A 72,089-nucleotide genomic window follows, 5' to 3' on the forward strand; every position below is an offset into this window, starting at 1 on the left:
CTGGCAATGAAGCCAACTGTCAATCACTCAAGTGTGGATTCCCCTAACTGGCAAAGGATGTTTAAGATGAAGTCAACAATGTAACTGAATACATTATTTAATAATGCTGTTTGTTAAATAATTATAATGAGTGTCAAAATGAAAATACAGCTTTTTACATTTGTTTAATGTCAATTAATTTTTTAAAAGCTTTTTTATTCTTTTCCAACCCCATCAGAAGAAGGAAACGTCTCTATGTTGATCTATCTTGATTTAGTTGAAGGCGCCATCATACGTCTGATGCAGAGCTCCATGTTTATTTTACTTTGGTTTTCACTTTCTACACAAGCAGAATTGGTGCATAGTAACTACCTTATAATAAACATTTACGTCTAAAAAAGTACTTTTGACAGATCATAAGGTTTTGTCAGTTTTAGGGTTCTATACACAGGTGTAGAAATATTATCTGAAATGTGTAAAATTAGGTTTTAAATCAACATGTGTCAGCCCAAAGAATTAATATGTTGTACCAACTTACAAATCTGGAGAGACATTCCAGGTCAGCTCCTGGTAAGTGGCTATTTTTGCTACTTTTGGATGGTGGGTACCAGAACAAAAACTATAAAAAACAATTGACAGCTTCCCTTTACTATTTCCACAGATGTTAAACATCACCTACTATAAGTTCACAAGCAATTCAGTCCCAAGTGTAACCTCATTTTCATCTGTATAAGCATTTTTTGTATTTATCTACGTGAAAATAGATGTGTAACTTTTGCCTTGAGTGGGGGAGTGGTCTGTGTGATTTCTATTAGCACCCGTTTACCACCTGGAACACCCTGCAGCTGTGGCACTCTCCAACCAATAATAGCAAAGGCGTTTGTGCTGAAGCAGACTGAGCCGAAACACATGTGGCCATAGCAGCCACAGCCTAGTTATACTGGGCACGTCTGACAGGCCTGCCTCGCTCTCCCTCTCATATTGAACTTTAATTGCACCCAGGCTGTCCAGTAGCTGATGGAGAGGGGTTTCCTCAGGCACGTCCTGACAGTCGGACTAGCCTCAGAAGTTGCATTTAACTTGAAATTAATGTGAATGGCAAAGGAGAAAACACAGATGTTGTTCTGTACACACAAGCTGAGCCTCGAACACGCACAGACACGTACACCCTTACACATTGATGCACTGTCACCTGTACATAATTTATGGCGTACAGCAAAAAGTAAATAGTGCTCTGCATGTGTTCAAGATGAAGCAGAAGAAGAGATCTTTGGGGAAAATTTCTCTTTTACAGCTGTCAACTCAGATCTTATTTTTCATTTAAAATATGGCACTATGTAGGGAAACTGTTGAACTCATCATCTTGTTTCCAAAGGTTTGGAGTTATATATACTGTACTTACTATATATATGTAACAGGGTCAGTAGTGCAGCAGTGGTTGCTTGGGGGTCCCTGTACCCCTACATTTTTAGCCACCCCACACCTTCCTATACATGAGTTTTTCCCACTTTACCTCTCCCCTTTTATATGTTCTGAGAGAGAGGTAAGCGAGATTGTGCAGTTGTGGTTTGTGTATCTTAATGTAATATAATTCTACTTAGAAGTTTACTTTCCCATTCTAATATGGTAATGCAATGCTTAGTTTCTGTAGGAGTACAAGTCTTGTGTCAAGGGAGATTCTGTGTCTTTTTTTCATCGACTGTAAAGGTATGTGTTCCTTCTTGTACTATATATCTACTGTACATGCACTGAGTGTTTCCCACCTTGAGTGGCACCCTTTTGTTTATGTGTTCTGAGAGAGACAAGTCTTGTGTACGGGGAGATTTTGTGTGTTTTTTTATCGACTGTAAAGGGCTGTAATAAACGGAGATCGCCTCCAAAAAAAGATCTACGTATTAGCTGGATCAACAAAATGCAAAGAAGAGAAGCCACCGGTTACATATATATGATCTTTGGTTCGGTATATCTTGCTGGAATTATTGCTGTGACGTTTTTATTCCTTCTTTATTTCCTTCCCTCCTTCCTTCTTTCTGAATAGCTACTTCCTCATTTCCCCTCTGAATTTTTTCCTTATTGCTTTTCGTGCTTTTCTGCATCTGTCTCCTATGTGTCTGTTTCAACTTTAATTCCTTTATCATTCATTCTCCCACTCTTCCAACTGCATAGCATGCTATTGTCTGTCTATCGATTCTCCACTTTTTTAAGCTACTTTTTCTTCAGACCTTTTGTTTGAATACTCAAATCTAACACTAATTCACATATTATGTTACAATAAAAATCATGCCAATTAATGGCAGTCCTGGCATCTGATGAATTCCCATTTGTGTTAAGATAAGAGAAACAAACTGGAGTCAGGACCATTGTTACTGCCCAGTGAAGCACATAGACAGATGACCACAGAGCATGTCAGTGGACATGGCGATAAGTTGAAGCTGATGTAGCGTGGTGACCCTGGTCAAGGGGCAGCGTTGACTGACACACAGTGGTGTCGTGTGCAGAAAGAAGCATGTCAAACATGACAATATCTCTTTAACCAGGGTCTAAGATTTAGCAGGTTTATTGTCTTTTAATCAAAACACAATAAACCCACTGAATCTTAGATTTTGGCTCTCACAGTGTAATACAAAAATTCCTAACTCTAATTTATAACTTCTTCAAAGGGACCATGACTATGACTTGATTCTTTGCTAAGGACACCATTACTCCACTGTATCTTTATATAGCAGATGGATGTTTGCTGCTATTGGTGTTTATGTTTAAAATGTCCTATATTGCATAAAACAGTTTAAGACTTCTACTACACCTTGTAAACCAATGTTTGTTTGTTTGTTTTTTAAAGACAAAGACAACCAGTGTTCCACGTTTGTCTTAATTTGAGATGTGATTGTATTGGTGGCTGTTAACCTTTTAGTGACAGCATACACTGTAAGAACATGCAGTTAAAGCTTGTAAAAAAAAAAAAAAAAAACAACAAATCCACCTCTATTTTTTGAGTTGCTGTTTACTTTTCAGTAAACAGTACTCAGCCATTTTAATTATTTTGTCATTATACTCAAATTATTTGACAAAAATCGTTCTTCAGTCTGCATGACATCAGGGTCACATACAAACGAGCTCCGACAGTCAATTTGATATTTTGACATGCTGTTTATACTGAGGCAAATACTTTCAGATTTACATAAGTTATTCATTATTTTAATGTGCTGTATAAATAAAGTTGAATTGAGTCGACTTGACTGTCAGAGGTTGTGCTTGAAATAATTCCCAGGCCAAATGCCCAATTGCCAAAGTCCTTTGACTGTTCAGTTTTCCAAACAGTTTTTCCAAGGTAATGCTGGTTAATGTTTCACTTATTTATTAATGACTTGCATTTAAGTTTTCTGTGCTAACATAATTTAATGTTCACTCAAAATGTGTGTATCTGGGGTGTATTTGGGGTTAAAGCAACTTAAAAAAAAAGTTTCATAAATTAGCATTTTGAAAGTACTTCAAAATGCTGCTCTGAGTTAGAATTATGGATATTTTTTATTGTAGGGAAGTTGGCACAGCTTAGTAAAACTAAGAAAAGTTAAGTTAACATTATGTAACTAAGTACTTAAATAAAGTTACTCAATAACAAATGTTACCTTTACTTGTAAAACTGAGTTGGGATCAATTACAATTTATTATTAATTGTTAATCAGTTTAAACTATTTATTTGGGTTCAATTAACTTATCAGGTTTTACAGTGTAGTAAGAATAACTACTAAATAATTTGTTGTAGTATTCTGATGAAGACCTTAGAAGTGGGGAGTTTAGCAAAAGCTTCACATAAATATGTTTCCAGTTTCCCTCCTTCATTATCACAGTTTTGTATTTTATATTTGATGCCTATTCTGGGATCAGTTTTAATATTATTATTTTCTAAGTTATTTTTTTCACAGTTTTGAGAACAATTTGACAAATAGTATTCTGATTTTTAATTTTTCTGGTTAAATAATTGTGGTAAAGAAGTATGTGTTAACAAGAAGTTAAAAATAGATTAGGAGGTAGCAGTTAGTTAGTTTACTAACCAACTGTCTGCTGTTTGTCCTTATTGCATGGACCACACACCTCTTTATTTTACCCACAGTTGTTTTGTGTTTAGCTCACAGAAACCCTATCAAGCTCATTTGTGGTTCACTGAAACCCCACTCCCCTCAAAATGAGTCACTCAGCCCTGGACAAACCCTTACCTCACAGAAACAATCTAGCTACAGGTTTAAATGGACCATTTCCACTTTGATAATCACAAACTAAGATTGCTCTGGTAGATTGCATCTAATTCCTGCCTCAATAAGACTGAAGACATATTTGAGTCTAATTTATTTGGACACACTTTCAGACATGATGGTTACACCAGGCTTAATCCCCATTGGCAGTGCGCTCTAAATGGTTTCAGTTGATGGGATGCTGACTATCCACCACATCTAAGCCCACCATGTACTCTCTGGTCACTCTCTTAAAGCAAAGCAGCATGCGTGCTTTTTAGGGGGATGGAAAAATGAGAGCGATTTTGCCTTTTAGTGGTTGGCGTCCTAAAACTCTTTAATTCCTAAATTGCCAAGATAACACCATAAATACATGGCTGGTAAGTGAGCAGAATGCTTTAAACGTTAAATGATGTAATTAGAGGAGCTTTAGGGATAAAAATAGCAAAAATAATGTCTCAGTACATTCATTGTAGGGAAGACAGAAATATGCAAATAACTGAAAACACAAATGGTTTGAGATATTTTTATTCCTATTACCTTCTTATTCTTTTTAAATGACTGTGCAATTGCATTTAACTTTAACCCTCTATTATGGCTACAGATATATTCTTATTCGCCTGCATTTGAACACTAAGCAAATGTGTTGCCTGTACCAATCATTCAGCTTTAATTTTACCATCCCCTTCTGATTCCACAACAGACTTACCTTGCTTTGCTCACATGGCCATAAACACTCAGCACCTCCATGTAATTATGAGGGATGTCCCACTCCAGCAGATGACAGCTGCAACAGTTTAGTGTCTCTTTAAAATCCAGGTCAGAGTCGGTCCTTTTTTTTTTGTTTTTTGCTTCTGAACTGTTTGATGATACCAACCAAAGTGTACAGTAGATGAAAGCCGTCAAACATGATTGTACCATTACATCCCTGCTTGTAGTGATGCTACCCTGTCATTTCAGAGTCTGCCAAGCTGGCGCTCAAGAATTAGGTCACAGTGTCAGTCGCCTGAGTTGGAAGCAGCAGCCAATGTTTGGGATTGTGCTGTACTGAAGTCAGTGCAAAGGTTTTTACCACAAACTCAGATCATGCAATGAAAACACTGAAAGACTGACAAATTGGAAATGTAACAGTTCTACATTCAGATTTGATGAAGCGGATTGGGTAATGTTTTCTTTTACAGTGGTGGTGTTTTTCTGCCATAGTCATTTATATTTTCCAACCCCTTAGCTGGATGATTACATTTTGCATAGTCAACAATGGTGTGCCTTTTCTAAGAAAGCAGTGATGGCTGAAGTCAACCAAAGGACAGAAAGCCCACAAGTTTATTGGCCACAGTAAAGTTACTGTGTGTGTTTAAGAGAATCTTTTCATCTTGGATATTATTGGTTAGAAATCTAATTCCAGTGTAAAAAAAAGGGGGGGATCTCCTTGCAAGATGGTGACATAAATCTGTTTGGTGGTTATGAATGCTGATTGTAGAACAGTGTGTCCCTCTAAAATTTTTTATTTCTCTAAACTAATGGCTGCAATCAGTAAGGCTTAAACAAAAACCTACCATGTGTTTTTTTTTTTTTTTTTTTGTCAAAAATAGGTGTATCCAATGAGTTGGACACAGTTAACAAAAGGATCCTTGCTGTCAGTCTGCCACAGTGACCAACCACATAACACAACACAAAAAGTCCTCAGTATTTTACCCCACTGACACCCATCATAAAAGAGAAGGCTGTAAGAGCTATTTTTTATGTGCCTGATGTCATTAAGTTGTGATTGGATTTGATTTATTTTTCTTTAGCTCTTAATGAAGGCATAAAAGCTTTGTGTGACTATTATACCGTTCAAAAGTTTGGAATCACTTAGAAATGTGCTTATTTTTGAAAGAAAATCTTTTTTTTTCAATGAAGATGACATTAAATTAATCAGAAATACAGTGTAGACATTGTTAATGTGGTAAATGACTATTCTAGCTGGAAACAGCAGATTTTTCTATCTACTTAGGGATACAGAGGCCCAATTTCAGCTCCTGTGTTCTAATGCTACATTGTGTTAGCTAATCGTGTTGAAATTGATGATTAGAAAACCCTTGTGCAATTATGCTAGGACATGAATAAAAGGGTGAGTTTTCATGGAAAACATGAAATTCTCTGGGTGACTCCAAACTTTTGAATGGTAGTGTACATATAAAAAACAACAAATACTGCCTTTGCTTCTCATGTTTAAAGATGAGGTTTTAACAGCTGTTTTTTTTGCTTAGTTTTAAGAATTTTACTCACGTTGTTATTGGGCTCTGTGGTTGTGTGTTGATGTAGACACACATATATATGATTTGTTTGTGTTTTCTACCAAGTGCTGTATCTTTGTGCATCTTTACACCTCAAACCAAAAGAAAACCAATTGCACAAGGGCAAAAGGACGATTTATGCATGATTTAAGCTAAGGCAGGTGTATTCCTAGACACAATTCTCACTTTATGTGGCTTTAAGAGTGTACCTCTGAAATAAGTTTCTGTATGCTACATTCTTTCTTTTATGAACCATACATGGTTCAGTCACCTCTTATAAGACAGAACAGCATATTGTCTGTGTGCCTATGTCTGCTACAGTACTGTATAAGGAACCCACTGTTCTCATAAGCTGCCACGTTCTGAGCAGTAGTCTGTAAGTTCTCAGAGGAATGTCAGTAATTAGCTCAGTAATCACAAGCTTTAGGAAATCTGCAGGAAAACAGACTTTATCGCTGTGTGAAAGTCTTCTGTCTGCATTGCTTTGGCTTTCTAAAAGGCTGTTTTTATTGTGAAGTGAAAGCTCACAACACATCAGCAGGTTACAGTATGTAGGGTAGCAGAAGCATGGTCAGAGAAGATGCTTAGGAGAAAACCTGAATTTAACAGTAAAGGCTCGACGTAACGTTTTTTGATATAATACAGTCAGAGTCTGTGGTAACATAAAATGATTATTGAGGCTACACACCCCTTTAAATGTTCTTTTTTTTTTAACTAAGTTGAGGCCTGTGAACGACATTACATTATACTTGTACAGTTTAATGTGGGTTTCCTTAAATCAAAGTTGAAACCAAAGACTCATATTTTTCCTGTATTACAAATGGAAATATACATTTAGATACTTTTTGTACTAATGTACTAATTGTAGCCAGTTGACTTGGTCTGGAGCATTTGGAATATAAAGCACTATTACCTACCATGTAATATAAATTAAACTTTGTGTATGAGACAAATTAGGGAATTGACTTCAATAAGCTTAATTGGGTTTTATGATGAACTCCAAAAACACATTTTGATGTGTCATTTTTAAATCGGTCCCAAAGAAAACTGGCAGCTAAAATTTCTCATCATTCACTAAAATAGATTAATCTCATTAATTCAACATACATGTTAAAAATTCACCACCAGACATTATATATCAACAATTATTTTCCATAATCAGTAAATCCGTCCATAGTTTTCTCAGTTAATAGACTAGTTGTTTGGTCCACAGTGTCTCCAAAAGTCCAAGATCACAAATATCTTGTTTTGTCCACAACCCAAACATATTCAGTTTACTGTCATGCAAGAGGAAAAAAAAAGCTGAAAATATTCACATTTAAGAAGCTGGAGCCACAGAGTTTAGACTTTTTTTCCTTAAAAAAGACTCAGTCTTTGACTGATTATCAAAATAGTTGCCATTTAAATTAGAAGGTAACAACTAGTTGACTAATCATTGCAGCCCTAAAGGTAAGTGAGCTAAAAGGGATTTGATTGAGATTCCATTGTCTTTAACTTGAAAGGTAAACCTGAATCTAGCTGGATATTTGAGCATTGCTAACATTCCTAATCATGTCAGCAGTTCAGCCATGTCATCATGTATGGAAGCAGTCCTACAAACCCCATCTCTTTTAGGTGGAGCTAGACAAAGACGGGCTCATGAACAGGTGGCTTTGTGAGAAACATAAGAGCTTACGAGGCTTTGGTAGACGTAGGACCCTTTGGGCGCCTCCTGACCACAGTCTGCCTCCTCCAATGCAACTCCTTAACAGAATTCTGGTTTTCCTTTTGATGGGGCACTTGGCTTTCACCCACCTTGTCAAGCAGTCACAATGCAATTTCTCAATTTATTTACACTGATTTGTAGTACAAACTTTTTGATGTAAGCATCAGATGATGCAGTTCTCATGGGATCATCACGATGTTCTGCAGAACCGTCTTCTGGGTTTTGAGTACAATACATGTGCTAGTTTCTCTCTCAAAGCATGTCTGCGCTTTTATTGTTTGTGTGAGTGAAAAGAGAGGAGAGAAACGAGGCAGCTCTCAATAGCTACATGAACTCAGAGTGCTGCATTTGTGCCAGGACTCCCACTCCTACTCAAAAATGACAAAAAGCAGCGATGAGCAGTTTTTCCACAAAAAGCTGCGGTGTCAGATGAGATGAGGACCGTGCTTTCTCACTCACATTTTGAACGATAGCCAGATAAATGGGATTGTAGTGATTCAGCGAGCGGATGAATTCACACCAACACAAAATACCTCAAACCCTCCCTTGACTCGCTCTCTCAGGCTCTAGCAAGCAGAGGGGATCCTGAAGAAGAGGCCTGTGTGTTTGTGTGTGTCCATTATCAAGGCAACCCATCTCCCCTCCGTGCTGAGTGCTTCTCCGAGGTGTACAGTACAGCTAGCCAGGTCCAGCAGAGAAAGGGCTCCATTCTTCTACCCCTCCTGACTCACGGCGAAAGTGCAGCTCTACCTCGAGCTCTGGTTTCTGTGGTCCTTTTGTCTCGCGCCACCGTTTGAGGACACAAAATGGGTCTGGAGGGAACCCAACACCGTGCCCTCACGTTTCTCATCGCACCCTTTCAAAGCTACAATCACAGGAATGAAAAAAGGGGAACTGTTTCTATGAAGACAGGTAAAATCCGAAAGTGATTTTGCAGTTTTTAACTTTTCCTTACTATGCATACTTCAACTTCTGTATTCCTCACCATTAACTTGATATCAGATACAGCACTACCATCTCCTTGTAACCTTTAAATAGGTATTTCCTGCTTACAATTGAAACTGTCCCAGGTGGGCGGCTCAGTAAAGCAATGCCACTGACCCAGTAATGTAATGCCTTCCTCTGAGTAGCTCTATTCTACAGGCATTGGACCAGAATATTACAGGCCAACTGGAGCTTTTTGGTGAAGGAATGTTGCTGGTAAACACAAGTTTGCTATTAGATATGTGTGGTACCAAATCTGACCTTCACTATCAAAGGGATACAGTACCTGTGCGAGGTCACATGCCAGCAACTGAAAAGATCAGTGTTTGTATGTATCTGGATATTAATGGCAAGCCACTTTAACATTTAACAGCTGAGTTTGACTCTCCAGAAAAAAAAAATACAGATATCAACAACATCCTTTAGACTAGTCAGAATGAAACTGAGACTAGTCACATTTTTTATTCCAGATATCTATTACATCATTCTGACAAGTCAAAAATAATATTTGCAGATATCTCAAATGTCATTATGACTAGTATGAAGGTGAGGCTTCCCATTGCATTGTGGTCCAGCAAAACATTTGAACATGTTAGCAATGGTGGCTGCTGTGGATACAATTGTTACAAAATGCACATAAACGCCAAACACCAATCTCAGTTCTGGAGTAATGTTGTCTGAAAATGTAGGCACCTCCATTTCCCACTTGCTGTAGCTTCTGACATGATTGGAAATACATTACCATTCAAAAGTTTGGGGTCACCCAGGCAATTTCATGTTTTCCAAGAAAATTCACACTTTTATTCATGTGCTAACATAATAACACAAGGGTTTTCTAATCATCAATAAGCCTTTCAACACCATTAGCTAACACAATGTAGCATTAGAACACAGGAGTGATGGTTGCTGGAAATGTTCCTCTGTACCCCTATGTAGATATTCCATTAAAAATCAGCTGTTTCCAGCTAGAATAGTCATTTACATTAACAATGTCTACAATATACTTCTGCTTACTTTAATGTTATCTTCAGTGAAAAAAATGCTTTTCTTTCAAAAATAAGGACATTTCTAAGTGACCCCAAACTTTTGAACGGTAGTCTATCTGCGACATCACTTTGTCAAGTCAAAACACTACTTCAAGATAACTCCACTTACATTTTCATTAATCAGAATTCCACTTCAAGATATCTACAACATCATTTTGACTAGCTAAAGTGTATTTCAAGATGTCTATAAAGGCCAATGTAGATATCTGGAATTGATGGGAACCGAATCTAGCTGGAATTACAACTAGTGATAATATAACTACAGATGCTCACAATTTACATTGCAGACACCTGCAACTAAAAAAACTAACCAAAGTCCGTCCATCCATCCGTCCATCCGTCCGTCTATTTTGCTTAGACTGTCAATGTGTCTCAGGTCTGTGTTTTTCCTCCTGTGTTACATGCTGACAGATTGGCACCAACTTGTCAGCTGGTCTCATTTATGAAGAGCTTTTTTTTTCCTTGTCAAATCTTCCTACTTACACCTGCCACACAGCCTGGCACTGGCTTACAGGAAATTTTTGCAGCCTGAGTGAAAACCTGGGATCTACTTTGTCTATGTAGCCCACATTAGTCATAAACCTTGTCATCGAGCTCAGTTCTTTCCTGACTCAGTTTAGCGAGAGGAGCTCCTCTCAGGGGGATCAGCAAAGCAAGAGCAGCAGAGAAAAACAGATTCTGGACAAAATCTCACCTTTGGCCAAATGTTTAAAATATATTTCAATCGTGGATGAGGATGTGTATTCTGAATGAGAATACATATCCTCTACACACAAACACATATTCTGTCAAAAGAAAGTCACTGGAAGAAACTTCAATAGCATGCAATATATTCTGAGGGAGCAAAAATGTGGTAGGAGGTGCAAAGCACCACAGGTTGAGATAATATATATATAAAAAATAAAACAAGTAATCCAAAATTATAGGTAAAACACAGAAAGACAAAAGAATTTCTTGTGTTTAGGCTGAGGCTGACACAACAGCATGAAAAGCAATAACATTTGCATAAATCACTACAACTGAAGTGGGTTGCTGGATTATTCCTGACTTTCTTGACCTACTTTAAGAGTAAGCCAGAGATCCTTCCAGCTGCCAAATTGCACCATCATAACAAATGTCATTTCAATAATTTTCAGCTTCATCACACATCAGACGCCTTGCAGTGACACATAAATGAAACACAGGTGTCTCTATCTCAACTGTTTACATCCCTGTCTCTCACGCAATGCCGTCCTTCAGGGAGGTTTAGTGTCTGTGGAAATCTGTCTGCCACAGCTATCTCCAATATTTCACACCTCCGTGTAGAGAGTGGGGGTGGAAGATTGATGGTCAACAACACAGAATATACTTGACTTCTTGTCATATGTTGCTATGAGTGTTCAAACAGAACATGTCCATTTTTAGGGCACAGTTTGTATTCTTTGGCCAACTTTTGAGCTGTCTGCATTCTTGCTACATGTCTTGATGCTGAGCAGAGAATTAAAGGTCACGCCTGAGTTTTGTAGATGACTAGAAAAATACAATATGATGAATTGCATACAAACTTAAAAATGAATGCAATTTTTTGTAAAATTATCTAAAATTGATAAAATACAAAGTAAAATATGAACTCTAGGGTTAGGGTTAGACACTACAGCCATGCTGGCAGCTCTGCGGGGCTGTACCAGTCGCACTGCAGTGCTTTAAGCTAAATGCTTTCATCATTATGCTAACATTGTCATGATGACAATGCTAACATCCAGATGTTTGATACAAAGAGTTTTAATGTTTTGATGCCTGAATGACCTCAACTGACTCCTTTCAAATCAAGTATGGCAATTCCACTTTGAGCTCCATCCAGATGTCAGATCTTTTCATCCATCTCTAAGGTTGAGCACAGCCACCCTACGGAGGAACTCATGTCAGCTGCTTGTACATGAGACCTCATTCTTTTAGCCACACTACTCAGAGCACATTACTGTAGGTGAGGGTTGGAACATACATATACATTATCTTAGTTTTTATTAGAAGTTGACCCAGTGGTGACAGAACAGTTCATGACTTAATGAAGGTAAAGGCAATATAAGTAAATCTTGAGAGGAACATAAATACCTGTGTAATTTGATGGCAGTGCATCCAGTAGTTATTTACATATTTAATGACCAAACAAAACTTTTGACTGTTGGCGCTAATGTAAATGTTGGAAGGCTTCGTCTTTCTGAAGGGCTTTTAAGCCTCACAGTTGGTCTGCTGGCTGTTATGATCATTATTAGACCTGTGACGTTAATGTGCAGCTGAGTCATGCTGTACAGATAGTGGAGGTATATATATATATATATATATGGGCACGCAGTGCCTTTGCTGTGGCTGTGGCATTGATGCTGTGTTTGAAGCTGAATCTGTAACTCGACTCAAGGCCAAGGCCAGCAGGAATTACAGGCCGCTGGATAAACAGAAGCTGTAGAGCAGGAGCAGGGCGTGCGCCCTTCAGGAAATTAAAAGCCATTGCCTCTTCCTTCAGTCTCCACATCTTCTCTGATCTCTTGCCAGCTCAGTTAATGAATAGCACACTAATAGTGTCTGGCTTCTTCTCTGCTGTTGTCTTTAAAAGCCATTCACCCTCATATGGTGTTACACAAGTATGAAACATGGATGCTGTAATCAGTAATATCTCACTGCTATTAAGGAGATCAGAATGGTTTGGATATATGAACCATTATTATTATAGCATTGGCATAATGAGTGCTGTTCCATGTCTTATTAGTTATTTGTTATAACTGGGAGGTGCACTGTCAAAACATGAAGTAATGAGTAACTGCTACAGCAAGTTGTTAAAACAATTGCCTTTTGGTATAATATATGTTTCTGATGATCCAATTTCCTTTAAAGAAGTGACAACTACTTAGCCTTCTTAGACGTTCTCAGAGTAAAGAAGAAGAAACATCTCCTTGTGTATAACACAATGCCTCATTACAGGTAAGCTGTTGTTATTCTTAACAGAAAGTTGTGTTTTGTTCTCCTTGCAGGTATCTCTGGATTTAAAGCTGCACTTTTCTGATCTGTAGTTCCTGGCTTCACTAACATCCTCAGTGTTTACTGTTGTCTTTCATATTGATTGTTTTTTATCTGCCATCCTGTTCTATCCCACTTTTACCAGTGCCGGTCAAAGCACATAGCCACCATTCCTAAGCCTGGTCTGCCAGAGGTTTATTCCCGCTGTTGTCAAAGAGCTGCTCAAGTGGGGAGAAGTGAACAAATTAGACTCCAACCATGTCCTCAGGGAATGTAAACAAACACCTTCTACAATCTATGTTCTTTCTGAACATATAGTCAAAAGCGACAAAATTCATTAATTCAATTAGAAACACGGCATTCAAGCCATAGACTATATAAAGCATGCAAATGGGGAGTTATTTAAACCTGCAATAAACCTAGTAACCAACAGGGGACAACTCTAAAAAGATGTTCAATTGTATTATAGTCTATTAGAAAATGATTAAACTTCTCACTCAATCTGTCACCTCAGTAAACATTTTCCTAAAACGTTTATGGTCTCAATTACTAATTTCAAGACTATTTGAATACAACTTAATGTTTGTTTTGTAAATGATGGTCCAATTTACAGTGAACTGGACAATAGAACAGGGTATGTTTTATGCCTGGGCTACATTGTGATTCACAGGTTACTAGTATTTTACTGTCTGCGCTATCCTCAGGTTCCTCAGTTAGATTTGGTTTAAAAAAAAAAAAACAACATGGCAAATTGCCAAATTCCAAACTTGACAATTCAACATGGTAACCCACAAACCATGAGTGATGTCAGGGTTGCTATGTACATCTTATATATACAGTCTATAATCCAAACTTAAAAGATGCGTTGTTTTTATTTCACCATGTTTTCAAAAATCCTAAAACCCAGCCTATCAAAATAAAGTTAAAATGAATCTAATGATTTTGGAAACTTGGAAAACTTAAGACACAAGACATATGAGGAAAAAAATCAGCATTGGATATGAGATTTAGGTCACTTATTTCAAATAATAAACTAACGGAAAGAAAAAATAGTGCAGCGAAATGTTTTAAGTTCTGAACATTTTCAAAAAACAAGCCATTATGAAGAGGAGATTCTGTGCCATTGTGGTCAATCTGGGTAGCGAAGGACTTGTCTGTTAAAGTCAAGGAGAGCATGGACTTGGTTTCCACACTGCAGAGTAAAAGCAGGCATTTGGCACATTTATCAAAGCAATAAAAGAGGGAACAAAAATGACTTTCATCCATAATGGAATTCCAGTCACATACCCTGCATTGCCAACACGGTCCTCTTTAGGTTGTTTTGGAACCCTCAGGTTTTCCCTATTCAGACACTTTCTCTGTCTCACTTGTGTCTGCAAGATGACAGAGAAAAAACAAACAGGAGTCACGCACAAAGAACAAACCACACAGATGTGACAGAGTTCAAGAGCCGAACAAACATGTGTGATTCGTCTCGGTCGGCAACTCCGAAAAATGTTAGTGACTAGATTTCAATGCATGCTTCTCATACCAGACACTTGAAAATGATCAACAGCTTTCCCATTATTGTTTAAAATAGCATTTCTAACCTGTCATTTTATTACCACAGCGACATGCCAACATCAGAGCAAGAATGTTTGACGTCCATTTAATAGTGCTTCAGGGATTTTTTTTTTCTACCTGTTACTATACATCAAAGGTGATGAAGGTCACTTTTTCCATCAAAATATTCGCTGCTTGCTGGAGTTCACCAGGTGCAGCAGCTCAGGGGTCAGAGCACATCCTAGTCAGGAATCCTATCATGTCTGCCAACAATCACAGGAACCATATTGTTCTCTATGGGGAATTATTTTATGAGGGCTTACAGAGGGGGATTATAGTAAAGTAGCCAGTGTGTTTATGTGACTATATGGCAGTTATGTCGCTAAGTTAGACATAATAAAAAGAACCATTTCTTTCTGTCACTGGTGCTATAATTGTTGTAATTCTTATTAAACTGTGCCAGAGCTGTTGTGTGGGGCTGCTGTAGGGCCTTTGATTTGACAAACACAATGTTCAGAAAATCCTGATTGTTCCATCTAGTATCTAATAGCACCCAAAGTGTGCTCGTATAAACGAAATATTGATATTATAACAGTCACATTCAACTGACACCTAAAACTTCTCAGGTGATTTTTTCAAACATTGTAGATAGTTTATCAGTATTACAAAGAGAAGAAACCATTTCAGATTTAGTGTTTCATCTGTTAGCCATTAGCAAACCTAACACAGAGAAGTTAAGCCTTGATTATACTCCACCTGCAGTCACCCACAGACAAGTGCTTGCTGTTATTATACTATGATTTTTTGTCTCTATATTTGAGATTCTGTTGCACATTTGTCCAATAGGTCATATTTACATATTCTGCACATGTAGCCTACTTCCAAGCATGCACATTATTGCCCTTGTAGCATAGTCACCCCAAATTTTGGGCTAAATGCAATGGTCCATGGACAACTTCGTGCAGACTCTCACAAATGTTGGGAGATGACCAAATGTATGTCATGTGAACCCTAGCGGATGCTCACAGATGCAAAAGCATACCACTATGATTATACTCCCATGTGGCGTGTGCACATGGTTTTTGCTGGTATACCATGCGGGAATCAGCTTGAACAACACCCTTCTATACATGGAAAGTAAGTCATATCTTAGCATTTCGCACATACATGCACGCACATTATTGCCTTAGTAGCTCAGGCATGCGTGGAGAGCTCTATGTGGACTCACACAGATGTGAAAAATATAACCCAAGCTTTAGCCTACTGTCATTAGATGCAATACCATGTTAGTTGTTGAGCTGTGATATGCAACCAGCTGTTTGCATAGTTTAGTCTGCTGTAGCCACACAAACAACTTTTTTGACATAGTGTCAGTTAGCTCTAAGTAACCATCCATCCATTCATCCAGCCATTATCTATGCATTGCTTAATCCTCATCAGGAGTCTATCCCAGCTGACTTAGGGTGAAGGCAGGGGACACCCTGGACAGGTCACCGGTCTATCACAGGGCTACACATAGAAACAAACGATCACTCTCACATTCAGACTTACAGACAATTTAGTTTTTGGACTGTGGGAGGAAGCCTGAGTTCCCGGAGAAAGCCCATGCATGCACATGCAAACTCCATGCAGAAAGATCCCAGGCCCAGGCCAAGTCACGAACTGGGGATCTTCTAGCTGCAAGGCAAAAATGCTAGCCACCAAGTTACTGTGCAGCCCTTTGTTAAAATATATTAGATTTAATAATTTAGAAATAAGAGTAATGGTATCAGTCATTTGTTATGAAATGCAAAAGGCATTTTAAAAGTGACAGGAGAGCAGGTAACCAGTAGAAGAGACCAATATTACCTCTCTTTTCTTACCATACTATCTCTGGGTCTCTGCTTATGGATATTTCAGTCATTTTAAGCATCCAGTATGTTTAGAGCTTTACTGATAGCAAAGTCAAACATGCGCACAACCTGGAAGCACAGGCAACTAAAGATGTCACATAATAACAGGGATGATTAGTTGACGATTAAGTGATCATTTTAATATTTCTGGTGCCTGCAGCAATATTATATAGAAACTGTGGAAACACCCAAGTAAAAATGAAAGAAAATGCCATGAGTAAACCACATTCCAGACTTATTTTTGCCAAATCTGTATTGTTAAAGAAAATGTTATTTTATCTTTATTTGAGTCTCAACTGTATGCACAGGTGGTTTTCAAGAGCTACTGTGCTCACAGAGGTGGATGATGGGATATTCAGGGGGGTCCTCCATATTAACATAAGCCCTTAACACCTCTATACACAGCAGTATACAGCTGAAGGGTGTTGAATGACGGACAGAGGAGCAGGGAGGCCATATCAAATGTAATCTTTCAGGTTTGAAGCTTGAGATTTAAAGCCAGTTGTGGCAGTTGTGGTTCTGCAAATGGTGTATAGTCTTTCCACAGAAGCTAAATAAAGCTGGTATAACTCCAGGGTGGATGGCCGTTGTTTCATTTGTCAGCACATTGCTGTAGTCATTACACTTCAAGGTTGATGTGTGTATCCACTTACAGCAGAAGGTGCTTTTTGCAGACCCATTAAAGGTGCAGGTCTTTAAAAGCTTTGGTCTGTCATTATTTGAGGACTGTGTGTGGTAAGTAATCATGGAAGTTGCTTGCAGCCGGAAGACTGCCAGCTTGAAGTTGTGGTCTTGCTGGGAAAATCTAAGGGCTGGTAGATCGTCTCTTCCATCTCATCCTGTGTGTCACACTGTGGTTTTCATGAACATCAAGGTGTCCTCCAGCTCTAACCCTAATTAGGGTAAAGCTAGTAATAACCATTTGTACACCACTCTGTCTGGATAAGACACCTGCAGTGAGTGCAGAATACATTGTCTGAAGTTGTGCCCACATTCAGAGGTGTTATTCAAATGGCAGAAGACTAATTGGCAACTATTGTAACAATCATGTCTGTCATCTTGAAACAAAGATTTCAAAGATATTCTCATTTCTCTTCCTTAAATGTGTGCATTGGTGATTTTTTTAGGTAAATATTTTTGGGTATAGACTGCTGACTCATGCTAGATAGCTATTATCTAAAACTGTTTAGAAAGTGGTTGAATTATTTGGAGGACTATCAACTATCATAACGACACTTGAAGTTACGTCATTAGTCCAATTAATAAAAGTAAGATGTTGAATTAGGGCTGCTCGATGGCTCTGTAGTTAGCACTGTTGCCTTGCAACTAGAAGATCCCCAGTTTATGTCCCAGCCTGGGAATGGGATCTTTCTGCATAGAGTTTGCATGGTCTCCCTGTGCATGCATGGGTTTTCTTAAGGTACTCTGGCTTCCTCCCACAGTCCAAAAGCATGCTAAAGTTAATTGGTGATTTTAATTGTCCGTAGCTGTGAATGTGAGTGTGATCGTTTGTTTCTATGTGTAGCCCTGTGATAGGTGACCTGTCCAGTGTGTCCCCTGCCTTCACCCTAAGTCAGCTGGGATAGACTCCAGCCCCCCCACGACCCTAATGAGGATTAAGCAGTGTATAGATAGATAATGAATGGATGTTTGAATTAAAGGTTTCCAATAATTACATGATGACATACTTAGAAAAAAAAAATTAATGAAAGAGAGATTCTGTCATTACTTCTTGAATAAAATTAATATTTAATATTATTTATGTGGAATCATTTATGAATTTTAAAATAAATTAGATGTCAATAGACAAAATTCATGGACGAATGTTTGAATTCCAAGTGAGTGATCTGTACACTGGTGTGGATTTTCAGTGTGGCAGCATTCACATCCTGACATGCAGCCTGAAAAGGGCCAGAGAGTAAACATGTGGGTGTTTGTAGACAGCTGGCAGAGACGTGTGAGAACTGCAGCTGCTATTATGATGTCTGCTCTTTAGTGTTGCCACATTATAATAATCCATAATAACCTATGCCAGACTGTCATTGCTAATAAGACTGAGTTTATAATTGACTTCCTGGATTAAAAAGAGCTTAAATTTCATAGTGCAGCCCATAAATGTGTATTTGCTTCTCTCCACTTGGCTGCTACAGAATAACAGTGAGTCATTCTATACTTCATAAAACGCTCTCAGTGAACATGTCTAAACACACTATGACTGGGAGGTGTTTTCTCAGTCAAAAAGGCATGGCACTCAGGAAATTGTGTTTTTCTTTTCTCTTTTAAAATAAACTGAAGAAGAGCTTGTTTTATCGCATGGGCAGGGATGTAGCCACCGTGGCTAAACAGGCAAAGTCACAGAAAGTCAAACATCAGTACAAAGTCTGTCAGAAGACACCACTGGGCAGGACACACTGTTTGACCAGTGATTACAGGTCTTTCAATGTCCACTTGGTTTTTAGTGTCTGAGAGCAAAAACACAAGTCTTGCTGCCTCCTCCTGTAGTGTGGGTTACTGTGGGTTTCAGATTTGTATGACAATACAGTATGTCTCATACTTGAATGAAATTGAACTATGAAGTCTGGGGAACAATTACATATATTACTGCTTATTTGAACCACTGTTCAATAATGACCTCCTCCGGTGAAAATGTTTTTTGTTCTTTTTTTTTTTTTAGACTTGCGGGATTTCTTCTGTCACAAACCTAAGGAACTAACCCTGTTGACTCACAGTGGGACTTTCTGTGTTGAACACATATGGCTGAAAAACCCTACATCTCTATATGAATAAACTGCATTCTCAGTGAGATTTTTAGGAAAGCATAATTTAGTTCCACAGTAATTATGTTTTCTCACCTGTGATGTCAAAGGAAAGGCCTCCAGTTTGAAAAAGCCACAGAGTCTGTGTAAGAAGCAATGATGTGAAGATGGAGGTATAACTCAGCAACCGGCCCCTCGCCCAGGAGACCAGGATTCATGTTCTATGAGGGACCCTTAGACTCAAGTTTTCATCGATTTTAGTTAATGCTTTCAAAACGATGACTACATGTTGGAAACTTCATGTAATATCTGATTAGCTGTCTGAAAAGTTTTGCTGCATCAAAGCGTAATTTTGTGTAAACAGTGTTAAGCTGAATTTTTCCAATATTACAACTTGCCATAGTGTGGCATACAGTAGTTCTGCAGTGTTTGAGCAGAGTTGCAGGTGAGCTGGTGTGCTTGACCTGAATGTGATATGAATGAAGAGGGATGAGTACAGAGAGGCAGGCACTACGTCCAATCCAATCCAATCCTGCTTTATTTGTATAGCACTTTTAACAACCACCAATTAAGCCAAAGGCAAATAAAATCAGCACTAAAAGCAAATAAAATATAAAAATACACAATCAAAGCACTAAAAACAAATAAAATCAGAGATACATAATAAAAGCACTAAAAACTAGTAGAATCACAAAATAAAAGGCACTAAAAACAAATAAAATCTGAAATACACAATAAAGGCACTAAAAATAAAAAAAATCAGTGTCTCATGCTGGATGGAAAGCCAGGGAATAAAAGTATGTTTTAAGATAGGTCTTAAAAATGGACAGGGAAGGGGCCTGTCTAAGGTGCAAGGGCAATTTGTTCCATAAAATTGGAGCAATCATAGAGATGTAACATAGATCTGTCCATTCTAGATAAAGCAACAGGTTACAGTTACATCTAAGCCACTTTACAGTAGGAAGGGATTGTTTTCATGGAAGAAAAAAAATTCTAAATATGCAACTCTGAAACACAGAGGTGGTTTTTAGGGGTTTAATCAGTGACTAGAGAAGGACTTTGATTGGTCAGACATGAGATGTTACAAGTTTTGTCGATCGTCTCTGTCTTGGGTCTGTTCTATTTGACTGCATTTTAGATTGGGTCGTGGAGTTTGCTTGGATTACGTTCCTTTTCAAACTGGGTCATTGTTTTATGTAATTTTACTTCTTGTATACACATCTAGTTCAGGTAGAAGCCCATTTCAGATATTTTTCTACATTTTTGGACCCATTATGTCTCCTTCAACTGATCTGTAGGCCATCCAGTACGGAAACATTAGAGCAGTGACAGATGGATAAATTGTGATAGTCCAGAAATGACCAAAATAACAGAATATCCAAAAAACCATGTAATGAAGTTGACACATTTACCAAACTTGTGACATTCAGAGTTTGCTCAGACTGTGTCGTGTGTCAAAGTGATATTCATATCACCTATAGTGATAGAAGAGATCTATTTTGTCCATCACATGATTATTCTAGTCCCTGTCTATGGCCTTTCAGTCAATGTCAAGGTTTGTGTCAACCTAATATTTGCAGATCGCAGGGAGGCCATGCACACCAAGCTTAGGAGCAGATGTCCGTGTCACATTCCTCATGTGCCCTTCATCATAGAGACCATGTTTGTATCCATGCAGAGAGAAGAACCTGAGAGTATAAGTCTGTTTGAGCTTCAGGGAAAGTGGGCCACCACTCCAGCTGCTGAGTTTTGAAGCTACAGTAAACCCAATCAAAACTGGGGCCTTTGTGATGTATTCTAGTGAGAGGAGTCCCACAAAGTCTTCTGAGTCAACCGCCAGTTTGTATTTGTAAATTATGACTGTATCTCTACGTCATTAGAACATATTCTAGACTTCATGACTGCTGGACTTTGATACAAAAAAGCAACATCGCTCCACTGTCAAACAAAAGCACAGAAAGATTTGAGAATTTTAACAACTATTTATTGTCTTAAAGTATGTAACAAAATAGTCGCTATGAATAAAAACTGTATTTTGCTTTGTACAACTAAGAAAATGTTTACAGACAAGCCAAACTAATTGTAAAAAAATAATGGTAACATTGATACACATTAACAAAAAAAAAAGGTAAAAACGATAAAGAACAGAACATCCTCACGTCAGTGTGCAAACCGTTTATACAGATGGACATGTGGCCTTTTGTAAGGCAACAGATCCTGATAAATTATTTAAATAGCATTTTTCTACTTACATGCACGCACACACACACACACACACACACGCGCACACACACACACACACACACACACAAACACACACACGCGTGCACGCACACACACATAAATCAACATCCCACAAACAGCTAAGACAAACAGAACAATAATTTATCTGCTAAAACCGCATTGGACAAACATGATAAACCAAAATTATAAAAAAGAAGTCTCCCATTTTATTGTCATTTTTACTGGCATAGATCATAGGACTGGGAGCTCTGCTGCATTTGTAGATATGAAATGTCCTAGTATTTACAGCTCATGCTACAGTAGCACTAAGATGTCCATCTTTTCAAAGGTATATGAAAAAGTACTTAGATTGTGTTTTTGTTTGATCAAATTATACAACAGAAATGAGGTAATAATTGTACATCAAAGATTTCCTTTGTTTTTCATCTCTCTCTGAAGAAAAGGCACACAAGTCACATACACTTCATACTAAGCAGCCCTATCTGAAGAATACCTATCAGTTTGTACAGTGGGAGATGAGAGACAATAACAAGAGCATGCATCCTGTACCTGACAATTGACTTTATCTGATTTTAGATCAGTTTTCACTGTAATATAGCCACTGGAACTGGAAGGATTTTATTTACTTTTTCAAAGTATTCAAAATGTGTTTGCTGTCTACATTGTAGGCAACAGTCAATAAAGTACATGTATTTACATCCTTTTATATTAAAATCCTCAGAAACTGAGAGAGATTAATCTCTTCAATGACTCAGTTTTAGATGTGAGATTGGAAGTATTTTGGTGGGAGAACTGGCTCAAGCCATTTTTTGTGAAACAGATTCATCATATTTTTTCTTACTGGTTTAATGTGGGAAGATCACTACTTCCATCTAGTCCTGAGAGTTGTTTAGATAACCAGACAACATCAGCAAAATTTCTGATACTTGTATGAAAAAGATTGCTAACACAATTTGCCATTCTCTTCTGCACAGTACTTCTCTGCAGATTCTTAGATAGGTAAAAGAACTTTCTTGTTCCATTCATCTCCAGTCTTTCACACAGTACATGTATGAACGCAAACATACAACATCATGTTCTCGTTATTTCTAACTTCCAACACTTTTCTTAAGCTGCAACAACACAAATTCCAAAATAATAATAATGCTGTCTTCATCCTTTGAGTCCTCAAAAGTTGTATCATTCAGAATCTACATCCTGGTTTGGTCTTGTAAAGTAAAAGGAATATTCAGTTTTTTTCTTTGGGATGTCCATCCAGAAAGTAAGGTAGAAAGGCACACAGGCTGAAGAAGTGAGACAGAAAGACAGAGAGAGATGTAAAGGCTTGGAAGTGCATAGTTATCTATGAGGAGCCGTTCCCGCACAGAGATGAATGAGGTCTTTCAGAGAGTAGCATAGCAGTTAGCGCTGGCATAGAAAGGAGCTGGTGTCCTAAGGGCAAAGCCAAAGGGATTCTTATATTTTTTTCTCCAGCTTTCCCTGGTCTCACGGATGCTAAGGTGGTAGAGCAGGGGCTCTCTGATCCTCAACTGGCAGTCAGCTGGTTGGTGCTCTGCCCAAACAGCTTAAAGTTACCCTGAGGCAGACCACATACCCTTCGCTCTGCCTGAGTGTGCGTGCCACAGAAGAAAGAGTTGCGTAGATCGGTCCCTGGACTTTGCATGGGAATATATAAGTTCATACTTTATACAAAAAAGGTGCATTCGTCAGAGCTTCCTGCGCTGCGCCGTTCATGCATCTGTTAAAAGAAGCAGACATGATATGAAGAGTGTGTATACGGAACCTCAGATGCATTCATTTTAGGTAGTTCAAGTGCATGCACACTTCATTGATTTGAAGTAAATTCTTACCTCTGCATTCATACTTGAGGTCTGAGAAGTATACCATCTCTTGAGAGAAGACAAAAAGACCTAGTCGGCCACCTGCATATGTCTTGTCATAGATGCTACCAGAATCGGCCATGATCTTCTTACCTTCGTACATCACAACTCTGGGGTAATAAAGGATAAATGAAACATGGTCCAAATATTGACATTTCAACATAAACTAATGTGAAGCGTGATTATGTATGGGGATTCAATGATTTCCTCTACTCACCGAATATGTCCTGTTCTCGGCCTATGGATCAGATGCCATCTATAGGCAGTAAAATCTTTCCATCCAACATTCTTAGGGTCATGCCAGAGAGTGCGGACCTTAAGCATGAGGGAATAAACAGCCATTGATTTATCAGATTTCTTATCACACGTTAAAATTGTTTATTGAGAGATGGGAGTCCAGTGTACCTGTCCTGGGGTATTGCCTGTGTGCCAGAGGGCATTCCTGAGGTGTTCTCCTGGGCCGGTAGTGGAGTTAACCACTTTAATAGACAGGCCAGAGTAGCCCTGGGCTTTGGTGGGTTTATTTGACCAGTAGGTCTGCGTGATCTGCTTCCACATCACCACATAGAATCTGGAACTGGACTGGTAGCCAAACACAAAGCCAGCATAATCATCATCCCTCTCTGTGTTGATGAAGAAAGTCCCACTGAAGTCCACTGAATTGAACTCATGGTAACCTGATGGAGTAACAAATTGGAGGGATCTCAACACAAGACATCAATAAAAAGGGACTGACAAAGAGCTACATCTATCTTTGCATAGTCTGAAGGTCAGTGTGCAGACAATTATGAAACACTCTTTTTGCTTACCAACAGCAATGCCAGGGTCGCAGTTGACAGTCTGAACCAACTCCTTGCCCTGATGGCGGACAACCCAGTTAGGATCAATCTGGGAGGTGCCTTTTGGATCCAGCGGAACCATCTGGAACTTGCGGAAGTCTGTCTCACTGATGTCAAAGTTCTCAGGACACACATCATAGATGTCAGGAACATTGTCTTGATCAAAATCATCTTTGCAAGCATCTCCACGACCATCACCTGAAGTGTACACATTGCATATCAATTAATAATAAAATTCAAGGTCTGTCAAGTTGCTATGAGTGTATTCTCCTCTTCAGAGCAGTTAAGAGAAACCTGTATTGAGTAGGAGTGGCCTGTATTGCTCACCATCTGAGTCCACCTGATCAGGATTGAAGGCCAGTCTGCAGTTGTCTTTGTCATCAGGGATGCCATCGTTGTCATCATCATGGTCACAGGCATCTCCCTTGCCGTCCTTGTCATGGTCAGCCTGGTTGGCGTTGGGGATGTATGGGCAGTTATCCAGGTTGTTCTGGTGTCCGTCCTCATCAATGTCTTGGTTGCTGTCACACTTGTCTCCCACACGGTCATCATCTGAATCCACCTGATGACACAATGTTTTAAATCACAGCTATGACCTAATATATGCCTTAAGGCGACAATGGCATATTGGCATGTCAACATCTGTGATCACATAACATAATGCTCATTTGCTTTCACTGCTGTGTTTTCTGCTGCCATTGTTCTTTATGCTCTTGTCTTGTGCTTTCATTAAGAACTTCCTTAGGCTCCAATCACACTTTACCTCTGTAAAGCTGCCAAACTCAACTGGTCCAAAATCAAACATCACTTTGCAAGACTGCTTTTCCTACGCCACTTGTTTGTTGACCACTACCAGCACCTACAGTGAAAAGCAAAGTCATGCATGTCCTACTGGGCAGGCCGAGGTATACCTTGTAGCATTTCAAAAAATATGTTGTGCGGTTTTTGTAATCTTTGGAACAACACATACTATTATTGTAGTGTGGACTTCACTCTTTAAAAATCACACCTGTCTAGACTTTGATGCTCTCCTCCTCCCCCCTTCTCCTGATTTCGGTTGTTCAACACATTCCTTTTTCTCAGTGTAGCATGGCACAGGTGGACTGAGCAGGCCTATACTGCGCTGACAGGGCATGCACATACCTCAGGGCCAGCCCATTCCTTAGTAATATCCAGCCTAGGGCCTCTCTCCTCACATTAGTCAGCTAACGTCAATGGGGCACTGAAAAGACCCCTAGCCCCCCACCACGCCTTATTGAACCGATGTGCCCTTAAGCTGCATACAGGATTTACTCCACCTTTACATGGCGTGATAAAGCTTAGGCAGCTACACAGTGCTAAGCACCAAGGCTCTATTTCAATTGAAAGAGAAATATATGCTGAGCTAAAGAGAAAGGCAAGGAGATGAATGTGGATTATTGTTGCTGGGTGAGGCAGAAGGAAGTTAGGGAGGGTGGTGTGTCTGTGTGTGTCTCCACACACCTGATCAGGATTATGTTCCAGAGGGCAGTTATCACACATATCTCCCACTCCATCCAGATCTGTGTCTCTCTGGTCAACATTGTATACATAGGGACAGTTGTCTTTCTCGTTCAGTATTCCTGACAAATGAATAGAAAGATATTGTATGAAAAACAAGCACAGAAAAACAAAATATATGACACAAAAAGTGTAATCTCACTTCATTTCAGATACGAAACTGTCCATTTTCAGAGGGTGTTTTTTTTAAAATAAAAATTCTAATTTCTCACCATCTCCATCGATGTCCACAGCACATGCATCTCCCTCGCCATTGTTGTCTGTGTCTGTCTGGTCTGGGTTACTATTGTAGGGGCAGTTGTCACACCGGTCACCCACATCATCACGGTCATAGTCATACTGCCTGGGATTGTACACGAATGGACAGTTGTCCTGTTTCAAAAAGAGAAAGGCAAAGAGTTGATTCTAGGTTTCTTAGGTGCAGTGCTTGTCATTTGCTGTCTGAGCCTGTCTATTTACAGAGAGGAAGCAATGCGGGAAGAGAAGCTGCTTTATTTTTAGGCCTTTTCCCAAATTTAATGTTGGGATTACCGGCACACAGAGCAGCTCCTTCAGAGCTCTACCTCAGTGTTGGAATTTGAGGTTTTGGCTCAGGCTAGGGAGAAACATTTTCTTTCCTGCTGAGCCTGCCCCCCACCCTCCTCATACCCCACCTGCCCTCTTATTAGACTGAATGAATGATGAATGCTAAAGTCACGGTTGCAGAAGCCACACTCACACACATACACTCTTGCTTGCACGGCACCTCTGAAAAACTTGACTTACCCTGTCATCAGGAATGCCATCGTTGTCATCATCATTGTCACAAGCATCTCCAATGCCATCCTTATCATAATCTTCCTGTCCTGAGTTAGGCAGGTTGGGACAGTTGTCCTGAATAACAGACAACACAGTCAGACATTATTTAATAATATTACAAGTAATTAGATTTTAATTCTCTAACAGAAATTTCTTGAGTAACTTTGCTTCTTAGAACGTCCCTCTTTTTACATTTTTTTTAAAAAAGTCTTACAGCCTTTTGTCTTCACCATCATGTACCTTTTTGCAGTGGTAGGTGGCGTTCTCCACACAGACCAAGTCAGCATTGGGCCATCCATCCAGGTCTGTGTCCTCTCCACAGATACGGCCATTGCCAGCGTAACCAGGCTTGCACTCACAGCGGAACATGGGATCAGCAAAGTGTCCAAGGTAGTTGCAGCGGGCATTTTTGTTGCAGTCATGGCTGCCATCAAGGCAGGGATTACGGGGTGTGCACACCTGCAGATTGAGGAAGGAATGAATAGTTTATTGATCAGACTGGCGGTGCATAGACCACATTCAGGACGTTTTGACCTCAAAAAGACAGACATTCATCACAACAAATGAACATGATCCTGCCCCGAAGACGCAGGTGTACTTACATTTCACATCAAGTGTTCCAGTTATTATGATTTACTTATCAACTGACATCTCTCTCTCTGAAAGCATTTACTTTTGCTGTTGTCTGATTGGATGTTTGACAAGGAAACAGGACTCTACTTGCCTGTTTATTAGCAGCAGCCTGCTCCACACCTCGGCCAAACGGCTGGAGTCCTGAGTAGCGAGGAGGGCAGGGCAAACAGTTGTAGCCAGGATCTGTATTCTCACAGCGGTGCACACCATTAAACTCAAAGCAAGCATCTGGGACCTCCTTGCACTGTTTTTAGGATTAGAAGAACCATGGCCATTAAACTGGAGACTTGGCAGATGTTGCAGTAAGCATTAAAACATGTCTGTAGTTAATATAATCGTAGGACAAGTGCTATGAAATTTTTACCTCATCAATATCTTTACACTTGATACCATTGCCGGTATAGCCACCTGGGCACTTTCCACACTTCCAGGAACCATCAGGGAAACTGGTGCACTTGGCTCCAGCAAAGCAGGGGTTGGACAAGCATCCATCTGTAAACAACAATGCTATCTCATTATCGAGGTCCTTCTGATGTAATCTTTTTCTATTCATGTAAATCCCATCCCAGTTATGATCTCATTCTGATGGTAGGTTTGTCTATAGAAAATAAAAAAATATTTCAAACCTTGAATAGAAAAAGATGCCAAAACCATAAATGTCATAAATACTACACAGCCAAGATGTGAATAATAAAATACCACAGACGCATGAGCCATGGAGAAGCTCTGCAAGTAACTGAAATGACTCACCAATGGGACAGGCCTTCTTGTTGCACTTCTGAGTCTCTTTGGCATCACCAACACACTCTTTGCCACCATATTTTGGTGCAGGATCATTGCACAGGCGTTTACGAGTCTGGCCACCACCTCCACAGGTGACAGTGCATGTGTCCCAGGGTGACCAGGGCCCCCAGTTGCCATTGACTGATAGAGATAAGAAAAAAACGTGATTCATTTCTGCATACAACTAAAAAATTCTAACAGACAGTGAACACAGGATGGTCAAGCTTACTGGGACATGCAGACTTCTGACACTTCTCGGTTTGCCGGCCCTCTCCCTCACAGTCCTTGCCTCCAAGCTGAGGGGTAGGAGAGTTACATAGACGGATACGGGTGATGACACCAGCACCACAGGTGACGGAGCACGATGACCAGGGTGACCAATGGCTCCAGCTGCCATCCTGCTTAACTAAAGGCCGTCAAAACAGGTCAGAGGTCATTTATCAAACAGATGGTGACAGATAAGCAAAATTCCAACTATGATCACAAAATGCTACACATGACTTATTGTGGCTGTCAAACATGACATCCTTGTTTGTTTGTGTGTGTATAATTGATTTGTTGTGCAAACTCACAGCGCTTGTCACACTCCTGGAGGTAGCAGTCGCGGGTCTGGACAGAGGTGCCCTCGCAGTTGTTATTGATACGGTCACAAGAGCGCCCACGCTGCTGGATGCCCCGCCCACATGACACGGAACAATGGGTCCATTCAGACCACGGCGACCAGCCGTCCTCTGCATAGTCACTCGCTGAGCAGGAGGGAGAGAATATGAGAAAGAGGGGAAAACGGAGACAATAAAAGAGGTATTCCAGAGAGGCAGCACCCCCTCGCAAACACCCCCAAGCCTAAATGAGGAGGGAAAGCTCTTAAAGCGAAGGGCTAATAGTGTGGATTTAGCTGGGACTTAGACACAGAGAAGGCCTTCTGTTCAGAGCAAAGGCAGAGGACTAACACTCTGAGAAACAGAAGGCCCCACTGTCCTCAGGATGCATGGGGATGCCCCACTGGCTTATGTTTTCCTAAAGAGGAAACAGATTTTGAAAACACGGCCCTGGGTGTGTAATTACTTCAACAAGTGGCTGACATTGGGATGAATGCGGCTCCCCGTGTTTATTTAGGTTTTAGAGAAGCCTTGCAGCCAAGCCTGCATAGGTATGAAGAACATGTTACTTCTCTTCATGTAAAAGATTGCTTTACTAAACAGTTGACCAATTTTCCATCTGCTTTTAACCAATTTGGCAAATTATAGCTATTTAAACAAGAAGATTCAAAGACTTTTTTGAGCACAAAGGACCAATGTTCCAAACACATAAGCGCCCTTTTTAAAACTTGGATGTTATGCAGTTAAATCATCTTTGCTCTTCAATAGAAACTTTTACGTCTAAGGAAATATTTGTGGCTTTTTGTTTTATGTGGCAAATAACGTAGAAACGGCTCACTTAGGGAATGAGGCAGCACTTGAATGCTTCGTCTGTTAGTTAAAATGTACGCATTCCACCTTTTTGGGGCCATTTATGTAGACAGTTATAGGGCAGGATTACAGAAGTGTATTTACAGTGTACTCTCTATAGTTCTGCAGGCTCTAACAACATATGTTGGACTTTAGAGAAAGGAAATGCTTACGTGTTCCACAGCGTGGGCAGCACTCTCCATCAGGAACAGTAGCATTAGCACAGGGGATCAGGGGGCAGGAGATCTTGCGGCACACGGTAGCAGAGTTCTACACAAGTACAGAGATCAAATTTAGGTTAAAAAATACATGCAAATAGTACATATAGATATCACCCAAATGCTGCTGCAGTTTTCTTCCAAATCCAATCCAGGGGCCAGATCAAATCCCAATTCCCAAACAAAAAATTAGACACTACAAAGAAATGCCAGTAAAGTGGAGTTAATGAGTTGTGTGAACCTAAGTAAATTAGAGCATGTTACAAGATCATTTTTTTTAATCCAAGTCTTAGTCCATGTCCGTGCAACCACTTCATTAAATTCCCTGTTCAGCATCTGAGTTTGCACAGATCTACCATGCCAGAACAACTAAAACGAGTTGTGGCTGAGAGCAGAGACCCCTACAGACAACCACCTGCCCACTGGGTCAGGGGAGGGCTGGAATGAGGCCAAAGTCCTAATAATGGTCCGGGCCTTAGCTGGTCCGGGCACTGAGCCCTGAACTAGTAAAGCCAGCCTGCCAGCACAACCTGTGTGGGTGTGCTGTGAATGACTCAGGCATAACAACTGCTTCTAACTATGCATGCTAATGTTCTCCCTCCTGGATCTGGTCATTGACAGGATAGAAAGAGGAAATAGGGACCCTGAGTGTATCAGTAGAAGGCGAAATGGGGAAATGATGCCCACTATTGAAATGCAGGGAGCTTCACTGCCAAGTATTTTGTACCTAAACCCATCCCTTCTTTCCACTTGTCAGAGCAAAGGTCTTGTTCTTAATTATGGCCAATGCATTACTTACAGTCTGGTCAGGTCCCTCAAAGCCACAATCAAGTTGCACTTCAGACAACAGACCTGTTATTACAACACTAAAGGCTGTTGGCCCTCTGCCAAGCCTTCACATTTCTAATTACTGACCAGATCAGTTGAGTGGTGGTTAAGTGTGTCCCTTAGTGTTGGTTGTCTTAATATATGTGTATGTTTACATGTAAAGACAAGTCAGACTATTAAGTGTGTCTCCTCGCACGTGTGTTTAAGTACTTAAGACACAATATACACTGATGGGAGCACAATGAAGGTCTCACCTGACAAGTGCACTCAGTGCAGTCATCGACGGTCCACTCATCTCTGTTCTTGCGCACAATCCCATTGTGGATGCAGACGCCACTGTGAATGCCAATGCGATTTTTAATCAGCTTGTTCTCATCTGTCTGGGGGTGTGGGGAAGAGAAGCAGGAATAAAAAAAAAAACAAATATTGTTTGTTATTTATTCTCATAAGTGTTTATCTTGGCAAAGGGCTGCTTCTCGTGGGGTCTGTATTTACTGTATAATCAAAATATGATTAAAAAGCATGAGTGTAGCTTACTGGCTTTTACCTAGAAAGATGACAATTTGCACTAGCTCGGCATGTTCGATGTCAGTCCAAGTAAAACTCTATGATGTACAGATTAAATCAAGGTTTAAACTGATGTCAAAAAATATTTAGGTGCGGATTTGCTGAAATTGACGATGCAAAAAGTTATGGAAAATTAAAGATGCCATTTAAAGTTTCATTAATTGCAAATTTTGCTGAATATATTAGCGTTACTGCACTTCTACAGCTGAACATACACTTTGTATCTGATGGTATTCTGTGGGACTGCTGTACACACTTGGTGATGGTGATTCAGAGACCGCACACATCTAAAACACACACACACACACGCACACACACACACACACACACACACACACACACGCACACACAGACAGCCGACATTCAGATGGTCTCTTGGGCTCTGCCAGACGACATGTTGGGTTTTTTTCTTACCAGCTGGCGGAGTTCATTGGACAGCTCCTTGACCACCACACCGAGGCCCTTCAGCTCCTTAAACATGCTGACCAGGTCCTCACAGGAGAAGCCGCAAACCATCTGCAGGTCTTCATCGGGACAGAAAAACGGGCACACAAATAGTTCAGTGTTATTTTAAGTTATTTTTTAAAATTCTTATTCTATTATAGTATAGTCACAACAGCCTTTAGACTAGAGACAAATCAAAAGATGTGAGCCAGTATAATAAAAAAGGTTCACATGTCAGAGTCACATGCAGCAGTGTTTACCTTTAGTCTTATGTCCAGTGTACTCTGTTCTGATGGCTGAGGACCCATTGAGGTTCTTCAGGATCATGGTGTCAGTTGTAACAGCTGAGGGAGAAATAACAGCACCAATCAGACCTCATGTCTGCACACTCATCTTAATTATTGACTTATTACTGGAAAGGCTATTTGTGGTTGATGTCACATATCCCACACCACTATAAATTATTATAGAAAGTAATTATTTACTGCACATTCCAGAGAATACACTTAAAGACCACAGCACCCGGAGATATTTGCAATCTGGCATTCTTCTGTGACAAGTGGTAAACAGCTTAGCCGAGTGTTTTATGTAGAAATCAACTGACAAATTAAGTATATACACCTTTCTTTGATAGAGCTTGGCAGTACATGAAGCAGATGAGCGATTAGAAAGCACACAAGACGTCTTGGTCATGATTACTCACAGCTTTGGCATCCTTTGTTGCGGAGGATGGCGTCCAGTGTTGTTCCAAACACAAATCGCACGTTTTGTAGGACCCCCTGCAAGTACAAACGTTCAGTTTAGGCTTTAAGCCGGTGCAACTGAAAAAAATAATAATAATAAAAAAAACACACATTATCAGTGCATCACACTAAAAGCATTCAAACATCATTCTGTAGTCGTGTGCGTTTTACGCATTTGGACACAGTTACGCATTAAGTGAGACGAGACCAAAACCACCTCGGTGCAATCACAGTTGACTCTCCAAACTTAAACTCTCCGTCTACAATGGTTCGTGCTCTCACCATGAACCTGTCCTTCACGGCTCCCTTGCCAACCCTGAGGCGCGCGCTGGCCGGAGTCTCCTGCGTCAGGATGCTCTGAATTGGCGCTTCCAGCTCGGCAGTGTTCACCTCGTCGCATCCCGCGTACAGCTGCGCCCGGTCCTCCTGCACGAACAGCGTGATGTTCTTCCAGTGACCTGTCGCCAGATCCACATCTTCGATGGAAACCACCTGCTGCTTGTTCTCGGTGGAGAAAACTATGTCCAGTGTGTTTGCTTTGCCGTTAGAGACGATTTCAAACACTGGCCCAGAGCCGTCCTGCTTCTCCACGGTCAGGAGGCTTCCCCTGGTCCGTTTGGACTGCTTGAAGTTGAGCAGGAGGAGGAAGCCTCTCTCAGCATGGATGGAATCGATTAGGTCCCTAAAGGCGCTCTCGGGGACCTGGGGGATCAGGTCCGGGTTGAAGATCTTGTAGGCGGGGCTGTACGGGTCGTCTCCTTTCACCTGTGTGACCCCGCGGTTCGTACTGGGGACTTGGATGAGCTCAAACAAGTCATAAACGCTATTGTCGTCTCGGCTCTCTGCGGGTGAATAATAAGAAAGCAGTCAGCCTTTGTCTGGCAGAGCACCGGATTTCTACCGTTTTCAATTTTCAGTTCAATTGAAACATCTGAAAGTCACGCCAGCTTCTTTTTTATACAACAATCGGTAATCAATGTCATATCTAAATTAAGATTTATTAGAGAAGTTTAACAAGTTCAAGTTGAAGCAGCCAGTTTAGACAAACTCACCTGCGACTCTGGTACTGTCACAGCTCCAAAGCATCAACAGCAAAAATATTCCTGTCAGCTTCATGGTGAAACACCAGCCTGCTGCCGGGACACATAAAACACAACAGTCTAACCATTTACACCAGTAATGTCAGTGTCACCCGACGTCAGTGTGCAACACGTTAAATACATCAAAAATGCAACAGAAGCAGCTGCAGCTGAAGAAACAGCCGCTCAGAATATCTGCCACTCACCTGTCTGACTGAAACAGTGGATCCAAGGTTATGAAATTCCGCAAAATTTTTAGGAATCCAGCAATAATCCTTGAGAATTAATTTCTGCCAAGAAAAAAGTTCCACAGTGAAAAGAATGAAAAGCAAAATCTTGCGTGTTTTTCTTTTTTCTTAAACTTGTCTTCTCTGCTATTGACCGCTAAAAATCTCCCTTTTAAGCCGAAGGGGGACGAAGTGCTATTTAAATAGTTTGATGCCATTCCTAAGAAGTGGCCTCGTCCAATCACGGTGAGGGGAGAAAAAGGGACGAGCTAATCCTCTCAGAGAGAGAGAGAGAGAGAGAGAGAGAGAGAGAGAGAGAGAGAGAGAGAGAGAGAGGGAGAGAGAGAGAGAGAGAGAGAGGGAGAGAGAGAGAGAGAGAGAGAGAGAGAGAGAGAGCTCCTTCTACTGCAGGACCAGGACCTGGACCTGGACCTGGACCTGGACCTGGACCTGGACCAGGACCTGGACCAGGACCAGCTTCAGTGCGCTGCTACCCTCAGACTCTAAACGGAGTGGTGTTTCATCTCACAGCGTCCTAACATCAGTGCTCACAGGCATTTCCACCTCAGAGACACTCACAGAGAATCTGCAAATCATTGTCATATGTTGCTGCAGCACTGTTTTTCTACCGTTCAAGGGAACTTATCACCAGAAAACACTTTTCACAATCACTCCAACAAAGCTTGTGTTATTCTACTAACTCTGCACTCTACAGAACTAAGATTGTTCATTTCATTTATAGCTTCTGTGGCTTCAGTAGCTGTAATATTCCAGAAACACAGGATATAATTCTCCTATGGACTTGTGTGGTTTGAGTGCATGTGGTTTTGTTTCCAAATATATTTTACTTTTTATCTCTACACTTTTAAATGCCATTTCTACTGTCTATAATGGGATGCAGTGTCATGCAGTTTCTGTTTTGTTTTCCAACGATATTTATTACGAGATTAAGACATTTTCTATCTAACATATATCTTTATTAGAGACCGTTTTTCCCGGTCACGTATCAGAATATATCGGATCATATGAGGTCTAAATAGCAGTGGGCTTCAATCGCAGATGTCGAGGATTTTCCTCAGCATGTTGCAGTTCCAGCTCCAACCGCTAGGAGCCGACGTGAGTTCACTGGAGTGATGCCTGAGGCAGTTCAAGGTGCTGCTGTTGCACCTGAACTCACATTAAACTGTTTTCTAGTACAAATTAGTTATTTAAGGTATTATCCAACATGCTGTATTTATAATATTAATGTAATGATTTTGTAGTGCGTCAAACATCAGCCTTATGCTTTAGTGTCACTGAGCAAGGCAGCGAGATTCTGTAAAAGGACAGTTATATAAAGAACAACAGACATAAATCTTCTTTAAACAGTGACAAAAAAGATGGCGCTTGTTTTTCCATTCTTTGTTGGACACCAGACATCCTTCTTCACAGTTTCAGGCCACATACTGATTCATACTGGTTTAAGATCTCCAACATAAACTCTCACCAGAGACTTTATTAGGTCCCATTGTGAAGCCTAATGGGTCATTCCAGAATTGGAGGACATTTGGGCTTCAAAATGTTTGAAAAAGAAAGCCTCTCTTTGACAATTTTCTGCTACATATTCATCTATAATAGGTAATAAACAATCAAAGGCTTGATTGGTTCAGCTTACACACCAATGGTATCCTTTTATTCCATGTTTTATTTGTTGTTTGCTAACCCTACTCTAATCACAGTAACAGGGTTGCTAATCCATGCTAATGTTAGCTTTTTCTCAGGAGTAAAAGCTAGATATTTAGCTAGCTGTTACTGCTGACCAAGAGGACAAACTCAGTGATGGAAAAAAATAAGGAAAAAGTAAAAAGAATTTGTCTTATCCTGATAATATTCATAACAGGGTTGTATGAGGTAGAGTGAGACATTCAATCAAGACTGACAATGTTATGAAAATATGAAAAACAGAAGAGAGACCTTTGCTCTACCCATTCTTTTGGAAAACTGTTTGATGACGTTAATTTCAGCATGATTTATTGTTTTCTTCTTCTTCTGCTAACAGGATTGTGGGACACATGTTCCATGCATAATAATTATTATTTGAAATATTGTGTTGATTTAAAAAAATGTTCCCACAATTACAAGAGACATCAATGAAAAAAATAATACCAAAAAAGGAGGTTTAGGTTTCATTTAAACTGTTTTATTTGAGATTCAATTTGGTCATCGGGGGGTAGGACAAGACGAAAATGGCATTTATGGGGGAACTCCAGACTTATTTGGTACTTTAAAAATATTTTAAAGCATTCTTTTCTCCTAGTTCTTTTAGGTGTGATCTCAGGACAAGCAAATTTACACAACAACTGCATGGTTTAGTATTTTATACATGGATTATTTGGAATTTGATGGGTGGAACATAAAATGTCATCCGTTACTGTAATGACCCACAATGGCTCTGCTACATTCTAGTTTAACTAAGCTTCTACATTTTCTGTTGTTGTTGTAAAACTGCTGATGATTCTACTTTATTATTATCAGTGAGGTCATCATTGGAGGTAGTGATGTGCTGGACTGCATGACACTGAAGTAATATTAATGGGGTACACAAGATTAGGGATGAAGCAATTATCAGTTTGGTTGATCGTCAGTTATGATATTCAAAGTTTCATGTCATTTTCATTTTTTTGCAAATGAGTGTTGGTTCTACAAATCAGTGACTGCCCTCCTTGACTACTTATAATTACTGTCAATATCAGCCCTTTTAAAATCCATATGCACTATATTGCCAAAAGTATTCGCTCACCCATCCAAATAATCATAATCAGGTGTTTCAATCACTTCCATGGCCACAGGTGTATAAAATCAAGCACTTAGGCATGCAGACTGCTTTTACAAACATTCGTGAAAGAATGGGTCGCTCTCAGGAGCTCAGTGAATTCCAGTGTGGAACTGTGATAGGATGCCACCTGTGCAACAAATCCAGTCGTGACATTTCCTCGCTCCTAAATATTCCACAGTCAACTGTCAGCTGTATTATAAGAAAGTGGAAGTGTGTGGGAATGACAGCAACTCAGCCACCAAGTGGTAGACCATGTAAACTGATGGAGCGGGGTCAGTGGATGCTGAGGTGCATAGTGCCAAGAGGTGGCCAACTTTCTACAGAGTCAATCGCTACAGACCTTCAAACTTCATGTGGCCTTCAGATTAGCTCAAGAACAGTGCTTCATCAGAGAGCTTCATGGAATGGGTTTCCATGACCGAGCAGCTGCATCCAAGCCATACATCACCAAGTGCAATGCAAAGCGTGGGATGCAGTGGTGTAAAGCACACCACCACTGGACTCTAGAGCAGTGGAGACACCTTCTCTGGAGTGATGAATCACGCTTCTCCATCTGGCAATCTGATGGACGAGTCTGGGTTTGGCGGTTGCCAGGAGAACGATACTTGTCAGACTGCATTGTGCCAAGTGTAAAGTTTGGTGGAGGAGGGATTATGGTGTGGGGTTGTTTTTCAGGAGCTGGGCTTGGCCCCTTACTTCCAGTGAAAAGAACTATGAATGCTTCAGCATACCAAGACATTTTGGACAATTCCATGCTCTCAACTATGTGGGAACAGTTTGGAGCTGGCCCCTTCCTCTTCCAACATGACTGTGCACCAGTGCACAAAGCAAGGTCCATAAAGACATGGATGACAGAGTCTGGTGTGGATGAACTTGACTGGCCTGCACAGAGTCCTGACCTCAACCCCATAGAACACCTTTGGGATGAATTAGAGCAGAGACTGAGAGCCAGGCCTTCTGGTCCAACATCAGTGTGTGACCTCACAAATGCACTTCTGGAAGAATTGTCAAAAATTCCCATAAACACACTCCTAAACCTTGTGGACAGCCTTCCCAGAAGAGTTGAAGCTGTTATAGCTGCAAAGGGTGGACCGACGTCATACTGAACCCTATGGATTAGGAATGGGATGTCATTTATGTTCATATGCGAGTCAAGGCAGGTGAGCGAATACTTTTGGAAATATAGTGTATGTCTGTCCCCTACACCGAACATAGATTTCACAGGTATACCTAATAAAGTAACCAGTGAGTGTGTGTATGAGGGTACGTCAAACTCCCACTTTGGGGCATAACTGAATACTGTAAAACCTTATATCACTGTACACAAAAAAATAAATAACTGAAACAAAGAAAAAAATGAGAAGAAAGCTTTGACCTGACTTGATCTTTCTAAAGTACCCTTGTGAATGTACACTAACGTTCAAAAGTTTGAGGTCATGCAATTTCATGTTTTCCATGAAAACTCTGTGCTAACATAATTGCACAAGGGTTTTCTAATCATCAATTAGCCTTTCAACACCATTAGCTAACACAATATAGCATTAGAACACAGGAGTGATGGTTGCTAGAAATGTTCCTCTGTACTCCTATGTAGATATTCTATTAAAAATCAGCCATTTCCTGCTAGAATAGTCATTTACCACATTAACAATGTCTAGGCTGTATTTCTAATTCATTTAATGTCGTCTTCATTAAAAAACAATGCTTTTCTTTCAAAAATAAGGGCATTTCTAAGTGACTCCAAATTTTTGATTGGTAGTGTATGCACAGTATTAAGCTGCTGCTAGGCTTTTGCAAAATATCAGTCATGATTTCACACATACACCAAAGATGCCCTCTAAGAAACGCCACAACATATATCCACATTATACCATAATAACCTAACTTTATTAGAGAGTAACTGAGTAATATGTAGTGAGAGCAGCTGTTCTCAATCCTGACCTCTCAGTGTAAACAGATCTCAGCTTCACACATTAAAGTTCAGAGGCTGTTATTTCAAATTTTATGTGTTAGAGTGATCTAAACCAAACAGTCACTAAATTGTTTACACTGAATAAGGAGGTTACTGTTAGTTTATGGGATGGTTTCCTATTTATTTACAGCACATGATGATGAGATAAATATATTTGCTGTAGCACAGATTTCCATTTATTCCTCTTTTGCTCAGGTCACTTCCAGTAAATCACAACTATCAGTCTGCCAAATGTAGCTCTGTTGACACATTTTCCAGCCAGTGTTTTTCTGGAAGAGATTCACGTTGTCTTGTCTACCTCTAATCACACTACAAGTGGTTCTGTTTTGGTGCTGTGGAATTTCAACCTCATAAATTCAGTGGATTCTTAATGCCTGCATTGTGTGATGGTCTCAGTATCACTGGATAATCTGTGATTCATTTATGATTCAAAAACAAACAAACAACAAAACAGATCTTTTCTCTTGAAAAAATGAAAAACCCATCTTAGGCATCATGATGTAGAAATGAAAAAAAAAACAATCAAACACAGTCCATTTTGGTAATGCTACGCTTTCATAAAATAACCACTCCATCAGCATGTTGTTTAGTTGTTATTTTTGTTTTTTTATTCTGAAACCTCGCACATTGTTTTTTGTTTCTAATTTTGAAACATGAGCAAATTTATATTAATTGAAATTCCAAGTAAACTGTGGGATATTCACTGATACCAGAACCACGATCACTGCTCTTTGAAGTGAAAGATACACTGATGTCTCGCCCCTTCAATTTTCATCTGCCGGAATCGTAATATTTCCCTTGTCATTCTGCATTAAGGAGAGACTTAGAAGAGAGGCATATTAAGACATGATAAACAAAGAATAAAGGGAAGGTGCTGTAGCAACGTTTCCTCTGCTCTGCTGGCTGGGCTTTTACCTTGTTGACAGTAGACAGACCCACCTATGACTGATCAGTAGTCATACCTTTTGCTGCTGCCTAACAAAGAGAACCTCAATCTCTTTTGGCTCTACATAGCACTGTAATTTATCTACATGATGCATAAGACACATGCCTTTTTATGTAATGTGACATGCTTTAGAGCCATGAGTTTAACAGACAGGTGTGTGACGATTCTGTAAGCTGGTTTAGATGTCTGCGGATGAAGCTGAACCCTGAGGGGTCCTGAGATCAGAGCTGAGCTGACTCTTGTGGTGCCTATGAGTCTGTTCCAGATTAGGACCCTGGATGGAGACTGTAGATGGCCTGTTTCAGCCTGTGGAGGATACAGTCACTGCCTCAGGTGCCAGGGCACTTGACTTGTCTAGTGTAATATGAAAGAGAGGTAGTTTAGAGAGGTTTTATTATGAGTGAGCAAATGGAGCATCTCCTGTTTGAGTGATGCACAATTCAGAAGCTCATATATAAGTCCTGTTTGGATTTGGTCCTTATTTCCTAAGACAAAGAGAGAACATGCTCAGAAGAAAATATGTACCACTAGTTTTGGCATCAGTAAGTATAAATGAAAGGATTAAGTGTAAATACATCTGAATCCACCCATTTACTCAGCCTGGTATGCAGATGTGTATGCAGTAAACATGCATATGCATGGATGCTGCTCATCCTCCTTTATTTCCTTTTTCCTCCACTGCTGTTTTGGATACATGGCCAGGAGAGGAGGAACAAAGACAGGAGAGGGTGAAAGAGGGAAAGAAAGAGAAGAGAGGAGAAACAAATGCAGGGGAGGAGGTGTGAAAAGAGCAGCTGAAGAACAATAAAAGAGAGGAGGAAAAAGAAGAGGAAATTAGAAACAAGAGAGGATGAAACAAAGCAAGAAGAGGAGAGAACAAATGTGAGAAGAGCGGATAAAGGAAAGGGAATAAAAGGAAAGAAACAGAAAAGGAAACAAATCAAAAGGGCAAATGAAGGCCACAGAGGAAGGTGGACAAGAAACAGAGAAAAGGAATGACAAAAAATAGGATGAACACATAAAGGACAAGATAAACAACAAGGTGAGATGAAACAAGGGAAGAAGTGGGGAAATGTGGGGAAGATAATGATGTAAATAGAGGAGAAGCAAGAATAAGACATGACAAGGTACAAGGTGAGAGAAGGCACAAGGGAGGCAAAACAAGGAAAGAAGAGGAGCCTAAAGGAGATGAAACACAGAGATGAAAATAGAAATAAGAGGAGGGGGAAAAGAAAAGAAAGGGAGAGGAGTCATGACAAAAGAAAAGGGAGGGAAAGAAAAAATTGAAGAGAAGGTTAAAAAGTCAAGATAAGCAAGACAGTTTACTATGTAGCACATTTAAAACAGCAGCAGTTATACCAAAGTGCTTTTTAGTAGAAAGAATCATGACTGGCATTATGAATTTATCTATCAAGCTGAGGGCTAAGACATCATAATGCTATTTATGGTGTCAATTAACCAGAGTAATTAACAGTTAGCATAATTCTATTTTATCTGACTAAAATACACAAAAAGGCTGTTACTAGTTATGGAGATCAGCTGTATTTATACAGCTAAAAACCTTAAATTAAAAGAAGAGAAGCAAGAAAAGAGATGAAAAGGAGTGAATGAATAAAAATAGGAAACAAATAGGATGCATGCACATACATTGTATTTCACAGCAGTCACTGAATGGAGCAATCCATCAGCCAAATACATCCAAGTCACTGAGTAACATTTTTATGACAGCTGAACAAAACTTTCCATAACCCCTGTCCTTTCTGTCCTTCTGTTGTTGCTGAGGTCCTGAACCAGCCTCAGGGGGGTTATTACCCCATGAGATTTGGACACACCTTCCTGCTGTAAGTCATTTTCTCGTAATGTAGCATCAGAGGGGAGATGATTCAATGCTGGGGGTGGAAAGGTGACGAAATGTGATAGTTTTATTGCTGGATGATCACCTATCATGGTCATCCAGCTGGCTGGATGCACACTTGACATTGTGTCATACTTGCTTGGAAAAGCAGTAATGAAAAGCTGACCTTGTTGCAGCTAGTTAGTTATGCCCCTATTTATGCTGCTATAGGCCTAAGCTGCTGGGAGACCTCTCTCGATACACTGAGCCCTTCTCTCATTACCTGTGTATTTACTATATATACTATTATTGCATTGCATTCACTTTGTGTCCCCCTGTGTCCTTTCTCTGACAGTCCCTGGTCCCAGAACTGGATGCTTCTGATCTATGGTTGCTGTCCCACCAACTGGCTTTGTATCCATCATGTCCACTGTGGGATGCTGCTGACTCTCCTTCAGCCCACTGCTTCCAGCTGTCCATTTCCACCAATCTACTCTGCATCGCCCTTACTATACATGATATGCTCATCTACACTTTACATCTTACTACCAGCTATATATGTAGTATATTTAATGCCAGAGCCTTACATCATAACAGTAAACTTATGTATCAGTCTCAGTGCTGGTTTGTTCTGTATATCCCCAGTCACTCTGTATTCATTATGTATCACTTTGTATGTATCATCTATCCATGCATGTATCCCAATGTGTGTTATATGTTTCCTTGTCCCCCACCCCCTCTACCTCTTCTTTCCCTCTCAGCCCAACCGGCCAGAAGCAAATGGGTTCCCCCCATATGAACCAGATTCTACTCAAGGTTTCTTCCTGTTAAAAGGGAGTTTTTTTCTTGCTACTGTCACCTTAGGGCTTGCTCTGGGGGTTCAGGCCATTTGGGTTCTGTAAAGCTTCTTGAGACAATCTACATTGTAATTGGTGTTATATAAATGTAATGTAATGTAATTGAATTGAATGAGTGGCAGATGGGGGCTGCACAGTGGCGTAGTGGTTAGCACGTTCGCCTTGCAGCTAGAAGATCCCTGGTTCGCGTCCCGGCTTTCCCGGGATCTTTCTGCATGGAGTTTGCATGTTCTCCCTGTGCATGCGTGGGTTTTCTCCGGGTACTCCGGCTTCCTCCCACAGTCCAAAAATATGCTGAGGTTAATTGATTACTCTAAATTGCCCGTAGGTGTGAATGTGTGAGTGCTTGTTTGTATATATATATGTAGCCCTGCGACAGACTGGCGACCTGTCTAGGGTGTCCCCTGCCTTCGCCTGAGTCAGCTGGGATAGGCTCCAGCACCCCCCCGCGACCCTAGTGAGGATTAAGCGGTGTATAGATAATGGATGGATGGATGGATGGAGTGGCAGATGAACTTGATGAATTTATCAGTGTGACAGAATGGACATTTCCCTTCTTGATTATCCACAGCGCTTACTAATTTGTGGCAGTAACATTTTTCCATCCATAATTTTACAGTTATTGTCAGATTAAAAATTATACAGCAATAAGTGAATTACACCAAATTGCACTAAGATCTTCATTTTCTCCCTGCATTCTAACAGCTGAGGCTTGTGCTGTCACACTTCTGCAATCGGTGGCCACAGGCAGGACGAATAGCAGCCTCGCAAACTTATTCCCACGCCCTACTTGCAATTACTACTGAGAAGATGACATGGGGAATTTTCCCCAGTCAGCAGCTCATATTTACAGTAAATCCAGTATGACATGAACTCGGCATATGCTCTTCCTTGTTCCATCATCAGAGAGGCAAGGGGCAGATATTCTGGGTTAAAGCAGAGTGGGAAACTGGAACAGTAGCAGTGTTCTTTACAGATGGTGTTAAAACTCATTTTGTCCAAAAATTTGGTTTTGCAGTGGGGTTTCATTACAATTTATTTATGAAGCAACGACAAAAAAAAAAAAAAAAAAAATCATTTTCATTCTTTCAAATGTTGCTGCTTGTCTCTGTTTCATGTAATTGTAACTTTCCATTATTCATCTGTCAAAACAACAATTTCTCGACATCATTTTAAAATTTGTCAATTCATTTAAAGCTCAAAGTCAGATAAGTGTGAAAATAGGAATCCACTTGCTGCAACTTTCATCATCTAACATCGCCATCAGGTCAGTGCTGGTCTGCTTACAACCCAAACTGTACCGATCACACGAGTGAAGTTGTCCATGAATGGAGACACCCACTGTATACAGAGCTGCACGCATCCATGTATCTGTTTCTACGTCCATTTGGACTGTATCCTGTCCTAATTATTACTCTGCCAAGGAACATGATGGACTTATGTGACGATTGGTGTTGGTTTTGACTGTCTGTCTGTCTGTTAGCAACATTACTCAAAAACGGACTAATGGATTTAGATACAATTTTCAAATGACACAAGAACCAAGTGATTTGATTTTGGCAGTGATGCTTATAGTCTGGATCTTGTTCATTTATGAGACAACGATGCCAAATACATTCCAGAAATCCAGTTTCTCAAATGTAAGAATTTTATTTGGTTGTATCTTTGAATTTCGGGCTATTTGCAAAGTACAGTAATCTGCAGACACACCTTGAACACGGTGAAATACTAGGAGGCATTCTTTACTAGACATTTTATAGACATAACTATTAATCAGTGAATAAGAAATAATCTGTGTTGAAATGTGTGCTGTGAGACTCTGCCTGAGGTCACACCCTCCCATTGGAAATTATTGATATTCCTGCTGTATGCACAATAAGAAACCCAGACAGACAGACAGACACTCTCAACATCACCAACCCCTTCTGCTTCTTTATGGCAATTAACCAGCACAAAGCATACAGACACAGAGATTTGATGGTGAAGTCATGCCCATACAATTGTCCATACTAGCGGGTTTGAAAAACTATTTTCTTATTAAAAAGAATGCAAAAACTTCCTTGGCATTCATAATGTAAGTTGCATTTTGGCTGAAAACACTATAAGTTTTAGTTTATGATCCTGAACAATGAAGTGACCATTTGCACTTTGAGCCCATACGGGACAAATGCAATTAGATCTGATGCATTCTTGAGCCCAAAATCCATTTTCCAGCAGTGCAGACCCACAGATGACCACCTGTGTGTTTCTTTCATTTGAGCCCACTCCCTGCTCCCACTAATTCCCAATAAACTACTCATTGGAGTGTTCACCCATGACATTACTGTGCTCAAGCCAGGATCATTAGCTGGGTCCTGCACACAGGGAAAGAAATTGGTTGCCACAGGCTCAGCTGCTCAGTGATTTCTAAATATCTAATAGTGTCTAGGAATGTAGTCTTGATCCAGTTCCATCTTCAGCCTATTAGGAGGTCACGGTGTGCCAGCTTCTTTTCATGGGCTTCCATGGACAATGTAATTTGCATTCCAGAGCTCATTGGGTTGGGGGAAAAGACGTTTGGGTGTTCTGAATTATCTGATATAATTGCTGCTGAGAGCGTAACTGCTGATTCTATTTCATTCTAATGGGGCCTCTGGTGAAATGTTTTCTCCAAATTTGGTGAATTAATACAGGCCTGTCTTGACCATTAGCAGTGTCGCAGCTGTTAACCAGTTATTTACTGCTAAAAAAAGGTACTGAGAACAGTTGAATTACACATGCAGGAATGAAAGCTTTTCAATCAGGCTAGCTGTCATTTTGCTTCAATATACACTACAGATATTAAATATTAGGGACACGTTCTTCGGTTGTTGATTCACAGCTCTTACTGATTTCATTCACTCTCACACAAGCTTTGTGGATAATTATTTGTGGTTTTTTTTCCTGTTACATTAGGTACACACCACAAATTGTTCCTGTTCATTTCTCCACAGTTGACCTGTTCTTGTTCCAGTAAGACTAAGAGTGTCCAGCCATGCTATTTGCAAGGCTATACATACACTACCAGTCAAAAGTTTGGACACACTTTCTCATTCAATGGTTTTTATTTATTTGTTTTATTTTCTACATTGTAGATTAATACTGAAGATGAACACTTTTTTTATTTACAACATAATTCTGTATGTATTTTTTAAAAATAATTTTGATGTCTTCAGTATTAACCTACAATGTAGAAAACATTGAAGTAAAACTCATTGAATGAGAAGGTGTGTTCAAACTTTTGACTGGTAGCGTATGTACAGTTCTGCTTTGAGCTAATGCTAAAATAAGCACGTTCATGCAGTTCATGTTCAGCAGTTTAGAAACATTCTTTTTTGTTACCATAGACATAATTTTCAGGGAATTTCAAACAGTGGCCATCCTTTATGGCTCTACTACACATTCCTCTTGGAAACAAACATAAACTGTGGTGACCTTAGGAAAAGCAGCAATAAACAACTGTCAGTCTGCTTTATTTGGAGATATAGAGAGGTCACCTGCCACGTTCACATTCCTGGCATACCTTTGTAGCATATATTGATATCCTGGGAGCCATGTTCCATATGCTATCCCTGTTTATCTGTCTAAGGGTTGGACAGGAATCGCTGTCATTAGCTCTTAGCTCACTCAGTGCACTACAAGAGGCACTACAATAGTGCTCCTTGTCCTGCGTCATCAGTGAAAGCAAATCTGAGCTCTTCAAGAGTGTTTCCACATAGCTGACTCTGATGGCCTGTCCTGCTCAGAAGGTACAGCTTTGTTTAGAAATAACTCTTTGACTGTGCTTTTTCGGTACAGATCGGCTGCATATAAATGTTGCCATATCCCTGAAGCTCATTCCTAAGGAGAGTGAAAAAACCAAAACAAAAATGTAGTGTTGAAACAGAGTCAACAGGGTATTGACAAAAGGGAGGATTGGCCTAGACCTGCACAGCCAAAATCAAGAAACACACAATTAGATGAGTGTGTCAGTTACGGAGAATGGGTGTGGATTAGGTCCTGTCAGTGACGTGCAAAAACAAAAATATCACCTCTCAGTGAGAGTTTGTGTGCACACTGCTTGCAGGTACAGGCACTTTGCACTTTGTCCATCCTAAATTCCGTAAACTGTTTACATCAGTTGTAATGGTTTTACTGAACAATATGCACCACACCTTGTTTGTCAAATCTATCATTACCCTTCTAGCCTACAGTGTGTACTGAAACCAGTTGGAAAATGTTTGAATTGTTTTTGTGGCCCAAGGCACTCAGACTAAAGTGAACATCATGTTCAAGGACCAGTTTGACCTGGAGTTCTTGTTCACTTTACTATTTTTAGAGGCTTTAATGTCTATTTTCACCTTGAATAAGTTCTTTCTGTGCATTGCATTGATTAACAAAAATTATTCTAAGTAAAATACTTCCCCATAACACTTTAACCATCACCCAACAGTTTCCAGTCACTTAAAAATGATTTCTGAATAACGAACTTCTACTACACTATTTGTCCTTCTTAGTTTATTTACCTTTACTTTGACCCCAGTGTGATCCCTCAGAGGATCCCAGCTACCAGGTTTAGAACTCCTGAGTGAGACGACTTCTTTCAGCAACTGCTAACTGCATGAATGAACAACTGACAGTTCAATGAATCCACCGACCACCTGCTCTTTCAGGGGACATTGTAAGACATTAGCGTCCCATCACTCAATGCAATCTCTCAAGCTTAACAGCAAAATACTCTGGTGGGTATTTCCTTTGAACGTAGTCTATATGTGCATTATTACACTGGAAGCTCACATCTGCAGGGTGTCATTTGTTTGCCTTTCATTCATTCATGACTGTTCTCTCACCTGCCTCCTCTATTGTTTGCTCTTTGGTTGGGTATTATGCTAGTTAGGTTTAGGCGCAAAAAGCACTTGGGTAAGATGAGAGAAAGACTGCGATTCAATTTGAAAAAATCACTTTGAAAAAGTTTACAATTTGCAATGTGATGCGAATCATCACACTGTTTATGTGTGTCATTTTTAGATTGTTTATTGCTGACAAACCCTTAATAAATCACAGGGCTACGAGGGGTCTGTGTCAGTAAACACATTGAAGGAATTTAAACAGATGACTAAAAAATGTAAATGGTTGTGAGGACTGTCTGAGTTATTCTGACACAGAATAACAGTTATTGGACGTTGACACAAAAAACTGATACTGAGAGAATCAATGGCTGCTCATAAGCCGTGCCTAAAAGATGGACGTACCCTCCAGGTCTGAAAAGTAAAGATGACTCAAAAGTGTTTCTAAAACTGCATTCTTTCTAACAGGCAGCTGGGAGCGAATCCTCTGCTTGCAAAAAGAAATCTAATTTTACTAAAGTCTACAAAAAAAAAAATGACGATACTTCTTACTGGTTTCATTACCTCAGTACACATTTGATTGAAGAGTTTGTTGTCCTAATCTGTACTTTCAAGACTCTTTGAAGACAGCATTGTGTTAATTTAGTAAATCATCTTATTATTTAGAGTAACAGATGATTAAGCAGAGTATGTTTCAGTGCATAACTACCTTGTGACACAGTTGCTACCATGTTACTGTGCATAGTGTCTGCAGGTTCTCCAGTCAGATCCAGATACTCCTTTCGGTACCTATCTAATTGTTGTTGCAGACAATCTTGACAAACACATCTTCTCCTATGGCAATGCCATTCCCTGACAGCAATGGCCTCCCCCATCAGTACTCTTTCAAACTACGAGACCTTCATAATATTTGACAGGTGGTTTTTATGTTGTAGCTAATCAGTGCATTGTAAATATGAGCAGTGGATGGCAATATGAAAACTTACATTACACACAAGTTTAACGTCATTCCAAACCCTCATGAAATTCAATTAAATTCAGTTTTATTTGCGTATTACCATTTGAGCACATAAGCCACCTCAAGGCACTTCACATTGCATGTTAAAAACCTTACAAAATTAGAGAGAGAAACACAACAAATCCAAATGATTCTTTTTGTCAACAGTGGTAGGAAACAACTCCCTTTATACATGAATAAACCTCCATCAGAACCAGGGTGGCCATATTCCTCAACCAGTTAAGGGGAGGGAAAAGGGGAGAGGGAACAGCATTGCAAATAGAGAACAAAGAACACATAGGAGGGCAGTAAACAATGGGGAGGTAAATCTAGTAGCTGCAAACCAGAAACATGCAGCTCCACCGAGACACCTGCAGCGAGGATAAAAAGCAAACTACTGGAGAAAGAAGACACAAAGTTTGTGACAGCAAAGGTGTTATAGAACTATATTCGAGAGACAATGAGAAGAGTAGGGGAGAGGAGTGCATCCTGGGAAGTCCCTCAGCAGTCTGAACTTATAGCAGCATAACGAAGGAATGGCTCAGGGTCACCTGAGCAGCCCTAACTATCAGCTTTATCAAAGAGGAAAGTTTTAAGCCTGATCTTAAAAGAAGAGAGGATATCTGCCTCCTGGACCCAAACTGGGAGCTAATTCCACAACAGAGGAGCAGAAACTGAAGGCCCTGCCTCAAATTCTGCTTCTGGAAACTCTGGAAACCACAAGTAAACCAGCAGTCTGAGAGCAACGTATTCTTTTGAGATAATATGTTACAATAAGGTCTTTAACATATGACAGGTTGGTCACTGATAGCAGCTTTGTATGTGCACAGAAGGATTTTAAATTTGATTCTGCGTTTTACAGGGAGACAATGAAGAGAAGCTAACATGGGAGAAATATAATTTGTCTTTCTGGTTCCTGACAGAAGTCTGGCTGCAGCATTTTGGATCAGCTGGAGATTTTTCATAGTTACTGGGAAATCCTATTATATAAAAAATACATTGAAGCATTATATTATATGCTATACGGTGCAGTGTTGTGATTCAGTAAGTATTTGTAGACAAATAAGTGCAAACCTTTATTTTGGGACTGTTCTTCCATCTGTTTTATTATACACACAAACTGTCACCATTCATTCAAAATCAAGATGTTTGCTTGCTGGAGGCAACATCCTGACTGTCATGTTACTTCATGTTGATGGTGGGACTGAAGACTCAGTGAGACATTAGAAGTTATGTGTACATGTTCTGCACTTTAATGTCTTTACAAAAGGCTTATGTGAGGCCTATTTCTGACGCTGAGAACCGCTCAGTGTGTTTGGTCTCAGAGGAACAAATCCTTTGTTTACTAAATCCGACTGACAAAACAGATGTTAACATTTCTGTCACGCAGACATTCATTCAAGTGTTTATTTAAAGCTTCCCTATTTGTAGTTCCACGTTTGGCATTTCATCCTCTGGCTTTAGCATAAAAACTAAGCTCCATTTAGGCTACCTGTTTCCAAAGTTGTTGTTTTTGCCCCGACTAAATTTATCCAGGTACAAAAAAGGAAAAGCAGGACTCTGTTAAGTCAGTTTTAAAGATTTTAACAGACATTGGGAACAGCCATTCTTTTGCACATCTGTGACTCCTAGAGGACATAGAATATCTAACAAAAACTGTTTTCTTGGCTAACATTCAGGCTTAGGGTGAAAGGATCAACCCTGAGACCTCCCACCCCATCTAGAGAAACCTGTTGCAGTTTATTTAATAACCTGTAAACTTATTAAATTCACTACACTGCCTACAGATAATGGCAGTGGGGGGTAATGCTCTGCAGTCCAAAAAAAATTTAAAAAAAGCATCATATCATGTAAAAATGCACAACTTTCAAATACAAGAAGGTCTTAATTTCCATTCTTGGCTTTTTAAATGGCAGAACTGAAGGATCCATCTAAGCAACTATTTATACTTTTGCAATTCTATATGTTTTAAACAAGTTTGTGTTTTTAGTTTACATACACACAAGAAATATATTAAAAAAAAAAAGAGAAAATCTACTGGTGGTTTTGTACATTTAGCCTGAACAGTATTAACAAAATGGCAACTGTAAAACCAAAACCTCTCCTGCCATCTCTAACCAAAAACACAAAGGGAGTAGACAACCCATCCAAGGTCTAACACTTTTTTCTACTACAAAGGGATTTTAACACAAGTCTCTAGCCTAGCGCCTAAACCTCACTCTAGATAAGAGGGTTTCATACAAATCTCAAGTAACAGGCTGATATAGTGACACGTGGACAGACTGCATAACACACTGAAGCTGTTGGTGAATGATGGGCTGACAGCACATCAAGCACAGGTGCAGTGTGGTTGTTGGACGTTGACTAGAGATCTGGGCTGTAGATGTAGGTTCTATCAGGTGTTGGGTCAGAAGGAACAAACAGGATGAGGAATGCACTAAAAAGAGGCAGAGACTGGCACATTCGAATTAGCATCAACACAGAAGAGGTTATTCCCACCAAAAGACACAGAGTGCAATGCCCAGTACATGATGAAAATCTCTGAAGCTATCCAAAAGCCAAACTCAGTCTTGTTGTCTGTACCTCTACTATAAATATAGTTTTGAATGTAATATCAAATTTATTGTTATGATTGAAACATTTTTGTTGTTTATTTTGGACATCTTTTGGCTCGTCTCCTAATCTCATTTTACAATCACTGGGAAAAACAAATATACACGTGACATGTATGCATGTAAACACACAAGATCATATGTGGCCAACATATGGTCACATTTTTTCCAATACATACAGTAAACAAAAGTGAGTGAATCTTTGTGTAATGTCACTTAAAGCAAAGGATTCAAAATTGCATCACCTCAAAATAATCATCTCTAACCATTAGTGTTTGTATGTGGCAAGATCATTCTCTTCAGTTTTCATCTTGTCAGTCAGTATTTTGGTACATCTGTAGATATTCATGGTGTCATCTCCAAATGTCATCTCCAAACACCTTTTGCACTCATGCAGCTTTGTATCATCACACTTCCACCTCTGTGCTTCACTGTCAGGACTATGCATTCACTGTGGTAGTCCTGGTTAGGTTCATGACAAACGTGCTGCACCTGATTTGGTCTGAAAAAAATGTATCTTGGTCTTCTCTGACCAAAAAGAGTGCTTTAGCAAAGCTTTATCTTGCAGTTTTGTGCTGAAGAGCATGAAAAGTTTTTTTATTGGACGCCATCAATAGATGCTGACATTATTCAGTGTCCTTACTGTTTTACTTGTCTGAATTGTTACACAAACTCTAATTATGTGATGATCAGCGTTGATTTGTCTGTCTGTCTGTTAGCAACATTACTCAAAAACAGATTAACAGATTTGGATGAATTTTTCAGGGAAGGTCAGAAATGACACAAGGACCAAGTGATTAGATTTTGGCAGTGATGTGGCTTATAGTCTGGATACAAGGATTTGTTAAAGGTTTGTGTATCATTGCGAGATAGTGGCATGCTGTCACTGTAACTCTGACTACAAGTGAACACTACGTCAGCTGCCTGCTGACGATCACATGATTGCAATCCTACTACAAATCGACCGCTGCAGACTATGAATTTTATAAAGATTTCATCCTTCAGAAATCACACAACTGAGCAGCCTCGGCGGAGTACTGCACTCTCTGAATGCTTTTCTTGTTTCCAATAGTAACTCTGGTGCCAAGTTGGAAACACATGACTGTGTTTTTCAAGACTAGACTGTGAAAGCAGTGTGCTGTCTGTAGCATCATTTTAGGAGGACTAAAACCCACAGCAGCTCTGATTAGTGGTACTGTGCCTCATTCTATACCTGCTGATTATTGCTGCAAATGTGTTTCCACTAATTTTCTGTGTGTCACTGATCTTCCCCTCACAAGTGAATCATGGTTGTATTCTCTTTTGTTCTATTAAGTCTCTACTTTGGGGTCTGTACTTTCAAGACAGGCTTTCAAATGTATTGATTATGTTTTTGATTGTTAATAAGAAGAAATACTCAAACAATGTAGTTATTAAGAGGCGGTGCAATTTATAATTTGGCATTTTATTGACTGCACAGGGTATAGATGTTATGTTGATGAATAGCTCCTTTGAAAAATAAAATTTGACTGTTTTGGTCTAGAGTGGTGGGAACAACCTCTTCTGTGTTGATGCTAATTTGCATGTGCCAATCCCTGCCTCTTTTTGCTGCGTTCCTCATCCTGCCTGCTCCTTCTGACCCAACACCTGAACGGACTTGCATCTGCAGCCAATGTCTCCAGTCGACGTCTGACAACCACACGAACTTCATGGACTGCACAGTGGGTTGGTGGTTAGCACTTTTGCCTTGCAACTAGAAGATCCTAGGTTTGCGATCCCAGGATCTTTCTGCATGGAGTTTGCATGTTCTCCCTGTGCATGTGTGGGTTTTCTCCGGGTACTCTGGCTTCCTCCCACAGTCCAAAAACATGAATTAATAATTCTAAATTGTCTGTAGGTGTGAATGTGAGTATGATTGTTTGTAGCCCTGTGATAGATTGGTGATCTATCCATGGTGTCCTTTGCCTTCACCCTAAGTCAGCTGTGGTAGATTTTTAATGTCTATCTCTTACTTGCTCAGTTAAGTTTAATGTATCATGTTCATGTGAAGTTTAGCGAAAGTGTTGAGGCTAAACTATACTAGAAAACTTTCGCCAGCTCTGTGGTTCGTCAGTCTCACATTTAATCAACAGAGAAGAAATGTGATTACTATAATGCCTTAAAATCACATATCCCAGTAAACAGTTGCTTATTTTGGCAACACTTTGTATTAGCCAAAATATTTTCAGGAAATGATTCCTAAAATATTTCCTTTTTTCATCCTGTGGTGTCACAGTTGACACTAACCATCAGCTGCTCTGTTGATGAGGTTGCTGAGCAACAGCAGGATACAAGGAGTGAGTGGAAGCAGCTACAGACTAACACAGGGAGCTGTTTCAGGGTCATGACCTTAAAGAAAAGGTTACAAACCCAAAGAGATGGGTTAAGATGTTGACATGTACACAGTACACCCTTGTCCTGTGTCAAGGATTGTAAAAACAGAGGTTTGAGCTTGAACTCAACAAATTCCACAGTTAAATAGTATTTAACATTCTAACTGGCACTGTCTGTTTAGGAAATAAATTGCTAAAACTGTCTGTCTGACATCTATGTTATCTGTTATGTTCCAGTGTGTACAGCAGTTCTTACCCAAATATTCTTAACATTTTAAGTGATGAGACTTGATTAAAAAAAGAACCCAAAAAAATGTACTAGTTGCAGTGCTGAGATGATTTGCTAATCAATTGATTTGCAATTTTCTCAATTTCTCTTTTGTGTGACCCTTATTAACGTAAAATGGACACATACTTTCTTTATCAGTCTTTCAGATATCACAATTGACTGTTTTTCTCAGTTTTAGGGTTATCAGTGCCAATCTAATAATTTTGGGCTGTTGGTTAGACAAAATAGGCAGTGTGTGTGAAGATCAGCCTGAGTTTGACTCTGTTTGGATGCACCAATTTAACCATAACCCAATTTTTAATATCTTTTAGTGTTTCTTTCTGTGGATATTGGAAGCAGCCCTTTACCTGAAACAACATTCACCCTTGACATTTTTATTCCTTCTTCAGAGCTCAGATGTTGTTGTCAATCATCCAGAAATAAGCTCTTTAACATATCTAGGTTACTGAAAACATATCAGGCAAGTTGACTTTTTTCTTTCATGTGCAGCGACCCCTCCTGAAGATATGCTGTGACATCAAAATGGATGTTTCTGTTGATACTTGGTTTTTAACAAGTTCTCACCCGACCATGAAGCACTAATATGTTTATGTTTTGAGGACATGATGTGTCCTAAGCATCCATGTTTTTAAGGCCATAAATCATTTTTTTCATCAGCTGCTGCAACATGTTTTTTTAATGCATAAAAAGTGAGGCTGAAACTCTTCTTGGTCCCTGTCTGCTATATAGGATCAGTCAGTCTAGACACAGCAACAACCGATGCTGATGCACAAATTACACCACCTGTCCTGGTTGCATTCCCTGTCTTTCCTCTAATGTCCCAATGTTTCTTCAGTCCAGTCTCACCTTACTTGAGGTCATGAGTTCAGTGTGTCAGACTCAGCATCGTGACGAGTGGAATTAGCAAAGGTCAGATGTTTTTGCACCACAATGAGAATGTGGTTGTGTACCCAGCCGCTAAGAGTGACGCAGGATGGAACATATAGAACACAGTCGGAATGGGGGTAAATGGTTGTCAGAGGAGTGTTATGTTCCATGTCTTTTGGTGAGGTGGTTTCATTTATTCACCAGGTTCAGGCTTATATGTCCAGCTTCAGATTCGTCTCACTTAGTGGAATAAAGATGAAGCTAACATTCATCTCAGTGAGACAGTTACACTGACAGTGGGGTTCGAGCCTGGAAAGAGAACCTTGCAACCACAGTGAAATGCAGTATCATCCATCAACGATGCTGGGGTAGTTACTCAGAGAAAGTAATGTATTATACATTACTTGTTACTTTACTAAAAGTAATGCTTTACTTACCTTTTTTACACCTTGTAGACAGTAATATGTTGGACTGTCATTACATGATTGTGCTACTTTGAAACTTAGCCTGAGATTCATCTTCACATAATTACTCAGCCAAAGAATGTGGTGGAGTTACGTGATGGTCAGAGTTGGTTTGTCTGTCCGTCTGTTTGTCTGTCTACCTGTCTGTTTGCAACATTACTCAAAAATGGACTAACAGATTTGGATGAAATTTTCAGGGAAGGTCAGAAATGACACAAGGACTAAGTGATTAGATTTTGGCAGTGATGCGGCTTCTAGTCTGGATCCACGGATTTATTAAAGATTTCTGTATCATTGCAAAATAGCAGCATGGCATCATTGTAAGTATGACTACAAGTGAACGCTTCGTCAACTGCCTGCTGATGATCACATGATTGTGATCCTACTACAAATCGACCACTGTGGACCATAAATTGTGTAAAGATTTCTGGTCCTTGTCTCTGATTCTGTTTGTGGATGTCAAGGCGCAGTCATGGTTATGAGGGTGTTGCATCTCAGGATCTCAGAATCTCAAGATTGCATCTCTGCTTTTTGCAGATGATGTGGTTCTGTGAACTTCAGCATGCACTGGAGCGGTTTGCAGCCAAGTGTGAAGTGGCGGGGATGTGGATCAGCACCTCCTAGTCTGAGGCCTTGGTTCTCTGCCAAAAACCGGTGGATTGCACCCTCTGGGTTAGGGGGAAGTTACTTGCCCAAGCGAGGGAGTTTAAGTATCTTGGGATCTTGTTCACGAGTGATGGGAAAATGGAACATGCGATGGACAGGCAGATTGGTGCAGTGGCATCAGTAATGCAGGCGTTGTACCGAACCACCGTGGTGAAGACGAGCTGAACTGCAAGGCAAAGCTCTCAATTTACCAGTCCATCTACGTTCCAACCCTCACCTATAGTCATGTGCAGTGGGTAGTGACCAAAAGAACAAGGTCGTGGATGCAAGTGGCCGAAATGAGCTTCCTCTGCAGGGTGGCTGGGCTCAGCCTTAGATATAGGGTGAGAAGCTTAGACATACGGAGGGAGCTCAGAGTAGATCCGCTGCTCCTTCGTGTCAAAAGGAGACAGTTGAGGTGGTTTGGACATCTGATTCGGATGCCTCCGGGTAGCCTTCCTTTGGAGGTTTTTCCGAACATGTTCACCTGGGAGGAGACCCCGGGGCAGACCCAGAACTTGCTGGAGGGATTACGCATCTTGTCTGGCCTGGGAACGCCTCGGAATCTCCCAGGAAGAGCTGGAAAGCATTGCTGGGGGGAGGGATGTCTGGAATTACTTGCTTCATCTGCTGCATCCGCAGCCTGGCCCTGGATAAGCGTAAAAAAATGGATGGATGGAAATCATATGACTGAGTAGCCTTGGCAGAGTACTGCACTCTCTGAGTGCTTTTCTGTGTTTTAAGTTGTGTTTCTGGCCAGCTGGCAAATCCAAATCCAATATTCACTTACCTTGAGCTCTGTGTTGGTCTCTACATGCTCTACTCTCTTCATCACATAGCTTCTACGGTAAGTCCACCAAAACAGGTTTTTGTCAAATAAAAAAACAACACACTCTTCTAAAAATGCTTAGTGCTGGAATTTGCATTGCAAACAATTAAGAAAATATGCTGACCTCAGGCCCGCTTACTGCATTGTTATGCAAATTATAAATGATCAGGTAGTTCACAACAGGTTTGTGGGGCTGAATATGCTGGCTGAAAAAGTTGCACTAACATTAATATGCATGAACGAAGAGTAAAGTTGCAGTCTGGAAAGGCACATGCACAGGGAGAACATGCAAATTTCACACAGAAAGACCAGGATTCAAAGCCAAGACCTTCTAGCTGTGAGGCAATAGTGTTAACCACTGCACCACCTTGATTAATTTTTATTATACTGAAAGTTGTTCAACCAGGAGAAAGTTTTTTCAGTAAAAATAACTTTACAGAATTGGAAAACCTTGTTTGCCCTTAAGAACTGCTTTGGCCTGATGTTTTGTCATGGATTTATTACTCAAACAGGATCTCTCAAATATAATTTAGTACCCTCATGTCGATGGAGTGCTATTTCTGCTCCGTTGAACTGTTTCACTTTAAGGTTAAAAGACTACATTAAAAATGTGGACCATTTCCTTTTAGTTGTCCGCAACAGGCAGTTTACAATTTTTATTTCAACAGATGTCACTTAACAGCCCCTACATTATGGGTTGAAATTTGTTGTTTGGTTAGTCATTCTGGGAAATCCGAACAGGAAGGGGCACATCGTACATTTTGTATTTGTCGAGTCATCACGAGCAGTTTGCTGTTGATAGAACAGACACAAATACATTACATAATACTACTTCAGCATCTTGTACAATACATGAAAAAAGTTCAGTCATTAAATCATGTTAATCATGACTTAACTATTTACTGGCCAGTGCATGCCCAAATGTAATAAAAACATGTGATAATCAGATGCCATACAGGCCAGTTTGTGGTTTATAAATCAAAGTGTTGCTATTGATTAAAGGCATGCATTAAGGGATGTAAATGTCTTTTGCCATTAACTTGTCAGCATGTTCTTTTGTTGGGTTCCTCTGTGTGATTATTACATTCCTGAAGAAAGCCATTAGCATGACTGGGTGGAGTGACTTAGAACATTCACACAGAAGTAAATAAAGCCAACCAGAATCTCATAAATTGCTGTGGGTGTAAATGTGGTTTAATGCAGCACATTTTACAGGATATTTTTAGTTTTCCTTGAATTCAAACTATTTGATAATTTAAAAGCAGACATCACAACATTTTCTAAGACTAGCTGTACAATTTACAGTTTTACAATGGCTGAAATTATTGCTAAGATGTCACTATTGCTGGTTCTGTTTTATTTCTTCTAATCCTTTAACTGGGGCAGAGGTCCATATTGATGTACTGTGCACAGCAAGAGGACAGGCTGATGACAGCTCAGGTTATACATCATACATATCAACACTTGCAAATTCAGTGGGACATGGTTAGAGGTTTGTGGTGCTGAGTTGAGACCTTCAGGGTTTACATAGTTCATATTACAAAATAACACAAGAGAAGCACTAAGAGAGTGCAGCACTCCGGCAAGGGTGCTCAGTCGTTGTGTCATTTCTGACAGATGAAATCTTGAAAAAATTTGGGGCAGAAGTCACAACACTATAGAATGTGGCCATTTAATATACATGTGCCCAGAAACAAAATGATCTCGTGCTGAGCACAGGCGTGTGTTTTGAATGTGTACAATATGTATGGATACTGAATCGTGTGACCTAAATATGTAGTGGGCGGTGGGAATTGATGGGATTCAGAAACACGCCACAATTTAATCAGTTGTTCCTTGTATCATTTCCGAGGGAAAAGTCCCGATAAGTCTGCAGTGGTGGATTTGTAGTAGGATCGCAATCATGTGATCTTCAGCAAGCAGCTGATGTAGTGTTCACTTGTAGTTATAGTCATGGGATCCGTGGATCCAGACTATAAGCCGCATCACTGCAAACATCTAATCAATTGGTCCATGTGTCAGTTCTGACTTTCCCTGAAAATCTCATGCAAACAGACAGATAGACAAACCAACGGCAGTCATCACATAACTCCTCGGAGTCTGCGTCTCCTTGGGGGAGTAATAAGTTCTCACTCACAGTAGTACACTCCTCTAAAATAGAAGACATTTGTCTAATAGCATCAATTTTGTTCAACAATATTGAAGATACAGCTGATAAACACCCTGAAATGCAATGACTAGGCATTGATGCAAGTCCTTAGCATTGTATAATGGACAGTTCTGTAAATCCATGATGACTAACTTTCTTTGGTAGCTTTACATGGAAGTGACAGTGCAGAGGGTTAAGGTTGGAGAAAGATGGTGTGTTCTGGAAGTTCCCTACAGCACTTCCAATCCTTGGTGCCTGAATAACAAAAAACAACTAATTCCTCAGCTTCTTCTCCCCGACTCACTAGCAGCAGTTTGGTGTTTAAGCAATATTTTCTGATCTTGTCCACTATTATAGTTCTGTTCATAGTGTAATTACAGAATGTACAGTGGTCAGCTACATTGTTAACCAGCGTTTTTCATTAGGAGCTTCAATTGACTCCCTAAAAGGAAAACTAACTTTGGCTACCAAATTGCACGAGGCTCATCTCATATTTCCAGTTTGAACCTCCTTGCCTCAGGAGCATGTGATCCTGAAGGATCACAGAGATTTGATAAAAACAGACTAATTATAAACGTATAGAATTTGTCTGAATAAGGAATTTATGAGCAAAAAAAATCATATTTCAGACTAGTAGCGGATTCAAGCAGTTGACATTAACCTGTGGTTGTTCAAGAACAATACCCACGAAAAAAATATATTTGAGAGATGGTGTTGTGTTCCTGGGCTACTGTCACTGCATGAGTTCACATATTGATTTACAGATGTACAGGTTTTTTCCTTGACACATTATGTGATACGTGTGTGTAAAGGTGTTTGTACCACATTCACTGAAGCATCTTTTAGCTGAAGGTTTGGACTGTGGAATAAGGCAATGTTTTTGTTTTGGGGCTGAATTATCCTTTTTAATAACAGTGCTCACTTTCACCACAACAAATTATCTGTCACTATTTTAAGTGAACCCTAGTGCATCCTGTTCTTATCACCACCCAGTATGCTTAAATTGGTTTAAAGAAATACAAACATGCCAGAACTTTTGCTTTCCCTTACACCAGCATGATGATGAGGTGCAGTCAGACCATTCTACACTACACTACGTCAGTGCTAGAACATGGTCCAGCTGTACAAGACTAGAGATGGTGTAGCTTTTCTGTTGTGCCTGGTTTGATTTACATGTCCTCCCCAAAGTACGATCTGAACTGGGCACGAATGCATTTAGATTTTGGCACCTAAAGTTTGGAATAAATTACAATCTCAACTTCAACTTCAAACCCTTGTTACACTGAACGTGTTGAAATTTCTTCTTACAGTCATTACAGTCTATCTTGTCTGTGTGCAAGTGTTATATGTGAGCAAGTTTTAATGTTAATTTTATCTGTTGTTTATTGTTTTTAATGTGACTATGCTGCTGCCCTCTTGGCCAGGTCTCCCTTAAAGAACATCTCTGATCTCAACATGACAAACCTGGTTAAATAAATGCTAAATAAAATAAAACAAAATAAATACATTGAACAGCAGACTAGTGTGAACAGGAGACACCTGTGTTTCTTCTTCTTTCAGGCAAATACATATTATTATGTGTTCAGTCAGATGTTGGATCATTCAAACAAATTCAAGTTGGATACTTTTCTAAATGTTGTTTACAGGTTTGTAACTCAGTTATGTTGATATGACATCAATGCATCATAACTGTGGAATGATTCAGTTACTGTAGCTCAGCGCTTCTCAAATAGTGGGGCGCGCCCCCCTTGGGGGGCGCAGAGGCATGACAAAGAGGACGCAAGCGACTGGGAGGAAGAGGTCCGTCTACGCGGAACTAATTAGCTGAACTATTGTTTTAACATCGGCCTGTTTTTCGCGGCGCACAAACTGCGCTGGCCGTTTTGCAAGTCTGTATTTGCGTACTTGGCAAATACGGACTACCGAGAACGCGAGAACGCATCGGTAATACAGTCTGTATGCAATTAGAACACCGGCGTACTTGATGACGTCACCACCTCGTCTCATCTGTGCCGATTAGAGGTGTCAAACATGTGGCCCGCGGGCCAAAACCGGGCGGCCAGATGGTCCATTTTGGCCCGTGGGACGACTTTGCAAAGGGTAGAAATTACAAAGAGGACATTAACTGTAAATTGTAGATTTGTAAAATTGTAAATTTTAAATAGTTTCTAGACCTTGACAAGTTGTTTTGATCATAAAGTAAAATACTAGATTGTTCAGTTCCAGAAATGTTGTGTTCCTTTGTAGATAAACTGTGATCTGTAAATGATCAACTGAGGCATAATACTGTTGAAATTGAACTTGTTTTTCTTCAGAAATTTCAGGTTGCTCATAATGTTTTTGTAAAAAGATATTTCAGTAAATGTGAACATTTTCAGAATATACTTTTTTCAACTACAACAATAGAAAAAAGTTGGAGTTGTGGTTGCTTATAGGTTGTTTTTGCTCTGATTTTACTGGTCTGGTCCACTTGAGATCATTTTGGGCTTTATGTGGCCCCTGGACTAAAATACTGTGAAAAACAACAAAATTGAGTCAGATAAAATAACACAGCCATGCATATTCACGTTTTAATGTGTGTATACATGCACTACACGCACACACACACACACACACATATGTGTGTGTGTGTGTGTGTGTGTGTGTGTGTGTGTGTGTATATATATATATATATATAAATAAACACACACACACACACTTTGTAAATATACAAAGTTAAGAGGTGGGCAGTGGAGTAGTTTTTTGTCTTCCGAAGGGGGACTTGGACAACAATTTATTCAAAGAAACTGACAACTGAGTGAGGAAAAGATGGTTTTTGCCTTACTTTTAAGAAAACTGAAAATCAGCCATCATGGGCCGCAGCAAAAGAAATAAGCACATTATGGGCTGGGACAAGGGGAGGATCATAACATCAGAGGCTAACAATATCAACGGTGGATTAAGGAGGCCATAGAAACAGGGTGAGCAATTCCATGAACCCAGACGAACAGACCTACACCCTCTAACACCTGGGATTCCATCCTCCAGAGACCATTGGACGGTGGGGGGTGACAGGTTTGTCAGGCCGGCCATCTGATAAAAGACATCCGATGACGCTCTGAAGAAGACTACAGATGCAGTTGAAACATGTCAGCAATTTAAAAAAATCTTTTCCTTATTCAGTTGTTGGTTAAAAAGTAACGCTATTCTTAATTTTGACCTGTTTATGCATTATTTCTTTCGAGTGTTTTAACAACTGACAAAACAACTGTGACCATTCTGTGCAGCCTCTTTGGCATCCACCCGACTTCACCATCTTGGTGGGAGTCTCCTGAGAATCTGCTGCAGAATAATCACTTCATGGTGCTCTGGCTCGGCCCCAACAGCAGCAGAATGCTGAATGGAAATGTCTGCAGAGAGGTTTATGGCCTTTCCTCTGTGCTGTGGGAGTCACAGGGGTCATGTTTGTGTGGATATCAACAGGATTTACGGCACAATAGCAGTCAAGTCCTCCGCTTTGATCCCAAATGTGTGACACCGGGTGGAGGTTGAATTTGTTTCTGCCAGGCTTCCCAGTGCTTTTTGTCAAACGTCTTTAACAGGGTGTGAAGTTATTTTTAGCAGAGCAGCAAATCAAAAGGTAATTTAGTGTTTGTTATTTTTCATGACTAGAATCCATCAGTCAAAGGCAGTAGCCATGAGCACTGCAAAACCTAACAGAGTTTCAGTGAATAGAGGCAGTATATTCTATTAGTAACTGCATATGAAATGGCAGGTTCTAAGACTTGGAGAAAAAAATAATGCAGCCTGAGAATCTAAATCTAAGTAAGATGTTTTAAACTGGTACACAAAAACATATTATAGCTGTGTGATTGTGATGTCATCTGATTAAATGTTCTGGGATATTATCTACTGGAGCTTCCCAGAAGGCTCATGATATGACCTGACTTGCGATAAGCATATTTGTGGATTCAAAATAATGATTGGAAACTCAAAAGAAGAAATATCCTTTTTGTCATTTTTTAAAATGTTTTTATTGTTCTACTGTTATTTTAATCATTGCATGGTTTAGCTTTGTGTAACTGTGGAAATCAAATAAGATGTATTAAAAATTTGGAATAAATTTTTGATTGTTAATATCTCAAGACCAGTCAGTGCTCCTACTGTTACGGTTGTTCACGGCATGCCTGGAGACAGTGAAGATGGAAATGTTTCCCCACTTCAAGAATTACTTAACTGCTTATAATCTGTCTCATTTTTGTGGTTCTCCATGGAAATGTAAAAATAATCAACCTGTAACCTTGTTCTCAGGACAAACCATAGAGCTGGAATAATTTGACCTTGCATTGCCACCCTGTCTCAAAAACTGCATTTCTATACAACTTAACTGCATTCTCATTTATGTTTTGAAGGTAAGACTGTGAATTAGCAGGAAAAGCTTTCACACTGAAAGATCCACAAAGTCCATGTAGAGCCTTGGTTAAAGCCAATTTATGATTTCTATGCCTACATGTCCGCAAGGGTCTACAATGGACGTTCCACTGACTGTGGCAGTTGCGCTGATGTACATTAACCAGAAAATCAAATGTTACTGAAAACAATTTTTTTGTTATGAGTAGAGGCTGTACGAGGAGATTCTTTGTCATCAATGGAAGAATTGTAACTGAAATAATCGGCTGCTGTACTTTGGAGCCATTTTGATGCTAACATGTTTTCCACGACGATGGCCAAACAGAGTGGGATGTTCTAGATTCTCCAGAAATCTTGTGCTTCTGTCAACTGTTCTCATCACACCTCAGGAGTAATCATTGACACAGTGCTACAGCCCAATCTGTAACCAGCTAAATCCTAAAAAATAGGGAAAGTTACAGCCTTTCAGAAACATCTATAGAAGCCCTGTGTGTTCTTCTGTGTTCAGTATGAGGGACAATGTGACCCACAATGTAACAGCCTGACATTTACCTGCACCACTGTGCAATGTCAATGTGTGCTTTGACTATGTGGATCACGAATTGGTCCTTATACTCCTGTGCAGATGTGTGCAGAGTCAGCTGTGGACGAAATAAATGTAAAGTTGTTACTGCTGGTCTGTTAGAATTGGTTTGTAAAATGTAGCAAAACAGCCCCAGAACATAACAGATCCTCCTCCATGTTCCACAGTAGGGACAGTGTTCTTTTCTTGCTATGCTTCATTTTTGCGTCTGTGAACATAGAGCTGATGTGCCTTGACAAAAAGTTCCAGTTTTTCTCTCCTTCACTTCTTCTGGTCCATGTTTAGTGTGGTACACACCATGTCACCAAACAGCACAGTGACTACTTGTAACCCTATAAATAGGCCGACTGACTGATTACAAGTTTGTAGACACCTGTGATGCTAATTAGAGGACACACCTTGATTGAACATGTCCCTATGGTCACATTATTTTCAGTCTTTTCTAGGGGTACCATCATTTTTGTCCAGGCCTGTTTCATGAGTTTATTTTTTAAAATAATTCTGTTGAACCACGGTTCAAAAGCAATGTCTGATTTCATTGCTTAATTTTCATAGAATTTTTTATTTATTACTACTTTTGTCAGATTCAAATAATTTCTCTGACCATTGTGGGTTTTTCTTTCATTAACCGAGGGGTACCAACAATTTTGTCCACGTGTTTAGATAATTGGCTGGTTGAAAAGGAGCAACAGTAAAGCAATTAAATGAATGACAAGGACATGTTCATTTGGGGGCTGCAGAGTGGTTCCGTGGTTGACACTGTTGCCTTGCAGCTAAAGATCCCCGGTTCGAGTCCCAGCCTAGGCCTGGGATCTTTCTACATGGAGTTTGCATGTTCTCCCTGTGCATATGTGGGTTTTTTCCAGGTACTCCGGCTTCCTCCCACAGTCCAAAAACATGCTGAGGTTAATTGGTAACTCTAAATTGTCTGTAGGTGTGAATGTGAGTGGAATTGTTTGTCTGTATAAGTGGCCCTGTGATAGATTGGTGATCTGTCCAGGGTGTCCCCTGCCTTCACCCTGAGTCAGCTGGGATAGACTCCAGTCCCCCATGACCCTAATGAGGATTATAGATAATGGATGGATGGATGTTCATTTGGAACATATTTGTTATATGTTACACAAACAAATGTAATTTGTTAGAAATGAATTTCCCTTCACAATAAAATGTAAATTTTATTTACTTGTATAGGAATTCAATTTTGGTAGACATGGCTGTGTTGCAACGCAGAGGCAAGACCCTGAATTACAAAGGATATTTATTGTGGAATTTTATGATCACTGAAGTACTACTTGTTTTTGCACTTAACCTCGAAGAAGGTATACAAGTTGAATTTCCATCCACTAATGTGTGGTGTTAAAGTTTAAACAATAAAGACAAAAAACACAGTTGTTGTGTACAGATTTTATTGCATAAATCTAGAAATAGTATTTCACTTTAATTTTACAAGCAATCCCTCCTGGCAGAGTAGCAGTCCAGCTTTTGATTTACAAGCATTACATGGGGTGACTCAGTGTGATTACAAGGATGATCCTTTCTGAAACTCTCATCAAAATCATATTGTTGCTATGTACCTTTGATAGCGTGTTCCAAGACGCACCAACGTCACAGATGTGATATGAGAAGTGTCAAGATGACACTGAGATTGGTGCTGGTAGTGCTCTAATTCACACGGTAATCCTTTGCAATAGAAAGCATTACGACTGCATGTTGTTGCAGGTCTATGACATGGATATACACTACTGTTTAGTAGTTTGGGGTCACTGAAAAATGTCCTTATTTTAAAAAAAAAAGCAGTTTTGGACTGTAACTAAATAATAATTTTATTGTAAATTAGTCTGACAACTATTTCTTATTCAGTAGGTTAGTTGTTTGGTTTATGAACCATTTGAAAATGGTGAAAAATGTTATTCGCTCTATACATACAAGGGGCTCATTCTAAGGCAACAAAAATGCAGCAGTTCTTATCTTCAAATATTTACACACGAATGAAAATATGATTATAAATGTTAAATCTCATTTCTGTTAACGGATCCTAAATCCTAATCCTCCTAAACTCTGGTCCTTTAAACCGCAGTGCTGTGAGGTGAGGAATGTTATCAGTAATGGTGTTTTTCCTGTAAAGCAGAGATGGTGAACATCTGTGTGTGCTCACAGACTATGACCATTGTTTACACCTATAGTTCGTTCTTTCACGTCTTTCAACTCCCCCTGCACTGTGTAAAGTCAGACAAATGTTATTTGAATCCCAAAATCAACTTTTCTGCAGGTGTTCTGGTGGTTTTGATACACCTCAGATAAGGCCCTTATCACAGCCAAAGCTCCATATCTGCCTTCCTGCATTAGATAAAGCCATCATGTGTTTGGAGATGGGGCTGTGTTTGGCCCTGGTACCTGTCCTGCTCTCTGTGAAAATCTGTCACGGTCACCAGTACGGAATGCTTGTTGACTTTAAGGACTAGAAAACCTGCCGAGATATGTGTATTAACACAGTCCTGTGTGTCATATAAAATTACCTTGGCCCTGATGAGGCAGAAAGCCTTAATACTTCATGGTTAAAAGTGTTTTGTCTTTCACCAGCATTTATGGAGGGATTTAGATTATGTGAAGATGTATGAAGTATTGAATTTCCAGGGCAATGCTTTTCTCACTGGAAACTCACCCCAGTACAGTAATACAGGGATCTATCTTTCTGTTTTGAGGCATTGTCAGTATTTTACTGGGAATTGCTGTGAATGAACAAGAAATACAGATGACACAAATCATACTAAATGCGCAGCAAGTGACATTTGCACTGCTAAATCCAAAAACTAGGATATTTTTGCACTGAATAAGCTGAGAGTCTACTTGCACAAGTTCAGTGTAATCCTTCAAGTTGCAATATGCAAGATTTTAAACATAAATATCATGTTAATATAGCATAGAACAACTATCTACTAATGCCTGTAAAGATCGTGGAATAATGACATCCTTCGCAGAGAATAAAGTCACACTTAATATCTGTGTGTCTTATAATCTAAGCTTCTCTGCTCTGTGTTTTTGCAGGTGGACTGGCTGTGTGTGCATGTGTTTGCCTGTTAGTGGTGTTGGAGCATATGAGTCCCTCCCTTTGAAACTGCTGACTCTCCATAGTACTGCAACTATCATGCAGCAGTTCTAAATGTTGCACAGAGAACCTTTAAGAAATCAACTGTTACTGACTTTATCACTATGCTCACCATTTGTGTCTATCTGCTACACAGTTCTGAGCAGGTAGTGCACAGTAGGTTATTAGGTTGTGAGCTGGACAGAAAAGACAAAGAGCTGATATCGTTGTAAAGATAGGGTGAGGTGCAGAGTCAGCTGAAATCTGAGTCAAGGATTATTGGTAAGAGCGACACTTCTTGCATTGTCATGTTGTTTCACACTGTTGTCATTTAATATATCATTATTACTCCGCCAAGGAACGTGGCAGAGTTATGTGACGATCAGCGTTGGTTTGTCTATCCGTCTGTTTGTCTGTTCACAACATTACTCCAAACAGATTAACAGGTTTGGATGAAATTTTCAGGGAAGGTCAGAAATGACACAAGGACCAGCCAATTAGATTTTGACAGTGATGCAGCTTATAGTCTGGATCCATGGATTTGTCAAAGATTTCTGTATCATTGCAAGATAGTGGCATGGCGTCACTGTAACTATGACAACAAGTGAGCTAACACTATGTCAGCTGCCTGCTGACAATCACATGATAGTGATCCTATTACAAATCGACTGCTACGGACTTATAGGGACTTATCTGTTGGAAATATTATAAGGAACAATTGATTAAATTGTGGGGGTGTTTCCGAGTCCCATCAGTTCCCACCACCCGCTACATATTTAGGTCTTCGGTATCCGTACATAACATACACATGCATAACACACGCCTGTGCTGAGCGCAAGGTCATTTTATTTGTAGGTACATCTATATTAAATGGCCACAATCTATGTTGCCGTAATGTCTGATTATCAATAACTAATAAACAAATACTGCGCTTCTAAAAAAAATGCTGCATTTCTGAAAATGCCGTATGGGGGAGTGAACAGCCTTGGCAGAGTATTGCTGTTCTAGTAAAAAAATATGTACGTAAAATATGAACTAACCACAGGTAATGCAATAAATGCATCTCTAAAGTTGCCACAGATGGTCATCGGCCATTAGATCTGCATATTTGGCACTGCTGGAGACTGTAGTGTGCAAAATCTGTTTCAAATAGGTAGAAATGGAAGTTGAATGGAGAACAACTGTTGCCATTGACACAGCATGAGATCAGATCTGGAAGATTCACTGCATGATGATGAGAACAAATAGTGGCCTTTTTAATCAAAACAATGTGGTGATGAAACCTCTCAATCCACAGTTTGTTCGGCTGCTCTGAAAACAACTGCAGGAGTTTTTCTTCAGTTCCATTTGAAAGATATGATCCAAAATGTTCAAATGTATTGTAAGATGCTGTAAAAATAAAATGAAAGGCTTTTTAAAGGGAACTCCACTGTATTTATAAATCACAATCTGTTTACAGGTGTAGAGGAGTACTGCTGCTTTTGTTAAAGAACGTGTGTGTAGCTCCTAAGGGTCCCAGAGGGAGCTGTGTAAAGTGTGATAAGTGGCCATACGTGATGTTGATGATGAAGCCAAAACTGAAAAGGACAAATCTGGATCTAGATCTTTGTAGCTCCCTCCTCATCTCTGCCTGAAGCCTGCATCTCATAGCCGCATTGGCTACAATCAGCATAGCACACCTGAATTTCAGACAGCTGTTCAATTGAAAGGTAAAATGTCCAAAAATATTTTGATAAAACCTGATAAAATTTCGGATATGTGCTTTATTTATCACTATCTTGATGGCATAACTCCCATTTTGGGGCAAAACTGTATACTATAAATCCTTTTATATATTATGTTACTGTCCACAAAAACTCAAATGTTAGATAATAAAGACGAAAGAGCTTTGAGCTGCCTACTGGTGCTCCAGGACGTTTAATAATGTTTCTTTCTCTTCATTCATTCATCTTCTCATCATGTGTTTCTGTATGGTGACAGCATTTACCCTGAATGAACTTGCAAGGCCACAAGGCAACAACACAATATGGGTTCAATTCCTCCTAGTCTTTTCTTTTATTGGACTGTCTAAAGAATAACCGCTTACTGCCAGGTCATGTCCTCAGTCGAAGGTCCAACGCCAAAGACCAACATCTTGGACCTGCATTTCTATTGAACTACTTGGCTTTGAAGAGCACACAGCAGCATTACCTTTACTGATAGATACGTTATTGCATAACCAACACAGATGTGGTCCAGCTGTTCAGCTTGCATTTAATAGTGATATGGAGTTTTCCCCTGGCATCATCTTTTTGTTGCTTTTTATCATTCAGCACTGGATTTTTATTGAGCCACATAGGGATAGCAACAAGCCTGAAGTACGTCTGGCTTGTATAAACCATCATTATATCCAGTCCAATCCATTGGTAATGACTGTAGATTGCAGGTAGATTACTGGTGATTATCTACGGATTGCACAATACATGAAACATTTTGCATAGCCTGCTGTTTCATAAAATATGTTTCAAAAGTGAGTGCATTGACAGTAAACTTGGTTCAAATTAATTGACAGAGGATTCCATCAGCAGTGTTCAAAGGATCTTAATGCTTTTGAATCTGTTCAGGATCAAGTAGCTTCAAAGAAAGAATACTCTAAAATATGAGAATAGTTCTCAGATCTGTTGCACGTGTACTTTTTTAGGATCCTTTGGTTATAAGGTCTCTCAGACTGTCAGCAAGTTTCATCGTGTTTTGAACTGAAAATTGAAACAGAGACCCACCAGAGTCTCTGGTCCTGCTGAAGGTTTAGCAACAGTCACAGGAGTGTTTCATTATGTTTTACTTTTATCAGGGTATAATGATGAGGCATTCTAACATCAGGCATTTGACCTGTCATAATGGGGAAAGCACAAGTGTTACTAATAATTTTAAAGATAGCTCCACTTTATTGGACTCATGATAGATTGTATCAGTCATAGGGCTGCAGTAGGAGGGATGTTCTCCTGTGACTGGTGGTTAAGGTTATGGTGGCCTGGGGCATTGATTGTTGGATTATTGTGGGTTGAATCAGATAGCAGAGCTGATCCAGTCTAGCACCAACCTTATTCAAGTGTCCTAGGAAGTCATGACAGTAGGCTTGTTTGAGATGAGCCAGACCTGCACAGAATCCATCACTGGCGATAACTGGTTAGACTTCTGTTAAATTTGATAAAGATTACCTAAGAAATTATATATGAGAATCAAGGTGACTGCAGTTCTTAGAACCAGTTCTTCCCCAGCCACTGTACTGCCTCATGTTGGGGAACAACCACCTGATCAACATCTGGCTGGTTTTATTGACTCTACAATATAATGTTTGATGGGAGCTTTTTATTCTAATTACACTACCATTCAAAATTTTGGGGTCACTTAGAAATGTCCTTATTTTTGATAGAAAAGCATTTTTTTTCCAATGAAAATAACATTAAAGGAATCAGAAATACAGTCTCAACATTGTTAATGTGGTAAATGACTATTCTAGCTGAAAATGGATATCTACATGGGGTACAGAGGCCCATTTCCATCAACCATCACCCCATGTTCTAATGCTACATTGTGTTAGCTATCGTGTTGAAAGGCCAATTTGTTGCATACACTTCCTCAGCTACCTTAGCAGGTAGCTGTAGCCTTTGGCCAGAAGGAGGTATCATCAGGTGGTACACAACCTTCAATGAGTGTTTCGGCCCTCAACCACAACACTCTCCAGTTGGTGGGCTGGCCGTGAGTGGCCAGCTCACTGCCCCCTGCTCCTGGCCTATAGCCTTCCTCCTCTTGCTTACTTTAAATCCAACATGAGGCGCGTTCCACCTCCTCCCCATCATACGAGCAGCTTGCTTCTTGCGCTGCTCATCCAGTTCCAGAGCTGACAGCAAATGCCATGCCGATTTGGCTGGGAAGCCCCGACACCCAATCTCCACCTGGAACATCCAAGCCTGCCAGCCCTTGTCTCTGCACTCTTGGATAAGACGCTGGTACTTTGAGGCCTTGTCTTGTTTAGTTGTTCTCCTGCCTTGGTGTTACTATACGTGGGTTGATTTATCTTTGTTTTTCTAGTTCCTGTAGTTTGTCTGCCTACCCTCTAGAGGTTGTAGTTCTTTGTATTTTTCCTGTGTTGTAAATAAAAGCATTATAAAACTGCTCACTTTTCTACATTTTCATTTCCTGCACCTGAGTCTCTGTACCTGCTGTAACACAAACATGGAATAGCACCAGTGTGTTTTCTCTTCAGGTGTTCGTGCATTGTGCTGCTGTGAGCTGCCTCAATCTTCCAAGTACTGCACAGTTTACAAACCACCTTTTTGTTCTGTGATCATTTGAAATACTGTGTGGAAACATCAGGTCTTTGGAAACATTTTCACCAAATCAAATTGGACTCTTCTGCCACTACCACTTTCTAAAACTACGGTGCTGACAGCAGCTGACCAATGACTGGAGCCAGCAACAAATGACTTCAGGACTCAGCAATTATATAAGACTTTAAAGAAAAAAAAATGGTATAGTGAATTTTATGCCATCAAAAATATTGATGTGTTTTCAGCAATACAGAAATGAAATACTGAAAATTGTTCGTCACAATATCATAAACAAATATTGAGAATGTGACAGCTATTCCATGAGAAGAAGCTTTGTTTCAGTGCAGTTTGCATATTGCTGTAACCAGGGAAGTTGTGCTAAGCCACTGAACCCCAGTGATTTACTACAATGCCTTTGGGCCTGTTATTATGGGTGCAGGTAAGCCTTTTCTCTCCAACCTGCCAGTTACACCCCAGGTGGATAAGCCTCACAGGTATGTAGGGTATTTGTCACAGTGATGGAGCATGTAAAGACTCAATTTTCTGAAATATTGAATGACTCATATGGCCCGACTTCTGAAGAATGCAGGATATGGTTTACTGTAGGTGTAGCATGTGTATGTAGCAAAGCATCAGATTCTTTTCTGTACAGTGACAAACAAAAATTTGGGAAATTCCAGTGATTTAGCACTGGAGAAGTCATTACATTACATGAAAAGCCAACTATGTAAATGTGGTCAGAAAACAGGAAAAAAATTTTTTTTAAAAAGAGAGCGAGAGAGTAAAATTCAGAGAGCATGTGGCTCACATGTGTCTCCCAGCTTCAGCCTCTTGTGTGGATTTGCATACAGAGCAGTAGACCAGACAAACAATGGACAGATGACTCATTAGATGCATGAGGCTGCTGTCAGACAAAAGTCAGAGCGAAAATCAAGTGCCACTTTGAACACCAAACTGGTGTTTACTGGAAGGAGGCAGGAATGTAAAGAATGTCTGCTGTCTGAGTTTGGCCCTGAGTGAAAGGTGCTCATAAAATGTGTCCCAGGCAACCTTGAAAACTGTCTTCATTTCAGAGGATGGATGGCGGGAATCCCCATTTTTAAACATTTCTTTACATCCAGACAATTTCATGTTTTTCATGAAAACTCACACTTTTATTCATGTGCTAGCATAATTACACAAGGCTTTCAAAGGGGTTTTGAAGCAGTGGGACACTAGAGGCCACAAAGGGGTTACAGGAGCAGCCAGTATTAGCTTTCACTATTGTCTGTATGTGAAAAATTGATCAGCCCATGTTTTTAACTTCAAAGCTAAATTGAATTCAAATATCCAGTTTTTGTCCTCCACATGTAAAAATTACATTAGAAATTTCCACAGAATCCCCAGCATCTCCAGACTCTGGGCGAGATGCTGTGAGATCGCGAGATTCAGTGAGAGTGACGTAATTCAACATGGCGGCTCCCAGCTGCTAGATGAGAAGTAAACAAATCGCCGCTATCTCGACGTATTTGTATGAAAAATAAATAAATAAATAAAACAACAACCTAACTAAATAGCCTGCTCAAGATCGGAAACGGT

At 39.9% G+C, this 72,089-nt stretch overlaps 1 protein-coding gene across 2 annotated transcripts; it reads right to left on the reverse strand.

Annotated features, from left to right (window-relative positions):
* Positions 1 to 19,923: 19,923 nt before the first annotated feature.
* thbs1b (thrombospondin 1b) lies at positions 19,924 to 33,855 on the reverse strand. Of its 2 annotated transcripts, none has more exons than XM_023271744.3 (23): positions 33,653 to 33,855; positions 33,420 to 33,497; positions 32,650 to 33,209; positions 32,328 to 32,403; positions 31,885 to 31,968; positions 31,595 to 31,704; positions 30,868 to 30,993; positions 29,741 to 29,837; positions 28,692 to 28,865; positions 28,349 to 28,525; positions 28,087 to 28,260; positions 27,701 to 27,828; positions 27,428 to 27,580; positions 26,944 to 27,162; positions 26,671 to 26,778; positions 26,118 to 26,277; positions 25,849 to 25,967; positions 24,694 to 24,928; positions 24,337 to 24,564; positions 23,933 to 24,204; positions 23,745 to 23,842; positions 23,498 to 23,637; positions 19,924 to 23,385 (listed from the first exon to the last, which is right to left on the reverse strand). In XM_023271744.3, exons 2-23 carry the CDS (start codon positions 33,481 to 33,483, stop codon positions 23,378 to 23,380), a joined length of 3,510 nt encoding a protein of 1,169 aa, XP_023127512.2. In that variant the 5' UTR covers positions 33,484 to 33,497; positions 33,653 to 33,855; the 3' UTR covers positions 19,924 to 23,377. The 2 variants fall into 2 exon arrangements, with proteins under 2 accessions (XP_023127512.2, XP_023127511.2); XM_023271743.3 differs by having other exon boundaries at positions 33,420 to 33,500.
* Positions 33,856 to 72,089: the final 38,234 nt, after the last annotated feature.

This window comes from Amphiprion ocellaris, chromosome 12 (assembly GCF_022539595.1).
Source record: "Amphiprion ocellaris isolate individual 3 ecotype Okinawa chromosome 12, ASM2253959v1, whole genome shotgun sequence".
In the NCBI taxonomy this organism is placed as follows: domain Eukaryota; kingdom Metazoa; phylum Chordata; class Actinopteri; family Pomacentridae; genus Amphiprion; species Amphiprion ocellaris.

Bases quoted from the DNA above. Each gene is read 5' to 3' on its own strand.
- thbs1b (XM_023271744.3), bottom strand. From the start codon at position 33,483: ATGAAGCTGACAGGAATATTTTTGCTGTTGATGCTTTGGAGCTGTGAC. The intron at 33,210-33,419 runs GTGAGTTTGTCT...ATTCACCCGCAG, and splicing joins TGACAGTACCAGAGTCGCAG to AGAGCCGAGACGACAATAGC. The intron at 28,261-28,348 runs GTAAGCTTGACC...TATCTCTATCAG, and splicing joins TCAGAAGTCTGCATGTCCCA to TCAATGGCAACTGGGGGCCC.